The 72,089-nt window shown below is 38.7% G+C and overlaps 1 long non-coding RNA gene across 1 annotated transcript; it reads right to left on the bottom strand.

The window, feature by feature from the left end:
* Positions 1–23,094: 23,094 nt before the first annotated feature.
* LOC144232495 (uncharacterized) lies at positions 23,095–52,092 on the bottom strand. The gene is made up of 3 exons (XR_013335410.1): positions 52,001–52,092; positions 44,913–45,027; positions 23,095–23,198 (listed from the first exon to the last, which is right to left on the bottom strand). It is a non-coding gene; the product is annotated as an uncharacterized LOC144232495 (long non-coding RNA).
* Between the last annotated feature and the right edge of the window lie 19,997 nt (positions 52,093–72,089).

Genomic DNA, 72,089 nt, shown 5'->3' on the forward strand with positions numbered 1-72,089 from the left:
TGTAAAATGCTAATGACAGTATAATAATAGTATCCATTGGTTATCATTGGTTATGATGTATCATCTGAGATAACCATGTATGGTGTATCACAGCTGTCTGCCACAGAGAAGGTACACAGCAAACTGTAGCTATGATAGTCATCAGCTGCCCAGGCCTGTGTTGCCCAGGAGAAGTCACCCAATAGTTGTGAGGACCCAGGGAGACAGGTGATCCACCTGCATGTGATATATGGTACCCACAGGTCTACATGGGATTTTCAAAAATGGAAATATAATTTGTGTACCATAAAATTCACTCTTTCAAAATGTATAATCGAGACTGCACAAAGTTGTAAAATCATCACAACTAATTCCAGAAAGTTTTCATCACCCCCTAGAAGAAACCCCATACCCTTTAGCTGTCATCCCTCAAACCTACCCCCCAACCCTTGACAACCACTAACGTACTTTGTTTCCATGGATTTGCTGGTGTTTGTCTTCAGGGCTCTGACGTGTGCCCCAGTTTTCAAGAACCGTTAGATATTTGGGCTTGAGAGGAAGTCCCCAGAGCAGACTTTCAGGGAGACCTTCTAGTGGGCTTCATGGTGCTGATAGGTAGAGGAGTGATAACAAAGCACGGGGTGGTTCCAACACCTCACAGACCAGGCTCCCCCCAGTGAATCTGCCAACATTCTGGTGTTTCCCCTGACCCACTGAACCAGATTGTTGTCCAGGAAGGGGAAATTACTATACAGATGTTGCCCAAATACTGCTCAAGAGTTGGAAGAACACGATCCTCCCGTCTAGAGCAAGGACAATGTGTTGTGCTCATGAAGATTTACCTGGGCTGGGCTGTGGGCTGGAATTTAAGAGATTTAGGCTCAGACTTGGCCCTACCTTTCAGTCAGTCCCTTTGTGACACTGGGTAAGCCACTCACCCTTCACTTTGCTTCTTTGTGGAGTGAGGGATCTGGGCCAGGGCAGATACCTGGAAGGCAAACATGATCATTGGTATCTGTGGGAGCCTTTTCTGTAGGCTTAGACATCAGTTCTAAAAAATCCTCTTTATGTGCTCTGAGGACAGCACTGCTTTCTCAGTCTGGGCTTAGCAGCTGTTCAGATTGTTTGTGATGTGGAAGCAAAGTTGTTGAAGCCCACTCTTTGGAGTTTTGGTGGTTGGTGTGAAGCAGTGTTAAGATTCAACAAGACGCATGGGAAGACCCCTGCTTTCCTTGCTCACTGGTCCCCTCTCTCTTCTTCCCATATTCCAGTAATTAAGATTGCAAGTAATTTTAAATTGCAAATAGCCCACGGGAATGCTAATGCCACTAGTTGTTAATAGTCTAACATGAAATACTCAAATCTAACGATTGGAAGATCTTTGGTTCAACCAGTCTTTGTCGTATTAAAGACCCCTGAGGGGGTAGGTAATGGCGCATGCACACTGGGTTCCCGGAGCCCCAGGACAGGGAGAGAGTGGTGCAGCAAGCGAGGGGATGGCAGCCAAATACAATTACTGACATGGCAGTTTTGCCCAGTACCTGAGCAGTGGCACTATCCTACATATCCTGTGATGCTTTTGGCAGAGATGCTCTAAACTAGTGATGCTTCATCAAGACCATCTTTGGGTGAGTTTCTTATCATTCTGTCTTACTTTGTTAATGACTCTGAGAATCAGTCATTTTGGTTGCCAGGAACCGAGTAAGACTTAGGTGACTGTGCTTCTAACTTTTCATAGATCTTAAATCCATTTGTCTCCAGATATTTACTACTTATCTCTCACTTAGATCACAGAACCACAACTCAATTCAGGTCAGCTCCGTGAAACATCGGGAAGCAACAGCAGCTGTTTCTGGATTCTGTGGGCTCTCTTTCCTTTTTCCTTAGTATGTCCCTCCCAAGCCTGCTCATTCTACATCCTTTCTGCATGCAGATTCGCTTGCATTTAATTGCAATTACAATTTTTCCTCTTTCATCGATAAAGCAAAATAAATGAAGGAATAGAGAATCCTTAGGCAACCTTTGTGAGTTCTTGTAGTTTCTGCTTCATTGTCTGGAAAACCACAGACTTCATCTAGATGCCAATGAATCTGTCATCGGGGTTTGTTTAAGCCATGTATTTACTAAGATCCTCTCTTGAGCAGTGGCTTAACTTTTTAATCTTTGATTTATAATTTTACAGTTGCTGAGACAGAAGGAAAACCCACTTCTTTGGAGGAGTATGACCTTTTCCTATATTGCTTCCCACTGAACTTCCTGAATCCTGGCCCCAGACACCATCGTCAAGAAGACCTTATGGATGGGCTACCTATCCCTTGAGAGAAGAGGAACATCAACTGCAGTTTCTAAATAGAATGCTGCCTTCATTTCAAGTAATGGCTGCAATCAGGGTCAGATTAAAGACAGACCAGCTGGACAACTGCTTGGAGGACTAACCTATGAGGGCACTACAATGTCCATAGTATGTTAACAGATCCATGGAAATATAGAGGAAAATGATACTAGCACTTATCTTATGGAGAATTCTGTGTGGAATTGGAAGGAACGGTTTGATAAATTTCTTAAGGGTAGCAAATAAGGAGGAATAAGAATATAGAAGAGTATGGGGATGTTTTACTACAGGGCTTCTATTTTTCCTACCAAGATACATAATTTGGGTGCCCCATCTGGATTGCTTGTGACCACGGAGAGCAGGCAGACCACCTTATTTGTCCCCCTGCTTGGTTCTTCCCCACACAGAGCTCAGCCTGTCCTCTAGTAAAGATCTGGCAAGTAGTGGTTTGAAGGAAACACCAGTTCATTAGCCTACATGTCTCTGCACTCTAGGAGTTGAAAATGAAAACATAATCATAGACTATCTTCCAGTTCTAGGATGTTAGCCCTCATTATGTCTTCATTCACCTGGAGGTAAATGTTAACTAACGCAGCAGCTCAAGTCAAACAGGGCTTGAACTCCTGCCTATGGGCTAGGTGATTGGACTCTGTGTTGAGTTAATTAGTTCAATGGAGACACTAGGTGGAGTTGAGATCTTTAAAAATATTTGGCTGAAGGGTAATATTACTGGTTATTTGTAGATGAGGACATCGACAAACATTCTTAGAATCATGCAATATGGAACTGGTGGTCACATCAAAAAATTCAACTAATAGTTAAGTACCTACTGGACGCCAGAGACTTAGGTATAAGATAGACATGGTTCCTACATCATGGAGATTACACTCTAGATTTCTCTTGGATATGAAGAGCAGCAGCCATAGCAAACAACTGAACACAAAGGTGTTCTCAAGTCCAGTATTCCAATTAACGTATTAATTCTAATTGCCTTAATCAAGCCTAGTGAGCATGCATTTATAAGACTTACCAGTCTACATTCTATAAATGCTCTGAGAACCCGCCTAGATTGTTTCCCTAGCAAGCTGTGTAAAGTCTCATGGTGCCAGAGGAAGGGAGTAGGGTTAGTTGGGGATTCTAGCAACATGGGTCAGGAAATATGAAGAGATAGAATTTGGGAAGCAGCTATTGCTTCTGTTTTATGTGGGGAAACTGAAGTGTGACAAATGCTAGGCTGGGAACTTTGAGACCTAGACCTTTATTCTAATACAAACAAGCTGTGTGACTGTGGGCAAGTCACATCACATTCCACTTGGGGGCTCTTGGGTAATCCAAGACCCCTTCCAGCTCTAAAAAATGTTAACATCAGGCCCCAGTCTACTGGACAACTGGACAATTTCTAACTCAACTGTTCTTAAGCTGTTAGGTTAGTAGACCTGCAATAGTCACTTGATTGTTTTTTGTTTTGTTTTGTTCATTTGTTTTTGTTTTTCGGAAAAGTATTTATCAACCTTACAGGATACAACAAAACTGCCTCTCCCCTTAGAAGTTGAGCAGGTTCTAGAAACACACCCTGTAGAGATCAGAGAGGCTTTATTCTTTCCTTTACCCTTCTATTTGTGTCTTTCTCCTTTTCCTTTCTTTCATCACACTTCTACTGAGCATATACCATGTGAAATGTATGAGGTGTGTGCTAGGTTTGGAGATACAAGCTAAATTTGACATTTTCCCACACTCCAGAAGCTTTCACAGGAGAGGGGACAAAACCCTCCTTGCTTTCATCTGCCAGAGTTTCTTTTGGTGAGAACCAGCCGTGTCCCAGGGGACTATTCTGGCGGCACTACTGGGTCATGAGTTCTGGGTAGATGTCCCATTCTGCTTAAGCAGGTTTGAGTTGCCTTGACATATACATCTAGGCAATCACTTAAACACAGGGTTACCGTGAAAAGATCTAGGTCCAAAAAAAGGAAAAGACAATCATTTACTTCTTGGGATAAATCTGTAGAGGGACAAGTCCTCCATACAGTGATGGCCACTGTCTACCATACCTTCTGCGACCCTCTCTGCCCAGGTGGGGAGAATCTAGGTGACTAATTCCTAAACTTAAAAAAAAAAAACCCACCCTCTTTCAATGAATAGACATCTATCATTGTACTGTGCTTTATATATTCATTATAGTTGGTGGCCTCTTTAAGTATATATATTTGATATTTCTCAAGTTCACATAGCTGATAGGACTTAGAAGAGAACCAAAGAGCTTATTAACTCATATAAATGGAAAGTTGACCCTGGAATAATTGACAGCATAGCCAAATATTTTAGTGAGTGCTAGTGGAGCTGCAGCAGAAAAGGGAACATTCTGTCAACCATCTCATATTTCCAAATGGATACTGGCCATTGTGAAGACAAAAACTACAGATTATGGGCTGGTCTTTCCAAATCTCATCTGAGATTCTGAAGTCTTGTAGCTCCAGCTGTTGACTCTAAGCCAATTTACATTTGTTTTCTTTATCCCTCTTGAGAGAAAATAAAAATCTTATTTTTCCAGGCAATTAAAACTCTTCTGCTTCAGCTAGAATGAAAGAATTAGGAGTTATTTCTCCTTGTGTATAATTGCATGTTTCATTTTTGTTGTTTAATGATTGACAGAAAACTGATAAACTGAGACATCTCTGAATCAGGTTGAATGTACTCTCTTGGTGGCTCCATTGCTAATTTGTTTGACTATTTCACAGCATTTCTTGCTCTGTAATGGAAGGTTTATTAAATATGAGGGGTGCAAAGCTGTCTGAATACTAATGAACTTATTTGCCAAAATTTAAATGTTCCTTCTTATCAGGAAATACCTGTCTCACTTAACAGGATCCAAATAGAATAATGAAGAAAATTAGACTATATTGTATCCTCAAGAGACATTGTGTGTGAACTGTAAGAGAGTAGTGATGGGGGAAGGGATCACTTTTTAGAAAAAAGTGTAGATAATTTGGATCACATAAGAAAGGATAACTCCGGCATGCCTAGGTGGCTCAGTTGGTTAAGTGTCCAACTTTGGCGCAGGTCATGATCTCATGATTCGTTGGTTCGAGCCCTGCGTCAGGCTCTGTGCTGACAGCTCAGAGCCTGGAACCTGATTCAGATACTGTGTTTCCCTCTCTCTCTGCCCCTTCCCCACTCATGCTCTCTCTTTCAAAAATACGAAAAAATAAATTAAAAAATAAGTAAAAAAGAAAGGATTAACTCAGAGAAATCCAATTATTTTGAAAGAAATAAACTCACAGTAATTTAATGAGGAGGACTTCCCACTGCACAGGTGATCTATACCTTTGGATAGTTTAGAATGAGAGTAAAGTCATAATCATATGTCATTGCATGCTAGGTTCCAATGGTTACAGTTTACTAACCTTATTCCAGTGTAAGGCATCACATATACATTATGGAATAGGAAAATCAATAAGCTTGAAAAATGAACACAGGTCTCCAGGGAAGTACAATATAGAGATAGAGTTTGAGAAATTGCCCCAATTATTTCATTTAGCATGGTGCTATGAGGCTTTGCCTTGGCATTACCACTAATAAAGTTGATGATCAGGATACCTTTCCCTTGCCAGCATTTGAAGGGCTTTGTGGGAGCAAGATGGCTGCCCTGTAGACCAGGGACACAGGCTGGGAGAACTTCAGCTGCCACACCGGCATCTGGATATGGTCAGGGGCAGAATGTATGGAGGGAAATAAGGTGACAGAGGGAAAGTGAGGGAGAACATTAAGATGAGACTGTGCAAAGATAGGAATTCATTCCTGTCAGTCACTTGAATGGAAGGTATCCATTGGAAAAGGATGTGATGAGGAAGGACCCCAAAGTAGAGAAAATAAAGGGAAGAATGAATGTTTCCAGAGTTTGCTAAAATTAATTATCCTGAGATTTCAGGAGTGGGAAAGGAAGGTCAAGAGAAAAAGAAGTCCCTGAAGCCTGTGAAGTCTCAAAGACAAAACACAAATAAAAAAATTTTTTTAAACTAAAATCATACTCTTCTAAGAAAAGAGGCTGAGCATTAACAGCAAGTTTGATGACAGCAGGGTTTGTATTTAGGGATTTTCTTTCAATCTCTAAGAGAAGTTTTATGAGACATAGATTGAAAAGACAATGTGTCTTCTGGCCATAATTCAGGGCTTCAATTGTAAAGGGGAAAAAAAGAATGGTCAATGCATCTCAGATAAATACCAACCAGCTGTGCCATATTTCATTCGAGATTTGTATTATCCCAAATTAACTTTTAAAGAGAGAGAGAGAGAGAGAGACAGACAGACAGACAGAGAGACCTAGTGTATTTGATTGCCTCTGTGGGGAGGCTTGAGAATTATAAACTTAGATTTCTCCCTTGGAGTGAAAATTTGCTCCGAAAAATTAAGTAAATAGAGAGTCTGGGGACATTAAGATTCATCTCTACCATTTCAAGTCATGATCTGCTCCTTCAGGAAAAAAAAAAAAAAAGGAGTTGGAAAGTAGGGACGAGAGGGGGAAAATATGACTGATGGGTGGGTGAGCAAGAAGGGGAAATGAATACTGCAAACCAAATAAGACTACACAATTTGTGAGAAAATGAACAATAGAGTTTGAAGGATAAGCGGTAATGTGGAATATGAGATAATAAGACATTTAAACATAGGAAATTACTAGGGAAAGTAGGATGAATGAGGAATTAAATGGGAGATGATTGAGGGAGGTGGGGAGGTGAGGAAGGGAGGAAGTCATTGGAATGGGAAACAAAATGTGACTAATGGCTGTAAAGGGCAAGGTTGAACTCTTGATGGCATGTCCCCCAACCTTTGGAGAGCATGCACAACCTAAAAAGAAAGGAAGGAAAGATGAAAAGAGTTCATGGTTAACATGAGGACAATAAAGGAAGTTATGTGTATCATCAGTCCTCAAGAACAAAAGCATTTCTGGAGAATCGTATTAGTCTGTCTTGTCCATTCCTCTATGGGCAGAATCGTCTTCATCCACCCTTTACAAAAGGTTGAATTATAAAATGAACGCTATTAAAGGAAAGAAAAGCTAAGCAGTTTTAGGAGAAGTTGAAGAAAAGACTGCATCCAGAACAACTGAAGTGATTACTAAGCGAGCAGCCCTACTCACAGCCTTTTATAAAAAATTTTGAAATTCAGCCACTTAATGAAAGAACTGGAGATAACATATCCAAATAGAAATGTGGACAGTGACGAGGAAGTTTAACTTTGTAAATATTTTAGAATACATTCTCCTACAACATTCTTTTTTTCCCTCATAAAATTGAGTGAGATTAAGTTAAAAGCTTCTGGGTATTGCTTTAAACACTGGATGAGAGGATTTATAGCAATGCAAAGTATTCCCAATAGTAGAAATAACATTAATTTTTCAAGAAGATTAATATCTGGAGCAGATCTAAATGCCTGTGATTATCCTTTTGCTTTATTGTGTTTATGCAGGGGATTCCTTTCAGCCAGACAGGACCAGACCCCCTTTGGAGGGAAGCTGATAAGGTAATTTAGGTGGAAAGGCCTAATGAGATAATGATGCTAAGGCCAGTTAACACCTAATAAGAACATAACCACCAGGGATGATATTGTTGCTTATTAATTATAATGATGATGTGGAGGAAAGAGACAAGGTGGCACTCATTTAGCAGAGAGCACTCAGGAGTAAAGCTGTTTTCCCAAAGGGCAAGATGCAGACAGTTAGAGTTAGAAGTAGGGTAACATTTAGCAGGGTCTGAAATTTATGGCCATTGGGTTATCCTGGTGACCACAGACCTGGAGGCCGAGAAGGAGGTAACAGAGGCCTTCCTGAGGTGGCCCCAGGCTGGAGAGAGGATTGCTGTGGTTGCAGGGGCAGGCCGTGCATGGAGGCAAAGGCTCCAGGCTATTTTGGGGGGCAGTATGCTTGGCTTAGATTCCACAGTGGTTATTCGTGGGCAGACAGGCAGGTGTCCAGAACTGGACTGGGCGTGCTCTCCATTCTGGACCTTCTTCTCCATTCCACTCAGTACTGTGAATCAGACCCATAGTGCAGCCCTTCAATCAGTGCTGGAGCCCTGCCCTGTCGAGGGAGCCTAGAAGATCCTCTCGTCCTGTTATTAGAGGCACAGATCTAACCTTCTTCTGCTGATTTGAACTCAAGGTTTCTGGGTGTTAGTCACTGCCTCCACTAACTAATGCTTCCTAAATTCTCTGTGGGTCTGGGCACCTCTATGTTCTCCAGGGCAGAGGAATTGTAATATCAGTTCATTGAAGATACACTAATGTCTGTATTAATCATGAGGCAAGAGTCAAGAATGGGAGGAACAAAAGAACCAGGTATAAAAAAACACGGGGCTTTTGGAAATCTTGTTAGTCCTTAAGGGAGGCAGAGAAAGTTGAAATCCAGGATCAGGCTGGGAAAGCAGATTTGTTGCCCAGGAAAGAATCTGAAATTCTCCTTCTTATTCGCTGTCTTTGCCCTCACAACATGGGTCCATCTGGATCCTAAACCCTATACCATCACTCACTTCTTTTTGGGTCTGTAGATACCACATTTGCAGTGATGGTGGTGATTTTCCACACCTTTCTGTGCTATTAATTTTATTAGCTGGATGAGTGCCATTTCACAGGATTTTTCATACTCTATGTGATGATGTCATTGACTCTGCCATAGAAAGGAAATAACATTTCATCATTAACTTTTAAAAGCAAGTATTTTATTTTTATTAAATGTGTGGTTTGAGAGTGGCAAGAAGTAAAAAGCACTGAACTGGAAGACAGAAGGTATACCTCCAGTCCTTACCCTTATACATATCAGCCCTGTAGACCTGGATAAATCTCTTACTTTTGTGAGCCTTAGTTTCCCTGTAAGGGTAATCTTTATATATATGGTTTTATAGCCATTTCTGGCCTTTAAATTCTATACTTATGCATATATGTTCATAAGAACCCTACATCTATTAAATCTTTATAAGAGAAGTAATTGGTGAACCCATAGGATGATAAATGTGGCCTTAAATCCATGGTTCAGAGTGAACAATAAAGGTTGAGTATTTGCAATGAAACAATGGCAGAACTATTTATTGAGCACTAACTATGTGGCAACCACAGGCCAACCTTAAAGGCAGGTCCTTTACTGACGAGCAAACCAATGGGTTCAACAAGTGAAATAGGTCATTCAAGATCATATAGTTAATAAGGGAGTGGAGCCACCATTCAAACTAAGGTCATCCTGAAACTGAGACCTTTGACCTTAATCACTACTGTGTGTATCTCCCTCTATTTAGAACCCAATATTTATGTCCCATACCTGATGGCACTGAAGTTTTCTTCAGTCACAACTATTCTTAACTGGTGATGGAAGGAGGGAATAAGGCAGGGAATGGTCTGAAAAATGTCCCCAGTTGACTTTGATGCACACAACTTTCTGCCTCTAAATCCACTTTCAGACCTCACTTGGTCAGAGTCATACTAACATAATTACATAAACAGTACCTTACTCTAAATCTTCCTGCCATGCGTAGGTTCTCATTTCTGTTTCTTTCAACATGATTTTGAGGTAGGCAAGGGGATCAGACACAATTATTTCTCCTGTCTTCCAAATTGAAAATTGAAGTGAAGAGAATTCATGCACCCAATGGTCACAGAATTGACATGAAAACTCACACCTTAAGACTCCAGCCACCACAAGACATTGTCTCTTAGCCAATTCAATTAATGTATTTTATATAAAGGAAACATGTCATTTTGTTCCTCCGGGGGATTTCCTAGTAGATGTAGCATATCGGTGACATTTATTTATTTGGAATATCTGTAAAATCAGCCTCTCTGAATAGTACCAGTTGTAATAGTCATTGTCAAATGCCACATGGAGGAAAATGGTTTCTTAATCAGGCATTTCTATGAACAAAACAATGACTTTCTAAAACTTCAGTGACAGGTCCCAGAAAAAATGCATCATCAAAGTTGTTAAGAGCATTTAGGTACCCAAAACACAGAGGGCTCTTCACTGTTCATATTCTTTGAAAGTAATACAGAGAATACATTTTTGTAAGCAAGAATTATTAGCATCTAGAATTTCAAATTGCTTTTCTTTTTCTTTATGGTTTATTTATTTATTTTGAGAGAGAGAGACACAGAGAGAGAGAGAGAGCGAGAGAGCATATACATGAGTGGGGGAGGGGCAGAGAGAGAGGGAGAGAGAAAGAATCGCAAGCAGGCTCCATGCTGTCAGTGCAGAGCCCAGATCAGGGCTCCATCTGATGGCCGTGAGATCATGACCTGTGCTGAAATCAAGAGTAGGATGCTTAACCGACTGAGCCACCCAGATGGCCCTCAAATTGCTTTTCAGTGATTTATTTTAATGCTACACAGACAAGGCCCTAGATTTAGTTTTAATTCATGATTCTTTACAATTAAAAATTTCATCTTCTTTGGTTTCTTCTCTTTCCTTTTGCTAAATAAATTCTAAATTCTTGGTCAGTATGGTTGCATTTAGCTACCTGTGAAAAATTAGAAATATATAACTACAGGATTTGACTAAATAAAGGTACGACAGGATATAATATTGCCACTTAGAAGAATCAGGTAGCCCTATATGGCATGATCTCCAAGATATATTGTTAAAATTTAAAAAGCAAGGTACAGAACAACATGTATGGTAAGCTTCCATTTATATAAATACAAATGTATCTGTTTGTATACATTGCTTAGCTGTAGAAGGACATCTAAGGAACTGGTAATAGTGGTTGCCTCTGGGGAGAAACGGACTCCTGGGAGATTGGAGGGAGATGCTATATATACACTGTTGTCCTTTTTATATTGTGTATCATGTTCATGTACTACCTATTTTTTTTTCCATAAAGAAGGAGGTAGAGCTATTTTTACGGAGGTGGAAAAATACAAAAGACATATTGTTAGGTATAAAAAGCAAGTTGCAGAATAGTATGAATAGTATATGATTTTATTTCTATAGAGTAATTGTGCATACATATATGTTTGTATATACTTACACACACACATCTGTAAGGATGTGCACCAAGTTGTTAACAGTGGTTCCCCCTAGGGAGTATGATGTGAGAACGTGTGTGTGTGTGTGTGTGTGTGTGTGTGTGTATCAACTTTTAACTCCTTTGTACTTCTATATTGTCTGATTTTTTTTAATGAAAAGCACATACTAATTCATAATAAATAACTCATAAGACTCAAACGTAACCAAAGGATTGTACTTGATTTTTACACACCTATAAACAAAATTTCCCAGATCAGCCTTTCTGACCGGCTGTGACTTGTTTTTTATATCCCATGCATTGACTTCACATCTCCTTAACCTCTTTTCTGAAGTTTTCCGAACTTTCTCTTCCTTTATCTTTGTTTTCCTACATTTTCCTTTATCAATAGGGCCCAGCCAAGATCATGACCAAGAACTCATAGTAATACTACTGATAGTTCCTCTCTCAACTTCTTGACCTTTAAATCAATCCAGAATTATGTTGCTAAAACCCTCATTCCTACTTTAGAGACTTCAATTAGGGTTAATCACCTACCTCTTTCAATACAGTTTCTCTGCCTTCTGAATCATTTCTATCAGCACACAAATATGCTATAGTTCCTTTCTGGTTTGTTAAGTTTTAGTGGTAAAAACTCCAGTCAAACTCTCTGAACACCACACCCCTCCAAATACCATCCCATTTCTCTGAACTTCACAGTAAGTCTCCTCGAAAATGTTTACCTTGTTTTTGTCAAGACATTTCCTCTCCCCTACCGCATTCATTTTGAAAACTACTCCTCTTTCGGCCTACCACTGTCTGCCTTGTCAAGGTGATTTAGGGTATTTAGTTGCCAAATCCAGTGGTAATTTTAACTCCTCGTCTTTGCTACTTCTTAACTCATTGGTTATAGTTGATCTTTTTCTCCTTTAAAATTTTTAAAATTTTGATTTCTTTTAGAGAGAGATGGCATGAGCTGAAAAGAGTAGCAGATGGAGAGAGAAAGAGAGAGAGAGAGAGAGAGACAGAGAGAGAGGAGGGAGGGAGGGAGGGAGAATGTTAAGCAGGCTCTACGTTCAGCATGGGGCCTGATATGGGGCTCAGTCCTATGACTCTAGGATCATGACCTGAGCTGAAATCAAGAGTCGGATGCTCAACTAACTGAGCACACCTGGTGCCTTCTTTCTCCTTCTTGAACATTTTTTCTTTTACTCTTCCGGGCACCTATTTCTCCTTGTACCTCACAATCTGCTTCTTTTTAAGGTCTTCCTTATCCTCTTTGCCTTGAATTATCAGCACTTTTCAATGCTCAGTTCTTGAGCCATGTGACTTCTCTATTTATTTATTTATTTTTCTTAAATTATTTAAGAATATTAAATTATTTTCTTAAATAGTTTGTCAAGTTGGTTTCCATATAACACCCAGTGCTCATCCCCACAAGTACCCTCCCCCATGCCCATCACCCCCTTCCNTTCCTAAGAGTGCTATTGCTGGGTCGTAGGGGGGTTCTAGTGTTAATTTTTTGAGGAAACTTCATACTGTTTTCCAGAAGGGTTGCACCAGTTTACATTCCCACCAACAGTGTGGGAGGGTGCCCATTTCTCCACATCCTCGCCAGCATCTAGAAATTCATTCCCCTGGCAACCTCACCTAGGCCCATGACTTTGAATCCCATTTCCATGCTAATGTCTTCCCAGTTTTATGTCCAAACCCCAACTTGGCCCTAAACTACAAATCCCTATCTTCTTGACACCACTATTTAGCTTTTTATCAAGCATTTTAAACTTAGTATGTAAGAAATAGACAGACCAACCACCCCCCACCATCCTTTCCATATCAGTAAATAGCAACTCAATTGAAACTCTACTTTCAAAATACGTCATGAATCTGGTTACTTTCACTGCTGCCGCCATCAAAGCCTAGTCTGAATCTCAATACCACTCATTTGTATTATTACTTCAATAAGTTTTTGGGTGATTACATGTCAGTGTAGGTTCATCAGTTGTAACAAATGTACCACTCTTGTGAGGGATGCTGATAATGGGTGAGGCTATGCATGTGCAGTATGGGAGAAGGGTATGAGAAATCTTTGTAACTTCACCTCAATTTTTCTGTGAGCCTAAAGCTTCTCTAAAAATAAAAAAAAGTTTTAAAAAACTTTTAGAAATATATAAATGAGATTATGTTACTGCTCTGCCCAAAACCCTGCAATGGCTCTAATCTCACTCACAGTAAAATCCAAAGTCCTTATCATGGACTTCAGGACCTATAATGTTTCCGTCTACTCACTCTACATCTCTGAACTCATCCTCTATCACTGCCCTTTCACTGTTCTCATGGTACATTGACCTCCTTACTGATTTTTGAACATACCAAGAATGCTCCCACCATGGGGACTTTGTACTTGCTGTATATAGCGTCTGTCTGGAATGCTCTTTTCTCCAATATCCACATGGATCACTTCCCTCCCTTCAATCAGCCCAAATATCACCTTATCAGTGATCCTTCCTTGACCACCTTTAGTAAGTCACTTTTCTCAGTCACTATGTCCTTTTACCTTGCTCTGTTTTTCTTCTGAGCAACTACCATCAGCTGAAGCATTATTTCTATTTGACTATTATTTCCTTATTATATATAATAGGCACTGGAATTTAAGCCCCCTGAGAACAGGAACTCTGTCTTGGTAACCATGATATCCTCAACATTTAGAAGAATTACAGAGAAGAGTGCTCAAAAAATATTTGCTGAATGTTGAATAAAGAATGTTGAGAGGTTCACTCTATCTTCTGTAGCATATTCACATTACATGGAATTTGTCTTAAAATATTTATTTCTCCATCTCAATTTTCTTTATTTCTTTTCCTTTTAAAAATTTAACTTTTTATTTGGAAAGAAAGAGAGAGAGAGAAGAAGAAGAAGAAGAAGAAAGAAGAAAGAAGAAGAAGAAGAAGAAGAAGAAGAAGAAGAAGAAGGAGAAGAAGAAGGCAGAGAAGGAGGAGGGGCAGAGAGAGAGAGGGAGAGAGAGAATTCCAAGCAGGCCCTGCTCAGCACAGAGCCTGATGCAGGGTTGTATCTCAGGACAGAGAGATCATGACCTGAGCTGATATCAGAGTCAGATGCTCACCCAACTGAGTCACCCAGGTACCCCTTAACTTTTTATTTTTAAATAATTATAGACTTAAGTATTTGCAAACATAGGACACAGAAGTTCCACATACTCTTTATCCAGCATCCCCCAAACACTACATCTTTTATAACTACCCTTTGAAACAATATATTTCCTTGTTTCCTTTATTCACATTTCTCCTGTTTTCTTCCACAAGTCTTTGTAAACAGGCCTTCAGAACGATTTCATCTTTTATTTCATAGTAAAGCCACTTGATAAACTATCTTTAAAACAAACATCAAATCCCTTCTCAAAGATGGTTGTCCTACTTAAGGGAGAGCTAGAATACTTCAGTTAAATGGGAAAAGCATTTTAACTTATTTTTAAGACTAATAATCCAGAATAGAAAAGCTGTTTTATATCCTAAGCTTGCAGGTCCTATGGAAAGATGCTGTCTCTCCTATAATTTCTAATAGCAACTGGTTTCCTGTGATTTTTAAGGACAAAGGAAATGATAATTTGTTGACTCTAGTGTGTACTCATCTGTCTCTTAATATGTAACTGTTTAGGAAGAGCTGAATAAAAACAAATATGCGATTTCCTATATATGTTCATATTTCTGTTTTCTAAATATGTTTATTAATTTTTAAACTTTTATTATTTTTGAGGAGAGAGAGAGAGAAAGAGAGAGAGAGAGAGAGAGCAAGTGGGGGAGGGGCAGAGAGAGAGGGAGACACAGAATCCAGAGCAGACTCCAGGATCTGAGCTGTCAGCACAGAGCTCCATGTGGGGCCTGAATCTGTAGACTGGGAGATCATGACCTGAGCTGAATTTGGATGCTCAACTGACTGAGCCACCCAGGCACCCGCATGTTTCTTTTTAAGAAATTGATTCTGCGGAGTGCTTGCCATTCATTTATTCCACAAATCTTTATTGTGTACCTATTATGTGCCAAATCCCTAAGCTACCAATGGTTTCTTATCTCACCAAATGATCTTGGAGGAACATCACCTTTAAGAGACTGTAAATACTAAAAAAATAGATTGCAAACTCCTCTTATCTTCCAGGTAAATGGGTTACTCTCCATGGAATGTTCAGGAGACAAGGGCATTTTTGTACTTTAATAATTGGTTCAGGGTTAAAAGATCAGTGTGCCTTTCAATATGCTTGGAATATATAAAATAACCTACCATTTGAGAAGGTAAGACCCAGGGATTTAATGATCAATAAAAAGAGGACGTAACTGGGCCATTGCTATCCTCTATAATTAAAATAAGCTTGTATTAAATGCCTTATGAAAGCTGCCTTCATGTTAAGCATTAATTAGAAACCTTCCCCGTGTCAGTGTTCTCCCATAATCAAATCTCCTTTCCAGTATTTGCAGGGTGATCATTCACCCTGTTTGCCTGAAATGTCCTAGTTCACACCTGTTGTTCCAACATAATTGTTAACTGCACCTCTTTTCACTCTGTGACGAATCTTGGTTTGGACGATAAATTACATGGTCAATCTAAGTATTAGGGTCTCTGGGATAAATGATCAAGGCGCCATTCCTATTTATTGGTATTACCTTGTCACAAGCTGTAAAAACAGTTTTCTTTTTGATTGTTTCTTCCTGAGTTGTCACAAAGACCTTCACATAAAATCACTCTGTCCCATTAAAGCAATTATTGAAACCCCCTTCTGTAATGACCACTTGTTTTAGTTTTCCTCCTCAGATTCCAAAGACCAAATGCAGACATCACTTTTGCTGGGTCAGCATCATAATTGTTCAGAGGCATAGCCTTGCACAGAGAAAATTTTGCCTATCTAATCCACAAGAATCTTAAAGAAACATTTTTCCTTGGTAACATTATCTGGTAGAAAGAGTCTGTGATTGACTACCAATTTTAGCTCAGAGAATGGAAAGCCCAACATACTTAATTTCAATAGAACATATGTATTTCTGGACTAAGATACCTAATGTCTCTAGGGTGCTACTGGGGAATAAGTAGTTGAAAGGTGAATTTGGGTGGCCTCCTTCGATATAATCTCTGTTAAAACTATTTAATCTCTGTGGTTCACAAGGAAAACCTTTCTTGAGTTGAGGAATGGAATGAAATTTCTTGGATTACATGTTTCTACAGGTAGATTTTTTGGCCAAATTTAGCTGCAGCACCATCATTGATTCATTAATTTCGAAAATTAAATCTAAGGCTGTGTCCTTAAAGCACAAAAGCACCCAATCAGTTTGATGTTTTAAAAAAGCCACTTTTTAGAGATGTGGGATTATGAAAACAACTAGTGAGGGAACTGAACTGTTTTCATCCAATTGGCTGTTTGTTAACCTATCTGTAAATGGTGGTGCTGCTTTTTGCCTTCTTGACGATTGCAATGAGAGTAAATTACATACTTAGTAAAACATGAACATTTGGAATAACAGAGGCTGAATGACTTTAGTTTGCTTGAAAAATTAAGTTGAATGAGATGAAGTTGTTGAAATGTGTTTTTCTTTCTTTCCTTTTTTCCCCTTCTCTACTTAAAATGGAAGTATATCTTTTAAAGATAGTATTACTGAGATAGCTTTATTCTGAGACACTGATAGACCCTGAAATATCAACTACACTCTTCTATTGTATTTTTTAAAAATCCCATCCTTTTATCAAAATTAAGACGAGGTCAGGAACACTGGGTTCCTAAATTCCTTTTTAACCCAAGAGACTGAATTGAAAACTAAAGAAAAATTTTCTTGATAATTATTCCTCTTCTGTTTTCAGACATCAAGTCTACCTCCTTCATGATAACGGATCTGTTCTAGAAAACCTATTGCAAACCCTGGAGAGCCTCCTTTCTTATGAGTCAAAGAGCTCTTTTCCCAGTAGTTCTGGGGCCTATTTGTGAAACACGGCCTTGGCAATTGCCCCAGGAGTTCCGGAGTCCTGAGGGAATGGGGACATTCCGGGATTTGGAAGTAGTGGCATCAAAGGGTTGGAGGGGTTAGGGTGATACACCAGGCTTCTGGTCTTCCAGGAAATTAGTTCCATTGTGCTCATCTTAATAGGTCATATTATATATTATATACTAAAAATACTTGCAGTTCTCTTAAAGGATAAAGACCTGCAAAAAGAAGGTAAAGAGCTGATATGATAGAAAAAATATACATATTTAACATATGTAATAAATATATTTTTTCTGAGTAATAATGACTTATTCTTAATTATGGGACAGGAACTACCCGGAAAGTATCATATCTTCTTTTGGCAAGGTTACACTGAGGGGCCTCTGCACATCTCTGCAATTCTTAAGGGATCTACTTGCTATCTTTAAGCCAATAGTATGACAAGAATTTACTGATGTGCCAAGATCAGAGCCTGGGTGTCAGAATTGGGAAATCTGAGACGTTATCATTTGCTTAAAGAACTCAAGGTTCCCTAAACATTCTTGTTCTGTGAGTGGTTCACAAAAAACCTTAGAGGCTACCATAGTAACCATAAGTTCCCAAATGGGAAACTGGGGCAGGGGAACAGAGCAGGGGTGGGGTATGTTTTGTGGTGGAAGGGTGACATTTTTCACAATATATTTTGCTGGAAGGTCTACACTCTAGCAGGACCGGCTTTAGGAAACGCTGGTTAAGTGGTTCTTTAGCAATATTTGCTTATTTTGGAACCACTCTTCCTTTCTCCTACTTCCCCTGCCTAGAGGTGTAATTTTGTAATCTGGTTACCCAAGGTCCCCTCACTGCGGCCCTCACCTGACATGTCCTGGACCTTGTCCACTCTCATGTTGACCAAACTTCCTATCAAATTATATCTGTGTCATGTCCCATTCCCACTGAATATCTATTTCTGCTTTCCAAGGGAGCAGGAGGTGATCCAGTACTCTAATTAGAATGATAATTCAAAGGGTAAAAGCAGTTTAATACACTGTCCCTCATACAGTGGAAGTAGAATATTGGGGTTTATACTTCCACGAGTAGAAGCAGCATTTTAACTTAAAGATAGGAATTTTCAGAGGTGAAGTTTCAGGAGCTTTGTTTTAAATTAGTCGGAGTAATATTTGGGGGGCATGGACACATTTTTTAGTACTCTTACAATCATGCTCAAGTACCTACTCTGAGAGTAAGGAAGGCCCGGCCCTTGAGCTTGGGAGAATCAGAGTATCTGTTTTGCGTAGCCAGGTTTCATCACTATTGAGGGAGGAGGTGCTGGTAGGGAGTGAGGCCGCCAGAGAACGTGCCTAACTGCTCTGTCAACAGGAAGACCAAGGTACATACCTATCTGGGGGTGTGGGGGGAAGGGTTGGCATGGAGAGAGGGTGCTTGGCACCCTTCCCACATGCACATGCACCCTCACCCAGACACTCCCAGCCTCACCCCGTGGTTTGCCTACAGGCTGGTTCCTAAAAGATCAGAAAGACAAATGATTCAGAAGTGCCTGCAGCTGATTCCTACTTAGAATATGTAATCTCACAATCCTGGCCTGTTTTCTTTTAAATGCTTATACGCCTCTGATCAAATCTTCACTTTGCTCTCTAACTGTCCCTTTGAAAACAGCAGCAATGCTTTATTTCTGATTACATAACAACTTAAGCCAAATAACTTTAAGAAAATACCCAGAGCAGTTTTGATTTGACACTGTTTATGTTTCATTTTTGTTATCCTAATCCAAGATTTTCTGAATATCTTCGTAGTTTGGCCAGGACACATTTGCTGAGTTATTGACTGGGCAGGGCTCTGATTTAAGCTCTTAGAAAAATTTCCCATGTGACTTCGAGTGATTTTCAGTGAAAAGAGCACCATTGTTGGTTCCTAATAATTATGTGGTTCCTATATGTAAACGTATGTCTTTCACACACATAAATGCACATAGGGCATAGGATTTCCAGCATGGGCTCAAGTGCACAAGAGCACGTGTGTACAAACACACACGCACACCACAAATCCCTGGTCTTCATTTACTAACCGTTCTCTCATTTGAAGGAACTTTTCCATTGCCCCTATCACTATTAAACAATAGCAATTTCGGAAAGATGCTTAACCAAAACAACCTAAAGTTATAATTGTTCGGTTTTTTAAAGTTTATTTATTTTTGAGAGAGACAGAGAGAGAGAGAGAGAGAGCGAGATGAAGAAAGAGAGGAAGCGAGAGAATCCCAAATAGGCTCTGCTCTGTGCTGTCAGCACAGAATTTGACACAGGGCTCAAACTCACAAACTGTGAAATCATGACCTGAGCTGAAATCGAGAGTCAGATGCTTAACCAACTGAGGCACCTAGGCACTCCTATATTTTTCGGTTTTTAAAAAATGTTTTATTTAGTTTTGAGAGAGAGAGAGACAGCGTGAGCAGGAGAGGGTCAGAGAGGGAGATAAATCTGAAACAGGCTCTAGGCTCTGAGCTAGCTGTCAGCACAGAGCCCGACGCGGGCCTCGAAGCCGCCAACTGTGATATCATGACCTGAGTCAAAGTCAGAGGCTTAACCGACTGAGCCACCCAGCTGCCCCTATTTTTCAGTTTTAAAAGAGAATGGCACTGAAACTAGACACACATAGCTCAAGAGGGATTTTTCTGGGAAAGTAATGCAGTAAATACGTTTTGTTTTGTTTGTTTTTAATTTTTTATTTAAAGATTCTATTTCTGGGGTGCCTGTGAAGCTCAGTTGGTTAAGTGAACCACTCTTGGTTTGGGCTCAGGTTATGATCTCATGGTTCCTGGGTTCAAAGCCCACATTGGGTTCTGTGCTGACATGGCAGAAGAACCTGCCTGAAATTCACGATCTCCTCTTGCTCTTTGCCCCTCCCCCACTCGTGCTGTCTCTCTGTCTCTCTCAAAATAAACAAATAAACTTAAAAAGAAGATTTTATTTTTAAGAAAAGTCTACACCCGATGTGGAGCTCGAACTCACAACCTAGAGATCAAAAGCTACATGCTTTCCTGAGTGAGCCAGCCACCTGCCCTGAGGTAAATACATTTTAGAACTTAGTAAACAGCTTCTGTTTTATTAGCAAAAGAGTAAATAGATAGTTTCATCATTCCTCTAAATGGTGATAAAGCATGAAGAAATGCTGTTCAGAAGGGTTTTCTTATTTTCCAAATGTAATGCAGCTCTGTGTGCGTGAGCCCATGTCCTTCTTTCTGTTTCCTTTTATTGAACACTGCCAAGAGATATGACAATGGTGTGCACATTCTCTGCAATGATGCTAAATTCACAAAGTTCTCAATAAACCGGCACAGGGGAAAACATATATGAGAAAGAAACAAAAAGACTGAAATAATTTTAAATTAGATTCAAGGCTACCTACCCCCTTGGAGAGAGGAAGCTTTCGGTTATCATGATTGTGCCGTATTTAAAATATTCGTACAGCATGTAAGTTACTAAATCATAACAGAACAAGTTTTGAGTGATGACTCTGTTCTGAGCACCATGCTTAGCACTTTACTTGCTTTTTTCTCATCTGAGCCTCGTCATTTTTCTATGGATAAAACTATTGCTATGCCCATTTTATACATATACGTGTATGTTGAAGACATGTAGGTTTAACAGCCAATACACACAACATGTGAACTGAAAATTCCCTGGAACAGATCTGAGTGACTTACATGGGAGCTGTGTGAGGATATGTTGAGAGGGTAATTTTTTTTTCTTCAAGTCACTACTGATGTGCTCCATAGCGTCGTGATGTCTCCGTGTGTGTGCACATGTGCAGCACACATTGTAATGTTTGNATCTTCTCGCTTTGAAGTCTCTTGCTGTGGTATCTCTTTCCCGGTAAAATTTCACGGTCGTTCATATTTCTCAGGAAGTCACCTTTAGAGCTTTTAAGAGGGATGCTAACTTTTTAAAACACAAACACACCCCGAGTCTTACACTTACCAGGAGAGAAACGTTATGTCCCGGTGCCATCCCCCAGTTACTGCACAGGCCATACAGACTAATGGCATTGTAGCCAGGGCCCCACCCTGTTCCTTTTCTGTCTTTCTTGTGGTATGGGGCCTTTACAGCTTTCGCATCTCTTTGCCTGGCTCTGAGATCAGGCTCCCTGACACTGTACCTCTGTGTTGCTTGGAGAGGCAACTTAAAATATACAATCTCCAGACGGGAATGATTTAGCAAAATTAAAAACAGACAGGGGGCAGAGAAGGCGGGAGGTGTCAAATGTTCCTTCTACCCCACTATCAGTTTGATGTGGTGGCCTTGTTCCTACCTAGTCCCCCTCCGTGCTGTCCACTGCCCAAAGTTAAAATGCCTGAAATGTTAACACAATACACATGGATAGAGATATGTATGCCCTTCCTTCTGCCTCCTAACACATGGAGTTTTAATTGTGGCTTATTTCAACTTAATTTTGCTTCACTGTTAGGATGAAAGAGACTTGTTTCAATAAGTCTCAAGAGGTATTGTAAAACATGTAAGTACTGAAAAAACCTGCTTAGTCATCTCAAAAGAAAATAATTACTTTTGGTGGATATTGAGCGTTTGCTTTGGGAGTAAACTTCCTTCCTCTTTCCAAACACAAACATGGTCATATTGATGAGTTGATATCAAAGTTGTTGAATGTATAATGCCCGCTTTTACTGATTAATGCAAATGAGTAAATGAAATCTCTGCTCTGGTTAGAAACGAATATAATAGAAAACAGGCAAAAGAGGTATGGATAGAGAAGTAATATCATGTAACATATCCTTTCCTCAGTCCCTCCCTGGGGCAAGATACGGAATCCGGCAGCTCAGGAGTGCTGGGAGGCTTTATTACAAATGGAGAATTTCCCAGTTACCCAGACCTTAATATCAGCATGGTTCTGTGTGATCCAGCAAGGCATCACTGGGCTCCAGGTGAAGACTCACATGGCGATGGGATGGCTACCACTGAATGGAGAAATGATTATTAAGAAGCACATGAGAATTAGCATTTTCTTCATAGCACTGCTCGCCGTTTTAAGGTCTTCTATTCATTTTATTTATTTTTTTCCTTTTCTTTTCTTTCTTTGTTTTGTTTTTGTTTTTGTTTAAGGAGGGTCCGCACCCAGTGTAGGGCTTAAACTCATGTCCCCGACATCAAGAATAGCATGCTCTACCGAATGAGCCAGCCAGGCACCCCATAGATCTTACATTCACTTTAAAACCCATACCCGGAAAAAGGCTGCAGTGGGTTAGGTTGCATCTAATGTCTAGCATGGCTCCCGAACATAGCCATAGTATGTACTTCTAGTTGTATTAAGTTGTGACCAACTTTCAAGGTGGTTTCAAGCACAATTTCTGAGTTCTAGTGGGATGAAAGCCCTTATGTCCTGATCGTATTTTTTGTTAGTACCTCGCATGACTTTCTAAGCAAGATATGACCCATGGAATCCTATAGCACAAGAACGATAAGATGTTCGGTATCTTTCATTTTCTGCAAATAGTCTGTATTTACAATACTACTCTAGTGGTTTCTGACTACCGCTCCGGGCAATTTTGCTTAGCCTAGCGGAATGTCCTGGAAACTACTGGCAGTGATTTAGCCTCCAAAATTGGAACGCATTAGTAGAGACAGAAAGCCTATGAACAAATAGTGGGTGTGAGCCAGAGTAAATAAGTGTGGTTCATGAGCTGCGGTTAGAAATGTCTCTCTTTCAGTATGCAGGGCAAAACTTCTGCCAGCATTTGCCATAAAGTCATCACACAAAGCAGTTTTTCCTCTCAGTAAGACAGACTCAATGAAAGAGAGTTTCTAACCTCACAATCAACTGGTGGGGCTGTAGTCATAGGTTATGCCAAAGTAGACCAGAGCTGAGGGGTCCTCTTCTCCAGCTAGCCGTTCGTATCCTGCCTACTGCCAAGCCTCTCTGAAAAAGAATGAAAACCCACAAGGGAGTGAGGAGGAGGCTGGAAGGCTTGGAAGAGGAAAGACTCTTTGTAACGCTGAAAGCTCCTCCCAGGATCTCATAACAAACCACAGAGTCAGTTTGCTTCCTCTCTTTTCCAAACCCAAATCTGGCCCTCACAGCATAACTCCTTCGAAGCACTTGGTGAAGCTATCATTACTGGGTGAAGCATTAAGACACCTTCCTCTGCAGAGATCTGTTGGAGGCTCAGAGGCTCAAGGAGACAGACATACATGGTTTCCACTTTACACTGCTTGCATTTTCCTTTAGAACTTAACTCCTTGACCACACATTACAGAAGGATTTAGTACATTTGGATTGGAATAGCATGATTTCTGGTGCAGTGTGCATGCTTGCCCTCTGAGCTTAGAGTCTGGTTTCATGAAGTTTTTTATTTCTGTGTAGACTGTGCAGTCTTAGCAACCCACTGAAACCCAAGAAGAAACTTCTTTTTTTAAACTGAAGAAGCCATTAATCAATACTCCATGAGACTCATTCATGTGGGGATATTGTTGTAGGGGCATGTGTATTTACCTTTAAAAAAGGAACATAATCGGAGATGTCATTTTTCAAAGCCTTCTTTTGATCACCATTGTCATCATACCATAAAAGAGTAAAATACTTGTAAATATTTTAGAAAAGCCTCAGAGATGACAGCTTTAGGAATACAAAAATCTGAAATATTATTTCTGCACTAGTTAACAAATTTCCTGTTTCATTCCAATAGTTACGGATCCCACATTTAAATTGAGCCAATATTCATCGAACACGAACTATATGCCAGGCATTATGCAAGGTACCAAGAATACAAAGATGAAGAACAGAACAAATCTACCAAAATGATGACAATTACCAGTTCTAAATGGTGAAACTTTAGACTTTGCACTCTGTTCAATTTAGAAAATTAACGGAAATGCCTTTTTTTCCCCCAAAAGAAAGAAATTAAAAGAGACAGTCTCTTTAAGAGCTCATAGTCCATGGAAACGGAAATGAGGGACCCAGTGATTTAAATATGGGGTGATAAGCAGAATAATAGAGGGATGCTCAGAAATGGCACAGTGTCCTTACAGCAGGAGTGCTGAGTAGGATATGAATCTGGTATTCTACGTTGCAGGGATGAGAGCTGGTTTAAGAGTTAGAAAAGTCAAGCTCTGTTTTAGACTCTTGTTTCTTGCTTATCCACGTGATTACAAATTGCTTAACCTCTCTGACTGCTAGCTTTTTCCTGTCATATGGGGATAATACTGTCTTATTTGGTTTTAGGATTGCTGAAAGATTAAATATGCAAATATATGTTAAAGGGCATAAAGAACTGTGTACATGATATAAACGTAAGATGTCATTTTTATTATTGGTCTCAGAGCCTTAAACCTTACTTGCTGAACAAACCTACATAGTCAACAGCACTTTGTCATATATGCCAAATATATATTTGACTACAGAAAGTTATGCTGCACTTTTCCTTCCTCTGAACATCTCCAAACCCTTTTCCCCAAGTCCCATAACCAAGGACTCTGAGCAACTTAAAGGAGAAACAGCTAGACTCATATTGAACAGAGTCCTCAGTCAGAAGAATCAATAGGTTTTTTTTTTTTTTTTTACCTCAAGTGAAGTTGGAAGGCAGAATGACCTTATGGAATGAACATGGGCTTTGGAATAAATGGACCTATGGTATCTTAACATCACTGCCTCTCAAATTTTTACTTCTGTAGTGGGATAATACTATGTCCCTCAAGGTTTTGGGAGGATTAAGAAATATGTGAAATAGTTGGAAGATGGTAGCTACTCAGTAAATGAAACCCTTTCCCTAGGTACTGGTTACATTGATCCATAATGATCTCAAATTTTATTTCACTGTGCTCAAATCCCCTTCTTACATGAACTGATGCTAAGAAGTAAAATAATCTGAGTAGATATCTTGATATGAAAACTGAAATAACAATGAATAGAAAAGGAAGAATGGAAAAAGGAAAATGGAAGGAAATTTACATGTACCACATGAAGTTAACTGAAATGGAGGTTCTGGCTGAGCCTGAATGTGAACCATTCACTAAGTGAATGGTGCAGTAAGTGGGAACTTCTAGGAGCTGACTAGGATTTGCTTGAATGTAAAACTGGGCATTCTAATCTTGCTTTTTTTTGTTGTTTATTTTTGGACCCCCAACTCATTCCCTTAAATTTCACTACAACAAAAGGCAAACATCTTTCCTTTTCAGTGTTCCAATCCTTTTAAGTTTACACATAATGTCTTTTTGTGCTGTCTTTAGCAGATGCAATAATAATTATTTTTGGCCAAGCTCCTGCCATGAGCCTGGTAATCTGACGGCTTCTGCACCTGCTTTCCCTGTGCCAGTCACAAAAGAACAGGATGACATGTATTCAAGATGCACAGGCAAAAAATAATAATAAAAAAAATAACAACCAATTACTGGAAAGACAAAATGGTTTCATGGTATATGTGTCATTTCTATCCAAGGTTCTGAAAATTCTGCTCTGTTGTCATTGCATTCCCTGCTAGGGTACCATCCTGCCCAGCTGGGGATGACAACTTAGTTTAAGATTGGAAAGATGCATTCCACATGACAAATATTCAGTTCTCTTAAAAGTAGTTTCATGTTGTAATCACTGAATTTAGTGATTTTTTTAACCAGTAGAAATACTTTTTCCTTATTCCACTAATTGTTTTCTAAGAATTTCATTCTAGATTACATAGTAGCAAAGAGTTGTAAGATCTGGTGAAGTGTGACAGAATCAAAACCTAGCCATCTTTGTTTTGAAAATCTCAGCTATATCCTATGAACACACTAAAAAATTGATTTGGGGGCACCTGGGTGGCTCAGTTTGTTAAGTCTTTGACTCCTGATCTCAGCTCAGATCATGATCTCACGGGTTTGTGAGATTGAGCCCACGTCAGCTTGGAGCCTGTTTGAGATTCTCTCTCTCTTCCTCTCTCCTGTTTATGCTCACGTGCTTTCTCTTTCTCTCTCTCAAAATAAATCAATAAACATTCAAAAAAATTGATTTGATGAATCTTTATGTCCTTTAAAATCTCTTAACAGTATTGGGGAAAAAAGGTAGCCTAGAACCTGGTAAAAGCAAGGCACCAGATTAAATTGGAAGGCTAAATAATAGGTTTCATCAAACTGGAATAAGCAAATAAGATTGGTTTCGTCAAACTGGAATAAACAAAGGAGAATTCATACCACACACACGCTCGTGAGCACGCGCGCGCGCACACACACACACACACACCTACAGACTAAGTTTCTTTACCTGTATTTGTTCCTCTCTCTCTCTTGTCCTTGCCTGACCCTGCATACTTCCAGTATTTAGAATATTTGACTCTCTATTTATTTTGGCAAAAAACTATTAGGTTTTTTAAAGACATTAAGAGAAACACAATTGAGAAATGGTGTAAATCAAATGGATCCACCTTTCTGACTTGTAGTGTGGGCAGGGTATCTGGACACTGTCAGGGCATTGAAACCCATATCCCAAAGTGACTTTGTTATATGAAAGGAGTTAAATTTTCCTCCTCTTTGTAACCTTGTGAAATTTCCACATTAAAAAGCAATCACATCTTTCAAACTGGAAATGATTGTGTTTGGCACTACAGCCTCTGGTGTAATGGGTTGAGCTTGTTTTCACTAAAACGAAATCAGCTTTCAAAATAAATCATCTGTAACAACATTCTACTCTCCAAATCATATAATCCTATTAACAGAGTTTTTTGGTTTGGTTTCTTTTTTTTTTTTTTTTTTTTTTTTTTTTCATTGTCACTGAGCTGACATGATTGGCCAAGTTTCAACATGGAGAAACAGAAAGCTTTGGAGGATCTGGCCAACACAAGGAGAGCTACCCAGCTCCTCCTTTGCCAGGGCTTAATAAGCCTTTAAATATGATCATCTGTGTTTCACCTCCACCTAATATGTTTCATGGGTAACACAGTTATCCAGTCACTCAGCACTTCAAGCCACTCAACAAATAGTCCAGTTGGGACAACCAAAGGACAGTGGGTTCCCATGGCTATTCCAGTGAATAAGACCTTTATCAAAATTACATAACAGCACCAATGTGCTGAATGAAAATGTATCCCAAGTGGGTGCTTTGGTAGAAGTGTAAATTATGTGGCAATATCTAAAACAGTATGTTATAATTTCAGATTTATCAGAAAAGCATATTTTTCTTTGGGTGTACAAAGAAGAAAAAGAAACATCTTATAAGAACCAAGTAGATTTGTTTTCTTCTTTCAGCAGGAAGAAAGAACTCCTAGAAAATGTTTGGGGAATTCCCAGACCAAATGTACTGTTTTGTTTGGTCTTTGCCTCTTGCAAATAGTGTGAGGCACTATTTGCATTTGGATTTATCAGTTAGGGAACTGACAGTCTGTGAGCAAAATGCTCTTCTTAAAATAACGCAGCTGAAGCAATTGGAAGCTGTGGTCAATTTATAACTTTCCATAAGCGACAGATCACAAATGTTGTTAGCTCTCACCAGGTTCTGTCTTGGATAGGCTACTCCATTTGGGGCTGAAATTTGAAGACAATACATCTTGTTTCTCTGGAGAATCCTCCTTCAAGTCAGTCCTTGGGGAAAGCTTTTTCCGTGAGCCAATATTTTCTGGCACAACATTTACATGTAAGGCTTCAGAGTAATTCAGTTCTTCTGAGTAAATGTAAACTCGATGTTGGTGTGATCTTATCTTTTGGAAAGCTTTTCCCAGGACAGAGGCTCATGTGAGACTCCTTGTTTTCAGCTTTGCCTTCTCTGTTGTACAATGACTAACTCTGAATCTAGAATCAGTACTGGGTTTGGATTCTGTCTCTGCTAAGCAGCCTTATAAGCACGGTCAAGGCATTTAACCCTGTAAGGCCTCAGTTTCTACATCTATTGAAAAGGTATAATATTGCCTGGCCTAAAGAATTATTGTGGGGATTAAATAATAACTGGAAATTAGCAGTTACTCACCTCCTCTTACCATAATTGGGACCATTTTGCATAAAATTAATTTACTACATGAGTGAACAACAGCAAATAGTAGAAATAAACAATTTTGTGATCTTAAGTCTCTGAAAGCATTTCCTTAAACTTCTATTATAATAAAAAGGGCAATTAGATGCAAATGGAGGGTTCTAGATGTTCACCATTTGCCTTCCATGAATTCCCGAGAGGTGGAGTGGTTTTCTTACATTACAGATTAAACAGTAAAAGTTTGATTGATTTCCTAGACCACAAGAAAGCATCAGTTTTCTATGGGAAGTTACTTTTGGGTCTGAAATAGTTTTAGGTAAACTGGCAAGGGTCACAGAGTTTGAATGAATGATAATTGGCTTTTGTAAGGTCTCCCACTATTTAATAGTTTATGATCATTATTTCAAACCAGGGAAAATGGAAGTTACATTAAAGAAAGAAGGATATTTCTCTTTTGGCATAAGACTTAGTAGCTAAAGTGGACAAACATATTTTCCCCTCTGTGTAAGGCCACTAGTCATAAGGCAATGGGCTGTACAGCTTATGGAGATTTTAATTAAAAAATTATTATCTTCCTATGAGATAAATTTATGTATATAATTTTATCAGCATATCAAGCAATTATATTTAAAAGGATGGTTGCAGCAATTCTTTCTGCGATCATTTGTAAGTTATTCTTATTTTCATTCTTTCCCAATGACTGAAATACTTGTCTCTATTTATGCAGTCTACATGCAAAACATATTTTGGTTTTTAAAAGCATTCTTTGTGTAGAGATATGAGCAAACAAATGTTTACTTTGATTTAAAAATGGTTAATTGTACATAAACAGATTTTGACAAATAATTACTTATGAAAAACTGGAACACTTAGGGACCATATTAATGGCATATTTCTTCATAACTGGGCTGAGCATAAAGTTAATTCAAACTAGTTGTCAAAATATCTGAAATATCTGAAGGTATTAGATTGGCTATTTATTTATTGGGCTATTCATTTATTTGTTGTTTATTTAACAATATTTGTTATTCATTATAAACATAACTATTAATGTTTATTGGGACATATTTTGCTTACCATAAAATTTTCCAATTGTAAATTGTAAGTGTACAATTATTTATTTGAAAAGTAAGGTTATATAGAGTCTTGCAACCATCACCACAATCCAGTTTTATAATGGAATGACCAATTATTGATCCTGTGTTTTAGATTGTTTAGACAGAGCCTCAAGGATGTGCAGCCAAAATGGAAAGGTCCTCAAACAAGTTCACCATTCCTGGGTTGCATTATTAACCTCTATCATACAGTGATGAAATCATTTGGATACATGTCTGTGTTCTTGACTAGCCTCTGAGCTTTCCAGGCTGAGAATCTGATCCGGCACTAGTAAATACTTTAATACATTTTCTTAGAATATCAGAATCTGGGAATGTCATCTTCGTGGATGGTAGATCCACGAATGGCAGCCTTAGTGTTGATCCAGCATCAGACCTGCTCCTCTGCTTCCTCACCTTCTCTAACATTTGGTTTACCTTTCTTCAGTGTGAATATACCTAATACTGGAAGTGTTTTTGTGAGTAAAATAGGTGAAGGCTTCCCACAATTTTGGGATGCTGATTTAATGTTTTAGAATTACAGTGAAACAAGAAGTTTCTCTCACCAGCAAAAAAAAGACAGTGACCTGGGAAGGTACACATGGGTCATTTCTTTCTTTTTTCCTTTCTTTCTTCTTCTTCTTTTTTTTTTTTTTTGGAAGTTTCATAACGTTATTTAATGGCATCCCTTAATTTCTTGGCTGAATAGGTCCCATACAAAACTGAACTGCATACCACCCAAACAAGCTACATTTTCTCCTTAATTCACTTTGGAGTGCTATTTCATCATGTACATTTTACATTGATTTTAACATTTCTCAGAAGGTGGACAACAGGTCTGGTTTCTTTTTGAATTCTGATGTATGTCTAGGACATCTTAATAATTCTGTCATCTGAAAATATGCCTCTCTAAAAAAAAAGACTAAGAAATTTATTTATACTCTTAGGTATAACAGGGATATGTGATATGTTCAGGTGCAGCCCCTCTGGAAAACAGTGTGGAGGTTCCCCAAAAAGTTAACAATAGAACTCCCATATGGCCCAGCAATAGCACTGCTAGGAATTTACCCAAGGGATACAGGAATGCTGATGCATAGGAGCACATGTACCCCAATGTTCATAGCAGCACTCTCAACAATAGCCAAAACATGGAAAGAGCCTAAGTGTCCATCAACGGACGAATGGGTCAAGAAGATGTGGTTTATCTACACAATGGAATACTACATGGCAATGAGAAAGAATAAAATCTGGCCATGTGTAGCAACATGGATGGAACTTGAAGGTGTTATGCTGAGCAAAATAAATCAAGCAGAGAAGGACAGCTACCATAGGTTTGCACATATAGGAGGATTGGGAGGAACTTAACGGAGGACCATAGGGGAGAAGGGGAAAAATAGTAGGGGAGAGGGAGAGAGGCAAGCCACGAAAGACTCTTGAATACTGAGAACAAACTGAGGACTGATGGGTGTGGGGGGCTAGGGGGAAGATGGGCATGGAGGAGGGCACTTGTGGGCATGAGCACTGGGTGTTATACGGAAACCAACTTGACAATAAACTATTTGTAGAAAAAAAATACTGCATGAATATAGTAAAAAAAAAAAAAGAAAAGAAAAGCACTCTAAAAAATACTTTGGGGAGATCAAATGAGGTATTTTCTATTGATCTTTCAATCCTCCAATGTTATAAAGTGACACAGTTTTCTGCTCTCTGGTTGAATTGGTTTTATTAGCTTCTGAACATTTATTAATTGGTATTTTGTAGAAAGGTGTGTAATTTAAATGGGCATTAATACAGTACTTATGATTTTTTTACTTAAATTGGCCTTTTTAAAATACAACTGTAGATCCTCTAGTAACACTTTCCAGTTTTTACTTAACATGTACCCATACATGTTTTTAAATTTATTTATATCAATAAGTTTTAACTGTTTTTGCACCTCCAATAATTCTCTTATTTAGTTAAAGGCTTTTTCACAAGGTATGTAGTGTGGCCAATAATAATACTAGTGCTTGTTAGAATACTTTTTACAAGTGTTGGGAAGTTCATTAAAAAATAGGCAGAACAAAACATATCAACATTGATATGTTACCCATGTAACTGAACACATGGGTCATTTCTAAGTCCCACAAAGTGGGCAATCTGTCAGTGCACCTGCTTCCTTGAAGGTGCTTCTGTCAAGGACTAATCTTGGAGTTCCACTGTTATCTTGGTCAGTATCTTCACAAAGCAAAGGATATATAAATGTCACACAAAAGTCACAGTTACACACTGCGACTCCCAGCAATAATCATTTTGCTCCCAAGCTACCAGATGTTGAATATGGCACTGCAGCCATCGAAACTCTCATCCTTCACTCTGACGACAGTAGCATTCAAATGGGGAGAGATCATCTAACCCTCTCCTTTAAGCTGCCAAAATAACTGGTTGAAAAGTAAATATGCATTCCCACCAACAGTGTAGGAGGGTTCCTGTTTCTCCACATCCTCACCAGCATCTATAGTCTCCTGATTTGTTCATTTTAGCCACTCCGACTAGCGTGAGGTGGTATGCAGTGTGGTTTTGATCTGTATTTCCCTGATGATGAGGGACGCTGAGCATCGTTTCATGTGTCTGTTGGCCATCTGGATGTCCTCTTTGGAGAAGTGTCTGTTTATGTCTTCTGCCCATTTCTTCAGTGGATTATTTGTTTTTCGGGTGTGGAGCTTGGTGAGTTCCTTATAAATTTTGGGTACTAGCCCTTTATCTGATATGTCATTTGCAACTATCTTTTCCTATTCTGTCAGTTGCCTATTAGTTTTATGGATTGTTTCCCTTGCCGTACAGACGCTTTTTATCTTGATGAGGTCCCAATAGTTCATTTTTGCTCTTGATTCCCTTGCCTTTGGAGATGTGTCAGGTAAGAAATGGCTGCGGTTGAGGTCAAGGAGGTTGTTTCCTGCTTTCTCCTCTACGGTTTTGATGGTTTCCTGTGTCACATTCAGGTCCTTTATTCATTTTGAGTTTATTTTTGTGTATGGTGTGAGAAAGTGAACTAGTTTCATTCTTCTGCATGTTGCTGTCGAGTACTCCCAGCACCATTTGTTTTTTTTATTTTTTATTTTTATTTTTATTTTTTTAATTTATTTCTAGGAGAGAGAGNGGCTTTTGTTGTCTGATTGCTGATGTTAGGACTTCCAGCACTATGTTGAACAGCAGTGGTGAGAGTGGACATCCCTGTCGTGTTTCTGATCTCAGGGGGAAAGCTTTGAGTTTTTCCCCATTGAGGATGATGTTAGCTGAGGGCTTCTCGTAAATGGCTTTTATGATGTTTAAGTAAGTTCCTTCTATCTCGACTTTCTCAAGGGTCTTTATCAAGAAGGATGCTGTATTTTGTCAAATGCTTTTTCTGCATCTATCGACAGGATCATATGGTTTATATCTTTTCTTTTGTTAATGTGATATATCACGTTGTATCATTTGCGAATATTGAACCAGTCCTGTAACCCCGCAATGAATCCCACTTGCTCATAGTGGATAATTCTTTTTATGTGCTGTTGCATTCGATTTGCAAGTCTCTTGTTGAGGATTTTTGCATCCCTGTTCATCAAGGATATTGGCCTGAAGTTCACTTTTTTTTTTGTTTTTTTTTTTTTTTTGCTGGGTCTCTGTCTGGCTTGGAAATAAATGCTGGCTTCGTAGAATAAGTCTGGAAGTTTTCCTTTGATTTCTATTTTTTGGAATAGCTTGAGGAGAATGGGTATTAATTCTATTTTAAATGTCTGGTAGAATTCCCCAGGGAAGCCATCTGGCCCAGAGCTCTTATATGTTGGGAGATTTTTGATAACTGATTCAATTTCTTCACTAGTTATGAGTTTGTTCAGATTTCCTAACTCTTCCCGTGCGAATTTTGGTAGTGAGTGTGTGTTTAGGAATTTGTCCATTTCTTCAAAGTTGTCCAGTTTTTTGGCATATAAATTTTCATAGTATTCCCTGATAACTGCTTGTATTTCTGAGGGATTGGTTGTAATAAATCCATTTTCATTCATGATTTTGTCCATTTGAGTGCTCTCTCTTTTCTTTTTGAAAAGCCTGGATAAAGGTTTGTCAGTTTTGTTTATTTTTGCAAAAAACCAGCTCTTGGTTTCATTGATCTGTTCAACTGTTTTTTTTTTTTTTTTTGATTCTATATTGTTTATTTCTGCTGTGATTTTTATTATTTTTCTTCTTCTGCTGGGTTTGGGATGCTCTTGTTCTTCTCCTTCTAGTTCCTTTAGGTGCGTTGTTAGATTTTGTATTTGTGCTTTTTCTACTTTCTTGAAATAGGCCTGGAGTGTAATGTACTTTCCTCTTAGGACTGCCTTTGCTGTATCCCAAAGAGTTTGGATAGTTGTATCCTACACTGGTGGTGGGAATGTAAACTGGTGCAGCCCCTCTGGAAAACAGTATGGAGGTTCCTCAAAAAATTAACAATAGAACTCCCCTATGACCCAGCAGTAGCACTCCTAGGAATCTACCCAAAGGATACAGGAGTCCTGATGCATAGGGGCACATGCACCCCAATGTTCATAGCAGCACTTTCAACAATAGTCAAATCATGGAAAGGGACTAAGTGTCCATCAACTGATGAATGGGTCAAGAAGATGTGGTTTATCTACACAATGGAATACTACATGGCAATGAGAAAGAATGAAATCTGGCCATTTGTAGTAACATGGATGGACCTTGAGGGTGTTATGCTGAGTGAAATAAATCAGGCAGAGAAAGACAGATACCATATGCTTTCACCTATAAGAGGTTTAGGAGAAACTTAACAGAGGACCATGGGGGAGGAGAAGGGAAAAAATAGTTGGGGAGAGGGAGAGAGGCAAACCATGAGAGACTCTTGAATGCTGAGAACAAACTGAGGGCTGATGGGGGTGGGGGAGAGGGGAAGGGGGATGATGGGCATGGAGGAGGGCACTTGTTCGGATGAGCACTGGGTGTTATATGGAATCCAACTTGACAATAAACTATGAAAGAAAAAAATTAAAAACAATTTTTATTAAAAAAAGTAAAAATGCAGTCAATCAGTTCACTGCCTTGATACATTTTGGATTCCCCCCCTCATCCCCACCCCATAGACCAGACCCATTTAAATGGCTTTTCTTACAGAATTGGCAGCCATTTTGGCAGCCTGTAAGGAGAACCTCAATGAGAAATACTGTGGAGCACTTGGTGGCCTCAGGGAACCTGATGATTTAAACCTTATGCAGCAGTAGTCCTGGGTAAAGCAAAACTACAGCCAATCCAGGTATTCTCATAACACAGTGCCTGACAGATTTCTCTAAACAAAGTAAAAAAAGGCTGTCAGCTAAAACTCTCATCTCTATGGGTCTCTTTTCAGAGGAGTGTCTTAGAAAGGGGAATGTTTGTAGTCTGCTGAAAAGAGGGACAAACACTCCATTAAACATGAAATCCTCCAGTAACCTGCAGAATATTACATTCTGACTCTTATAGACAAAAGACAGAATGTATACTCAAGAGCTTACAAACTTAATATAGCTCTGAGTTGGAGTAAGCAAGGACATTACCCCATTAACCTTGGACAGACAACTGGGCTTATATCATGGTTTGGAATATTGCCCTTAGAATCCACAATTGCTGTATATTACATGATCTCTTGCCTGCTAACAATTATTTCCATGTGACCAAATGAAATTTTTCCCCTGCCCATAATAATATGCCAATTTTCCTGGGGCACAGGTGTCATCTAAAGAAGGTCCTCTCTCTTACAAATTTTTTTTCAGAAGGCTGCTTGGCCAGATGGCTACCACTTAGTTCAGTGCTTCTATAGTCCCACTAAGGTTTTCTGGCCCAATATGAATACATAAGAGAAAAACAGAAGGGGACATTAGGCTTTTAATGCTGTGGTAGGGTGGGTGGGTCAAGGCCAGAAATCATGTAATTAAGACTGCATTTATGAGAACGATGAGTTTTGGCTAATTCAAGATGGCAGCCTCTTAATTTGAGCATCTAAAATTTCCAAAATCATAAGAAAGATCCATAGTGTTATGCTTGCTGGCCAGGTTGAACTAAAANAGCTTCAGGTTAAATTTGCAGCACAGATAACAAAACATAGGACATTTCCCCTTAGCTCCATCCCATAACACTCTGACACAATGATGGAGCCTAGGGCACATTTAGATGTTGTACGCGGTTGTATTAGATATATTGCTGTACCTATCTATGGTCACATATTTATGTGGGTGTTTTCTCTATTAGGTTGTATCTCCGTGAGAACAAAGACTGTAACTTGGGCATTTTTAAATCCCCAGCTTCCAGCTCAGTATTTTTTGAATGAATTAATCATGGCAGTGTAAAGAAGCTGTAGTTATGAAGGGATGCATCTTTTAAAAAAAAGTTTATATTATCTATTATTTTTAAATTTACATCCAAGGTAGTTATCATACAGTGCAATAATGACTTCAGGAATAGAATTCAATGATTTATCCCCTACATATAACACCCAGTGTCCAACAAGTGTCCTTCTTCATATCCCTTACCCATTTAGCTCATCCCTCAACCCACAACCCCTTCAGTGAGCCTCAGTTTGTTCTGCTGCTTAATTATTGGTGTATAGAAATGCAACTGACTTCTGTGCATTGATTTTATATCCTGTGGCTTTGATAAATTCATGAATTAGTTCTAGCAGGGTTTTTTTTTTTTGTGTGTGTGTGTGTGTGTGTGAAATCTTTTGGGTTTTCCACATAGAGTATCTTGTCATCTGTGAAGAGTGAAAGTTTGTCTTCCTCCGTAAGGATTTGGATGCCTTTTATTCCTTTGTGTTGTCTGATTGTTGAGGCTAGGACTTCCAATACTATGTTGAATAACTGTGGCGAGAGTGGACACCCCTGTCATGTTCCTGACCTTAGGGAGAAAGCTCTCACCCCACTGAGGATGATAATAGTAGTGAGCCTTTTGTATATGGCTTTTATGATCCTGAGGTATGATCCTTCTATCCCTACCTTCTTGAGGGTTTTTAATCAAGAAAGGGTGCTGTATTTTGTCAAAAATTTTTTCTGAATATATTGAGAGAAATGTGGTTCTTGTCTTATTAATGTGGTGTATCACATTGATTGATTTGCAGATATTGAAACAGCCCTGCATCCCAGGTAAAATTCCCACTTGATTGTGGTGAATAATTCTTTTAATATATCGTTGGCTAGTATCTTGTTGAGGATTTTTGCATCCAGGTTCATCAGGGAATTTGGTCTATAGTTCTCCTTTTTAGTGAGGTCTTTATCTGATTTTGGAATCAAGTAATGCTGGCCTCATAGAATGAGTTTCTAAGTTCTTCAGTTTCTATTTTTTGGAATAGCATAAAAAGAATAGGTGTTAACTTTTCTTTAAACATTTGGTAGAATTACCCTGGGAAGCCATCCAGCCCTGGACTCCTGTTTTTTGGGAGATTTTTAAATTATTGTTTCAATTTCTTTATTGGTTATAGGTCTGCTCAAATTTTCTATCTTTTCCTGTTTCAGTTTTGGTAGTTTATATGTTTCTAGGAATTTGTCCATTTCTTCCAGATTGCCCAATTCATTGGCATATAATTGCTCATAATATTCTCATATTATTGTTTGTGTTTCTGCAATATTGATTGTGATCTCTCCTCTTTCATTCTTGATTTTATTTATGTGGATCCTTTCCTTTTTCTTTCTGATCAATCTGGCTAGAGGTTTAACAATTTTGTTATATCTTTCAAAGAACCAGTTCCTGGTTTCATTGATCTGTTCTACTGTTGTTGTTGTTTTTAAATTTTTTTTCTAATTATCTGGTCTTTATTTAGTTATTATTTTTTTATTATTACTTTTTTAACAAATAGTTTATTGTCAAGTTGGTTTTCATATAACACCCAGTGCTCATCACCACTAGTGCCCTCCTCCATGCCCATTTNTTAAAATTTTATTTCAATAGCATTGAATTCTGCTCTTTATTATTTCCTGTATTCTGCTGGTTTTGGGTTTTATTTGCTGTTCTTTTTCCAGCTCTTTAAGGCATTATGTTAGCTTGTGTATTTGAGACTTTTTTTCCTTCTTTAGGAAGGCCTGGATTGCTATATACTTCCCTCTTATGACCACTTTGCTGTGTCCCCGAGTTTTTGGGTTGTGGCGTTACCATTTTCATTGGCTTCCATGTACTTTTAAATTTCCTATTTAACTTCTTGGTTAACCCATTCATTCTTTAGTAGGATGTCCTTTAATCCTCCAGTATTCATTGTCTTTCCAAATTTTTTCTTGTGGTTGATTTTGAGTTTCATAGCATTATAGTCTGAAAATATGCACGGTATGATCTCAATCTTTTTGTACTTGTTGAGGGCGATTTGTGTCTTACTATGTAATCTGTTATGAAGAATGTTCCATCTGAACTCAAGAAGAATGTGTATTCTGCTGCTTTAGGATGAAGTGTTCTGAATATATCTGTTAAGTCCATCCAGTCCAATGAGTCATTTAAAGCCATTGTTTCCTTATTGATTTTCTGCTTAGATGATATATCTATTGATGTAAGTGGGGTGTTGAAGTCCTCTACTATTATGGTATTATTATCAATGAGTTTCTTTATGTTTGTGATTAATTAATTTACATTTTTGGGTGTCCATGTTGGGGGCATACATGTTTATAATTGTTAGGTCTTCTTGGTGGATAGACCTCTTAATTATAATATAATGTCCTTCTTCATCTCTTGTTACAGTCTTTATTTTAAAATCTAGATTGTTTGATATAACAATGGCTACTCCGGCTTTCTTTCGGTGACCATTAGCATGATAGATGATTTTCCATCCCGTTACTTTCAATCTGAGGGTGTCTCTAGGTCTAAAATGGGTCTCTTGTAAGCAGCATATAGATGGGTCTTGTTTTCTTATCCATTCTGATAACCTATGTCTTTTGACCGGAGCATTTATTCCATTGAAATTTAGAAAGGTATGAATTTAATCCCATTGTGTTTCCTGTATAGTTGGAGTTTCTGGTGGTGTTCTCTGGTCCTTTCTAGTCTTTGTTGCTTTGGTGTTTTTTGTTTTGTTTCATCTCTTCTCCCCTCAGAGAGTCCCCCTTAAGATTTCTTGCAGGGCTGGCTTAGTGGTCATGAATTCCTTTAGTTTTTGTTTTTCTAGGAAACTCTTTATCTCTCCTTCTAATTTGTTTTGTATTTTTTAATTTTTCAGGAAGCAAGGGCAGCCTGCCTCTCCTTCTAATTTGAATGACAGCCTTACTGGATAAAGAATTCTTGGCTGCATATTTTTCTGATTCAGCACACTGAATATATCCTGCCTGTCCTTTCTGGACTGCCAAATTTCTGTGGATAGGTCTGCTGCAAACCTGATCTGTCTTCCCTTATGGGTTAAGGACTTTTTTCCCCTTGCTGCTTCATAATTCTTTCCTTGTCTGTGTATTTTGTGAATTTGACTATGATATACCTTGTTGATAGTTGGTTTTTGTTGAATCTATTGGGAATTCTCTGTGCTTTTTGGATTTTGATGTCTGTGTCTTTTCCCAGGTTAGTAAAGTTTTCTGCTATGATTTGTTCACATAAATCTTCTACCCCTTTTTTTCTCTCTTCCTCTTTCTGGGACTCTTATGATTCAGATGTTTTCCTTTTTAATTATTCTCCATAATTTTGTCTTCTATATCTCTGATTCACTGCTCTGCTTCATCCATCTTTGCCACCACGGCATTGAAGGGATGCATCTTTGATGACTTGGTGGCAAAGTTCTAGGATGGGGGATTTCCCTTAGGTCATTTTTCATCAGGTGAAAAATAATTCCTTTTCCCATTTTGGCTAACTTCAGCCTAACGTCAGGCCATTATGTGTTTGTTTTCCTTTTTGGAACCTGGGTCAAATATAGTGTAAGGTCACCTTTAACAGATTAAAAATTTTTTTAATGTTTTATTTATTTCTGTAAGATAGATAGATAGAGAGAGAGAGAGCAAGCAAGGGAGGGTCAGAGAGAGAGGGAGACACAGAATTTGAAACAGGCTCCAGGCTCTGAGTTGGCTGTCAGCACAGAGCCCGACATGGGACTCAAACCTACGAACTGTGAGATCATGACCTGAGCCGAAGTCGGATGCTTAACTGACTGAGCCACCCAGGCGCCCCCCCCAAGAGATATTAAAATAAAATCAAATAAGTGAAAAATATGCTTGAAAATATACTTTTAGTTTTAAAAATCAGCACAAAAGGCCAGAGACCCCATTAGTGGTACCTACTTTTGAATGAATCTTTCAATTATTTCAGGGGATTGAATTTCCTGTTTATCTCAAACTAACACCCACACAAGCACTGTTAGGAGTCACCACCTTAAACAGAAAGATTACATAGATTTACACATGTCTAGCTAACACCAAACCTAGAGGTTCACATTTCTATGTAAAAGGTTATTATTGCATAGTTACTGAATATTCTTAGTTATGAAGGCACTCTTTTTTTTTTTAAGTTTATTGTCAAGTTGTTTTATATATAACACCCAGTGCTCATCCAGCAAGTGCCCTCCTCCATGCCCATCACCCATTTTCCCTTCTCCCCCACCCCCATCAACCCTCAGTTTGTCTCAGCTCTTAAGAGTCTCTTATGGTTTGCCTCCCTCCCTCTCCTTAACTATTTTTCCCCTTCCCCTCCCCCATGGTCCTCTGTTAAGTTTCTCCTGTTCCACATATGAGCAAAAACATATGGTATCTGTCCTTCTCTGCCTGACTTATTTCACTTAGCATAACGCCCTCAAGTTCCATCCATGTTGCTACACATGGCCAGATTTCATTCTTTCTCATTGCCATGTAGTATTGCATTGTGTAAATATACCACGTCTTCTTGATCTATTTGTCAGTTGATAAACATTTAGGCTGGTTCCATGTCTTGGCTATTGTTGAAAGTGCTGCTATGAACATTGGGGTGCATGTGCCCCTATGCATCAGCACTCCTGTATCCCTTGGGTAAATTCCTAGCAGTGCTATTGCTGGGTCATAAGGTAGTTCTACTTCTTATTTTTTGAGAAACCTCCACACTGTTTTCCAGAGCAGCTTATCAAGGCACTCGTAAGGAGCAGAAAGGCTAATTTTACCTGCTCAATATACATGATAATGCTACTCACTTGTGCACATTATTGGAGTAGCTTGGTATTCCTGGGTTCTAGATAACTTCAAGTTGTTTGTCTTTTTTTTTTAACTTAAAAAAAATTGAGTATAGCTGACACACAATGTTACATTAGTATCAGGTGTACAACATAGTGATTCAATGTCTCTATATGTTATGCTATGCTCACCATAAGGGTAGCTACCATCTGTCGCCATATAGTGCTATTACAGTATCATTAACTATACTTTATATTGTACCATTTTATTCCCATGACTTATTCACTCCATAATTGGAAGCCTGTATCTTCTACTCCCCTTTGCCCATTTTGCCCATCCCCTACCTTGCACCCCTCTAGCAGCCATCAGTTTGTTTTCTATATGTATAGGTCTGATTCTGCCTTTTGTTTACTCATTTGTTTTTTTAGGTTTCATATATGAGTGAAATCATATGGTATTTGTCTTTCTCAGTCTGGCTTATTTCACTTAGCATAATACCCTCTATGTCCATCCATATTGCAAATGGCAAGATCCCATCCTCTTTTTAAGGCCACATAAGTCTCTGTGTGTCTATCTCACATCTATATCCATTCATCTATCAATGGACATTTAGTTTGTTTCAGTATCTTGGCTATTGGCTATTATAAATAATGCTGCGATAAACATAAGGGTGCCTATCTTTTAGATTTAGTGTTTTTGTTTATACCCAGTGTCAGAGTTACTGGATCACATGGTATTTCTATATTTTTAACTTTTTGGGGAATCTCCATTATGGTCTTCCACAGTGGCTATTACAATTTACATTCCCACCAATAGGACATGAGAGTTCCTTTTTCTCCACATCCTCGCCAATACTTGTTATTTCTTATCTTTCTGATTTCAGTCATTCTGAAAGGTGGAAGGTGACATCTCATTGTGGTTTTGATTTTTATTTCCCAGATGATGAGTGATGTTGAACATCTTTTCATGTGTCTGTTGGTTATTTGGATGTCTTCTTTGGAAAAATGTCTGTTTATGTCTTCCAATCCATTGTTAATTGGATTATTTATGTATGGGATGTTGAGTTTTGTAAATTCTTCATGTATTTTGGATACTAACCTTTTATCTGATATGTCATTTGCAAATATCTTCTCCCATTCCATAGGTTGCCTTTTTGTTTTGTTGATTGTTTCCTTCACTGTGCAGAAGCTTTTTGATTTTGATGAAGTCCCAATAGTTTATTTCTGCTTTTGTTTCCCTTGCTTCAGGAGATGTATCTAGTAAGAAGTTACTACAGCTGATGTCAAAGAGGTTACTGCCTGTGTTCTCCTCCAGGATTTTAATGGTTTCACGTTTCACATTTAGGTTTTTAATTCATTTTTAATTCAGTTTTGTGTATGGTGTAAAAAAAAGTGGTCCAGTTTCATTCTTTTGCATGTTGCTGTCCAGTTTTCCTGATATGAAGAGATTGTCTTTTTACCATTGAATATTCTTTCCTGCCTTGTTGTAGATTAATTGACCATATAGTTCTGGGTTCATTTCTGGGTTTTCTATTCTGTTCTATTGATCTATGTGTGTATTTTTGTGCCAGTACCATACTATTTTGACCACTACAGCTTTGCAATATAACTTGTAGTCCAGAATGTTGATGACTGTATGAGTTCTTTATATATTCATTTGCAAATATCTTTTCCCATTCCATAGGATGACTTTTTGTTTTGTTGAGGTTTCCTTTGCTGTGCAAGATAACTTTGAGTTTTATGTAACATGGCTTCTCCTGGATTTGTGTTTAATAGGTACATTAAAAACCTGATTGTGTTTATTCTGTACTATAATTTACTATACTTTTTTACTTCAAGGAGCTCAGAGTGGTATGTCAGGTATCATTTTATTCATTTTCGCTACATTTCAATAAAGTGGCAATAGTCTGATGCTAATTGTGAATTTTTTGAATTAAAGGCAAAGAGAAGTTAGATTATTTGACATAGGTCAACACAGGACAGATATTCATTCATTCAAATTTAATAACTATTCTGGAAACATAGCCAATGTATCAGAATGGAAACAGAAAACAGAAAAAGTGATTCTATTCCTGTGCTATCTTCTCTGTAGCAATTCTCATGTGCCAGATATTTATAGCTTATACTAGTTCGAATAACACTAGCTGTTATAACCAGCAGGTGCTAGGTAGGATGTGTAAGGGCTCACATACAATAGAAGTTTATTTCCTGCTCAGAAAATGTCCCAAGTTGTTTAAGTCAAGTGGAGAGTTAGGGAGGAGGGGCTGTTCCTAGTCATTCAGGGGCCCAGGTTAATGGAGGCTCTGCAGTCTTCCTCACTGAGCTTCCAAGGTCATTGGGGTGCTTTTCTTTGTTTGGTGGCTGCAGGAATTTAGCACCATGGGGAAAGTTTGGAAAATTGTACCATTGGGTCCTGGAAGTGGCACACATCACCTCCATTCACACCCTATTAGCCAGGTCAGGCATATGGTATTGCTAAGATGCAAAGCAGGCTTAGAAATTATATTCCTGGCTCCACAACCTATTTTGCCACAAGTTCATATTGTGAAGGGGAAACATATATTTTCGGGGACAGTTACCTATCATTGTCATATAACATAAATCATAGGTGGTTTTTTTTCACCTTGTCCTTTAAAATTTTTTTATGTCTTTAATTTTATTTTGAGAGACAGAGGCAGAGAGTGATTGGGGGAGGGGCAGAGAGAAAGGGAGACACAGAATAAGCTCCAGGCTCTGAGCTGTCAGCACAGAGCCCAACGTGGGGCTCGAACCCATGGACTGTGAGATCATGACCTGAGCTGAAGTTGGACACCCAACCGACTGAGCCACCCAGGTGCCCCTCACCTTGTCCTTTAAAGGTTTTCACTAGTCTCTCCTCTCCCACTGGGTCACCAAGGCAATGCTTTCATATCAAGGCAATGTGGGCTCTGATAAACAACAACAGTCACATTAAGGGTCATGGATTACATGTGTTTTCCACTTGACCAATTTCTGTTATTTAAGCCTGGGGTTTCTCAGGTCTTTGGCTGGTGCTAATTTAATGTCAGGGTCTATATAACCGAGATTCAAGCTCATTTCAGTGACTTTGTGTGATGTTTGCTAAGGCATCCCCATCAACTCCAGAGTGGTTTGCATCCCTGTCTGTACTGTGCTGGCGGACTAAATGATGTTTGTTGTGCATCATTTAAGCTCTTTTATAAATATCTGGCTCTTATGTAAAGTGTAATCATCGTCTATTTTTTGCTGTTTATCATTGGAAAGTCTCTTGGGAGCCAGAAAATAACAGTTCTTCATTTGAGCAATGATTTGTTTTTTACTTCTAGATCTGTTTTCTCCCTCTTTATATCTTCTGAGGGCTTGAAGATACCTTGAATGTACCTACAGGGTCTGTTTCAGTTATACCCATGAGCCAAAAAGGAGTTTGCCTGGATGCTGAATGGGCAGATAAGTAAATAGTGGAAGAAAAACCTACTTTATTCAGATGTCAATTACTATGGCTAACATTTATTGAACATAGAGTACTTGCCAGGCAAAATGCTGAACTCCCAATAAACATCATTCCATTTAATTTTCATAATAACTTTTGGAAATTGATATATATATACATACACATATATTTGCATTTTATACACACTAAAAATGAGGTACAAAGGGATTAAGTAATTTGTCTGGGTACTGAGTGGCAACCAAAAATGGAGCCAAAATTTGTATAAATCCAAGTCTGATCTTCTACAAATATACTGGTTCCCACTGTTCCTATTTGTCATGGGTCCTACATATAAAAAATCCACACACCCTGTTAATGTTTTTGAAAAATAAATGGTACACTAAATAAAAATAGATATCTCAGGACATTTTTCTTGATTGTCTTATTCTTCACTTTAAATTCTATGCACTAAGGAAGGAACAGACCTCTTAGAATCCAGAGCACATTTCCCACCAGATGAGTCAAGATTTGCAAGGCCCACCTACTATTTTATGCTCAATAAAAGATTATGCCATCTGCTAAAGGCAAAACAGAGTGAGAAAAATGATAATGTAACTGTTCCCTGGTGGGCATTGATTAAATGTGAGCATTATGAGCTCATTACATTTGTTAATTTAGAGTGAGATTATTAACTCAGGTTAAGTTCAACTTGGTACTACTGACAAAAATCCCAGAATATAAACAGAAGGAATAGATGACACATGTAAGCCATAATAAAATCCATTTTAGGCCTTGATCTATCTGAAAGATACATATTTTCATTTACTTATTCTAATATCTATCTGGAGTCAGAAAGATCTGACACTGTGTGTGACTTTGGATGGGAAAGCTATATAAACATTTTATGCCTCAGTTTCCTCATACTCAAAATGGGGATAATAATAATGCCTACCTCACAGGATTATTGTGAAGATTAAATGAGATAAAGCATATGGAGCACTTGGTGGTCACCAAGCAATATTAAATGCCTATCTTAATCTGCCCAGGCCGCGATAACAGAATACCATAGACGGGGTGACTTAAATAACAGAAATTAATTTTCTCACAGTTCTGGAGGCTAGAAGTCCAAAATCAAGACACTGTCAGAGTTGGTTTTTGGGAAGACCTCTCTTCCTGCTTTATAGATGGCCGCCTTCTTGCTGAATCCTCACATGGCCTTTCCTTTGTGCATGTGCAAAGAGAAGATAGTTTTCTGGTGTTCCTTTTTATAAGAACTCCAGTTCTTATAAGGACATTAGTCTTAACAGATTAAGGCTCTACCTTTATGACCTTAATTAATCTTAATAACCTGTTTATAGGCCTTAACTCCAAATATAGTCACACTGGCATCTAGGACTTAAACATATGAATTTCAGATAAAATTTAGTCCATAGAAATGCTCAAAAATAGTACAATTGTCATTTGTGATGAGCACTGGGTGTTATACGTGAGTGATGAATCACTAATGTATTGGTTTCTGCTTCTGAAACCAATATTACGCTATATGTTAACCAACTAGAATTTAAACTAAAAACTTGAAAAAAATAGTGCAATTGTTTTTTTTTTATTACTTCATTTCTGTAGTGTATCCACTTGTACACAGCTTTATCTTATATGGAAATGAGAGCTTGTCAATGTTTTCACAGTAAGCCTGACTTACCTTCCTCGAGGGAATTGCCAGAGCAATAGTAGTTTGAGAATTAATTGTAGTTACTGGTAGAGTGACTCTGGATTAGTGGTGACAGTGTGTGTGCATGTATGTATATGTCTGGTGCTATCTGGAGAGCACAGCACAAATAAAGTCTTGGAAACACTGGCTTGAAAACACTAGAATTGAGATTTTAGGACATCTTCTATGATGAAGCCCTGATGAAAAATGAATGTTTCTTTCCTTTCCTTTCACTATTTTTCCTCTAGTTAAGATTGAGCCAGGACTGTGAGCTCCCATTTTGGCTAAATTGGAAATCTGGAGATGATGTTCAGCTAAACATTTCTTTTTTTTTGCATTTTGTACACTGCTGTCTTCTTCCTGCCTCATCCCATTTCAAGCATTTGACAGGTGGTAGGGCTCCCTATCTTGAAGAATCAGGCATATATTCTAAAGTTCAGTGCCTGAATTATTCATTTGGATTCTGGCATTTGGGGGTCATTTTGCTGACCACTTAAGATTGACAACATAGAGCAAATGTTAGCAAGACAACAGGCTTTGGCTTCTTAGTCAAAGCAATTTTGAAAGCAAGACCCAATCTTAAAAGAGCTCTTTCCAAGGCTTAGAAGTGACAGGCTGCCTGGGGGGAAATCTGCCCTGCTGGGCAGAGCCACCTGCATCTCCTTGCAGAATAATTTTGAAAGGATTTTTTCCCTTCTTCTTTTGGCAGAACATTAGTCATCATAATAAAGATCTGGTATTTACCAGATCTTTTTAAACAAATAATCTGGAAGCAACAGAAGGAAATCTGCAATAACTTACAATCAGCTCTTAATTTAGAACTGTTTAGATTCTTCACAGTACGCCTGAAATGAGCAATGTTTATATGAAGTTCAAGACTGCCACAAGCAAACCTGCTTTGCTGAAGGTGACAGCTTGCTCCAGACATTCCGAAAATAAGCCTGCGGTTTCATGTCATGTTCTTAGAGCAGTATCTGGGCGACAGGTCTAAAGTTCTTGAGAGGAGTTAAGGGGGTGGGGAAAAGGTGAGACTTTTCTCCCCAGAGTTAGCATTTCTATTACTTCAAGACAAGTGAATCCAGATCTATGCTAAGTGTTTGGGAAAAAGTAGACTATGAAATCTTATCCCTAATCCCAGTAGCATAGAAATGAAGTAAGATGGCAGGACTATGGGACCATCAAGACCCTATAATGAAGTGCTGCACAACGTGAATGCAGAATCCACTTCAAAAGCTTTACGGAACCNAAAAAAAAAAAAAGGGGGGGGGAAGATCATTGTGGACTGAAGTGGAAAAGACAGGGCTTCAGCTAAGCCTTTTCATTCACTCAATAAATATCTATTGAACACCTTCTATGTGCCAGTCACTGAACTGAGTGGAGACTGGTAAAAAAGAAGATATGGTTCCTTAAAGATATGGTTCCTAAAAGAATTTATGTTCAGGGAAGCCTGGGTGGCTCAGTCTGTTGAGCATCCGACTTCAGCTCAGGTTATGATTTCACAGTTCGTGAGTTTGAACCCTGTGTCGGGCTCTTTGCTGACAGCTCAGAGCTTGGAGCCTGCTTTGGATTCTGTGTCTCCCTCTCTCTCTGCTCCTCCTAGCTGGTGCTCTGTCTCTCTCTCTCATAAATAAAATAAACATTAAAAAAAAAAAACCCTGATGTTCAAATAGGAGAGCAAGATCTTAAAGACTTAGCAAAGAGTTACAGGTTACAAAAAGGGTGATGAGAAAAAAATAGGGTTATTACAGAATAATAAAAAAAAGAGAGGTAATACTTTGGACAGTGTGGTCAGGGAGGGTCTCTCCCAGGAGGTGACATTTTAGCGCCTTTGGATGATAGGAAAGATGGAGCTGTTAGAGCATCCAGAGGAGAAGCACTGGATACAGAAGCACTCATGTGAAGGGTGAGCGTGATGAAGCTGGGAATACATAAGCCTGACCACGAGCTGTGGGAGATAATCCAGAATTACTGATGCTGGGTGTACGGAGAGGGATAGTTTTAAGGAAAAATTGACTAGCCTAGAGTTATACCTCAGCCTTCCACCTGGACCCCTTACTGAGAGGCTTTCCCTGCAGAAGCATGCTGAAGAACATGTCTAGAACTTCTTTTTTTAAAAAAATTATTATTATTATTATTTTCCCAGAACTTCTTGAAGCACAAAAAATAGAGTGAAACTTAAAGCTGACTGTTACATCAACTGATCATTCACAGACCACCTTCACATCTGGGATCCCAGGTCTCTAACTCTTCTATGTTCCTTTAAAAAAAATTTTTTTTTGTATTTTATTTATTAAAATTTTTTTTAATGTTTTATTTATTTCTGAGAGAGAGAGAGAGAGAGAGAGAGAGAGAGCCAGTGTGAGCCGGGGAGGGTCACAGAGGGAGGGAGACACAGAATCTGAAACAGGCTCCAGGTTCTGAGCTGGCTGTCAGCACAGAGCCTGATGTGGGGCTCAAACCCACAAACCATGAGATCATGACCTGAGCCGAAGTGGGATGCTTAACTGACTGATCCACCCTGGCATCCCTGTTTTTATTTATTTTGACACAGAGAGAGACAGAGCACGAGTGGGGGAGGGGCAGAGAGAGAGAGGGAGAAACAGAATCTGAAACAGGCTCCAGGCTCTGAGCTGTCAGCACTGAAACCAGGGAGGGGCTCGAACCCACGAACTGTGAGATCATGACCTGAGCCGAAGTGGGATGCTTAACTGACTGAGCCACCCAGGCACCCTTCTATGTTCCTTTTAAAGAGGTTTCATCTTTCCCACCTCTGTGAGAAGAGGAAATGATTTATTATAATAATATTTGCTTGTCATACAAATGTGAAATGTGTCTTTCTAAAGACAAGGGTGTGTGTGTGTGTGTGTGTGTGTGTGTGTGTGTGTGTGTGTGTGGCAGCCTTGCATCTCTGAAGTCTAGATTGGGGTGGCCCCAGCTTCCTTCCCTTGCCTCCTGCCATTCACTTATGTGTCAGTTGAGATCTGCCAGAGCCCCTCTTTATGGCTCCCAGGGCTGTGCTTAGAGCCATAGAGCCAAGAGAGCCTTTGTCCATAGGGCGCATCACTGGAAGTCCTGTCTCTTGCAGCTCTGTGAAAGTATTTGTTTTAGTGTTTCTGGCCCTCATTCTTTGGAAATCATTGTGAAGGGCTTTCATCAAAGTACTCAGTGCTGGCCCACCAACTTGGCATTGCATCAGCTAAAATTCTGTCCCTGATTCAAGGGTATTGTATTAATTCAACAAAAGACTCTGTAATTCCCTTCATGATGCTACCTTGAGCAGAATATCACCTTGGTCTGCATTTATTTGTAAACAGCCTCAGGTCCTGAAATATAAGCAAGCCCTGTCACCCATTAGATGCACAGGATTAGGTCCATATATCCTCCTGATTTGTCCTGGAAAGAGAATTTTGATACATTTTTCTGCACAGACCACAATCTCTGCTCTTGAACAAACTGCTTCTCAGACTGCCTTCCTACAAATCAGTGTGTGTCTCAGAAAAGAATCTATTGCTGAAAGAAGAGGGAAAAAAACAGGCACGCCAAATCTTTATATAAGGATTTTATAAATTTTCATAATAAAATCTTTAGAAATTAAGCCCTAAAAATGAGAAGAGTTGAATAACCTGGTCTCTCCACACAAGGGGGTGGGACATGCTAATGTTATTAGGATTCAAGATAAAAATATAAACTTTCTAAATAATATTCAAAGGGATAAACATAAACACCATGTTCCAACTGTGGACAATCTAAAAATACAAGATATTTATGGCATAATCAATACTTTTAGGAAGAGGATCTTTTTTGTGTCTATGCATAGAAACAAAATATTTTTAGTGAAAATTAAATTGATTATATGATGACTATATTGGTAGGGATGCAGTAAATCTGCATATAGTTCCTTCTCCCAGTGTCTTTTTGAGTTCCAAATTTGAAGCTCACAATACTACTTTGATTAAACACATGTCCTTCCTCTGAGGAAGTGCACATATTTGGGGGGTACTAGTCCGTCCTGGGAGTGGAGAATACACAGGGCATTTTGTTTAACTTTTCAGGTGAGATTCAATAAGGTGTTTTTTTGACTAGAAATGTCCAGTCCAGGGCATTAGCCATTGGTCAAAGAGGCCGTGAGCAGTAAATTAGTGTAGCAAGCTCCATGAGCAGGGATGGACAGGAAAGGTGACCAGCCTGTGACCATGCTGCCCCATTCAGATTTGTATTGTCAATTTATGGCTTCCTGCTGGGCACCTGAGGCTGGAAGCAGCGTCGTCTAACTGCACCCAGTATTAATGGAGTGTACAGCTTTGCTTATCACTGGGAGATTACCGGATTACATGAGATAAAAAAAGGGAAGGTCATCGGATCAGCTGACATCTGGTCCAATTTAGGCTTTAAAACTGTAACAACTTCTCAGTTTTAAACAGCCTATCAACAACTTTTCTTTTTCAAGGCTAAAGCCACCTTTTCAAGGGCTTTTCAGAATTGGAAGGCAATGAACTTATAAGTGTTCCTAAGAGTGCATAGTGGGTAGGTATCCAAGTTTCAGTTTCCTCATCTGTAAAATCAGGATAATAAAAATATCTACCTCTTAGGGCAGCTGAAGGAGTCAATCAGACAAATTAAGTAAAACTCATGGTACTGCCTAGAAGAGAATGAATCCTCAGTAAAAATGAATGGTTATTATGTATCAGGAATCTTTGATGCTTTTTACACATATCTCTTTCTTCTGGAAATGTAAGTGTTTTTTAAGAACTATGACTTGGTCCCACTTAATTTGTTTTATACTGTGCTATAAACAGATAAACATATTTATCCATCCATCTATCGACCCATGTATGCATGCAGCAAGTGTTTACTGAGTCCCTATTAGGTTTATTCTGTGCCAGGCACAGCAGTCCTAAAAGGACAGCAGCAAAAAAGACTGACAAGGTCTCTGCTCCCATGGAATATTAACTTCTCTGGAAGAGACAGACTAAACAAGAAATATATACACTATATGAAATGTCAGGTAATAATAAATAATAGGAGAGAAAGTGAGAAGGCAGAGAATGCCTGGCAGACATGGGGGTAGTCTTTGATAGACTGGTCAGGGAAAGCCTCTGAGAAGGTGACATTTACATGAAGACAGGAATGAATGGAGAGAGTGAGGCATTTGATGATCTGGGAAAACAGTGTTCAAGATCATGGGAAAAGCAAAGATCATGAGGTAGGAAGAAGCTTGGAGTTTCCAAAAGAAGAAACAGAGAGCTTAAGGTCTTTGTTCATTTGTTCTGCTACAGCAGGCTCCTGGCTGGTGTCTCTGCTTCAGCTCCTAGTAGAGTAACCAACAGATTTTATTTCTTTTTAAACTTAAACAGATCACGTTATTTCCCAGATCACAACACTATAGTGGTTTCCCATCTCACTCGAAAAAAAAAAAAACAACCCAAACTCCTCATGTGGCTTTCAAGGGCCACCCAAGATCAACCGGCCCTATGTTTTCTAGTGACCTGTGTTTCTCCCTCCTCTCCAGGAGGGAGTGAAGACAGCGTGGTGAGATACCAGTTAGGAGCTGCTGTAGCCAAAGTAAGAGCTGGAGGCTTGAGTGGCAGTGTCAGGGTGGGGCAAAGCAGTTAGAGTAGGGATGTACTGAGAGAAATGCTGACAGGGCCTGCTGAAGGATTGGCTGTGGGCTCTGGCTCCACAGCTCCTAGGTTTCTCCAAGTTGTCAAGTGCTGTTAATGGCTGCTCCTAGTTTGGGCCTCATGCTTCCCTGGAGGCATTATTTTTCTGTAGCATACCAAAAGGCTACACATGTAAAACTTGATTTTTTAAATGATCAAACTTTCCCTCATGAAATTTCATCTCTGTGTGGCCTCAGAATTGAAGCCAATTCTCCATAATTGTAGTGAAACATCACCAATATGGGTGGACATTCTGCAAGGGGATTATTCAGGGCCCTGAAGGAGTGGTAGAAAGGGAAAACAGATGAATATTCCATCATATTTATCAGCATTATTTTTATATCACTGTTCCGATACAAATATTTTACCAAAACAGATTTGACAATGTTGGCTAAAAAAGAGTTTTGAATTATCTGTCTCTATTGTTTTGACTACGGAACTTATTTTACAAGGTTGAGAATATTAAATGTGGGAGAATATATTTTGCAAGCAATAAATGTCCTAGATCTGACAAAGTAAAATGGCTCTCATTCCCTCTCTCACTCTGTTCCATCCATATTCTTCCCATTGCCATTTCTAGAATATACCTCCTTAAGTATTTGCACCAGCTCTTCCTTTTGCCTGGAAAACTCTTCATCAAGATACCAAAATGCTAACTCACTCACCTGGCTCTAGTCTTGCTCAAATGTCTCCCTCTCAGTGAGCCATTCTCTTATTATTCTATTTAAATTGAAACCAGTTCCCTACTTACTTCCCTTGCTCCTGATCTCTCTTATCCAGTTATATACATTCTACATCACATATTCTAACCTACCAAATAACTTACTTTTGCATTTTGTTTTGTTTATTGTCTTACTGGGATGAAAGTCCACGCAGGCAAAGATTTTTCTTTATCTGTTTTGCTCACTGACATCACCCAAGCACCTGGAATATATGAGGTACTCAATGAATATTTATTAAATGGATGAATGAATGAATGAAGTGTTATTTTTGTTGTAATTAGGTGAGGTAAGAAATAGAATGAAAGAAATCTCAGGATGAGGACATAAGCTATATGCCTATCATAAATTCAGATGTGACTTCCCATGAGAGGTATTCCTAGAGATCTAAAATAGCCTCATGGGGAGCAGAAATGGGTGGACAGAGCCACACAGTTGATCCTCTGCCTCCTGGCCTTAAATCTTTGGGGGGTAAAGATCACCCCCAAGGCCTCCCCACTGTGTACTAAACGAGGAAGTAACTCATTCTGGGGAGAAATTTCTAAAACAAGGGCATCAAAGGAAGTTGGCATCCTCATTGCCTCTGAGCCCTACCTCTCTGGACCAGGGCCAGAGTCCTCAGGAGATGAGACTGGGAGAATAGTGGGGCTAATAAAAAGCTAAGTATAAGGCAGCACTGTTTGGTGGCCTAATAGCAGGGTATGAAGGCTGTGGGGGGAGGATATTTCCTTACACACCCACTTCAGTTTGGAAACTATTGGCATATCAAGGAAAAATGGCCTCATAGGACAGTAGCAGAGAAGTTGCTCCAATATCTTCATGAGTGTCTTCTGGCAGCCATCTTATGGGAGAATACAGGGGATTTGTGCAAGTGCACAGTGATTTTTCCCCTGGGACTCCAGTGGGAGAGGGCAGATGGATTTTCAGAGGTGAAAGGATTTAGAAGGGACTGTTCCTTGGCCACACAAGGAGAATGGCAGAAGGCCCCAAAACTTACGTATATTATTTTTTGTTGCTGAGGCTTATACCAAGAAGGGTATGCTTTGAGAAAATTCCCATTTGGTCATGCTTATTGCTAGTGGTCACTATTAGAATGGGAATAAATTAAAAATCTTGGAACCACTTAAAATAGAGGATTTCCAAGCCAAGGAAGGTCTTTCTAGGCTCTATATCAGTCCCTGTAGGGCTGTAGCCACCCTCTGCTAGATTCTTATGCAGCAGGAAATAAGCTCCTGCCTTGATGAGTATGCCTAATACTCCTGATCACTCTACAATAAAAGTAATCCAGGGACATCTGGGTGGCTCAGTTCATTAAATATCTGACTTTGGCTCAGGTCATGATTTCGTGGTTCATAGGTTGGAGCCCTGTGTGAGGCTCTATGCTGACAGCAGAGCCTGGAGCCTTCTTCGGATTCTGTATCTCCCTCTCTCTCTGCCTTTCCCCTGCCAGCATTCTGTTTCTCTATCAAAAGTAAAATAAAACTTAAAAAAAAAAGTAATCCAAAATTACTTGGGAATTTGGGGAAGGAGTCAGAGAAAGGATCCAGAATCATACTAGTCCTGGCAGATTTCCAGATCAGTGTCATCAGTTCTGGGTTCAGAGTGGTGTGGTTGAGAGACCTTCCTACTGAATGTGGAAATCACACATGTGAAATGAAGTTGGTAGCACCAAAAGGAAGAAAAAAGAACTAAGAAACCTATTTCTCTGAAACTCAACTTTTCCTTTTCTAGGCTGCTTGAAAATATTTCAGAAAGCAACTCTCTTTCTAGACTTTGGCATTTTTGTTCCCCAAGGAGAAAATGAGAAAGGACACACTGGCAGTAGGTGAAATTTTTTGAGATTTTCCAAAGTCATAATACTGAAGTACAACTGCACTTTTCCTTCACTCTTTGAGGAATGGGAAATAGAATGGAAATAAAATGAGAAATAGAAAAATTACGGGAATTTAACTTCTTGAGTACTCATGCAACAATCTGGGATGATTTCTAGATTGCAGATGGGAGAAGCTCCAAGTTGGTTTAGTTTTTAAAAAATAAATACTAGTTTATTTACTTTGTAATGCTATACTGTCAAAAAGGAGAACTATGCACCAAGTGTAATGGGCATTATAAAAACCACTGCTACTCTCTAGTAGTTTCAATACTTGTCCCTCTTCTTGCCATGATACTTTTGCCTGAATAGTATTATATCTGTGTAAGTGACGTCAAAGAGATGCAAACCGACAGCGCAAGAAATTGCTGAGTTCCCTCAGAAACATTATGGTCCCAAAGTTGTACAACCTTGTAAAGAGTGTTAGGGAAGGGAGACGTGATATTGCAGATGGACCCTGTTCAAAGTCACAGGAAGCACATTCTTTACATTTGGAAGGACTGGCTACCTGATGGATATGGACTTTGTGAGGTTCCATGATTTCTCATTTGTTGATAGAGTACAACAATGTTCCAGGACTCCCTAAATTGTGTTGGAACAACACAAAGTATAAATAAGCACATGAATAAAAATACACCCTTCTTTTTGTTTCCTCTTGGGCAGCAGCAGCATGCCTGGCTTACTGCTGAGTAGGGGGAAAGAGGCAGATGAAGTTATATTTCCTTGTAGACTTTGAAACTATAAGTTTGACCTCTGGGCAGCAGTTTCCAATACAGGCAGACTTCTGAACTACTCTAGGAAGAGCTTTTGAAAATTATAATCATTGGGTTCTACCCCAGGTTTGCTAGGGGTGTGATGGGAAAGAAACATTTACATTTTAACAAGTTCCCCCAATGACTTTTGGGAAATCCAAGGGTCCAATGTCTAGAAGTTCCATGGAAGGGCAGGTTAGTTTAAGGGATCTCTCTAAGATGCTAGAGATGCCTCTGTAGGATGTGGGATGTGGGGTTTTTGAATGTGTGTGTGTGTGTTTGGGTATTTAGAGAGATGGGAAGGAGGGGTAGTAAGTAAGCAGTTATGTTCTGGGATGTATAGAGGGAGGATAAAACTTTACAGTTCTTACAGAATAATCACCATTCCAGAAATCCCTTGATTCTTGACCTGATCTGAGACAGAAGGAAAAGAAATGATGCTAGCCCTCAATGAATGCATTTTAACACTGTACTAGGTATATGAGTTCATTTATTCATTCACAATCATGAAGTTCATCCCACGTGCTAAATGTCAGGATTAAAAAGACAAAAAACCTTTATTTTTAAGGAACCCACAGGTAATCACTAACCAGAGAAAAATGTGTAATTGAGGGAGCATGGGGAGTTTTGGGAGACTTTGGAAGGGGCTTTCAACTCAGACTGGGTGTGGTGAGAAGGTGATTCAGTGAAGGTTTCCGAGAAGATGTGGCACTTAACTTAATTTCTTAGATAATTCTAATTCAAATATTAACTGCTATAGATATTCCAGTATGGTTGAAACAGAGAGAGTTGGGAGAGGGATTGGAAGCCGTAGAGGAAGGGATAGAGTGAGAGGTGACTGGAAAGGGAGGTATATTGGAGCCAAGTAATGAGTTGCTTTGACTTTACCCAGAGTGCAGCAGGGGAAGAGTCAAAGCAGCCAAAGACAGGATCGCATTGTGGTTGAGAAGCACAACATGGTGGCAGCATAGAGAGTGTAGGGAGTTACACGAGAGATGTGAGTCTGATGGCCTGAGAGGAAGCAGTGGGAGTCGGAGTGGAGAAGAAGGGACTGACAGGATGGTAGAGGGAGGAACATGTCAAGGGTGGTGCCCCAATTTTCTTTTTTGGCAGCTGGATGGATCATGGTGTCACTCACCATTCACTATTTGCCTTAACATTGCTGTTCAGTTTGCCTTTAAAATAACCTAATGTCATTTTTAATAGACAAAGATAGGAAAACTCTGAGAGATCAAACAGAAAAATGGAGAAAACTCAGTCTCCAGCTTGTAAGCTGGGAGGTGGGGTCCAAATTCAGGTTGGCCTGAGACCATGCTTCCAATGCCCCAGGAAGATGCAAAACTTAATACAACTAAAAAAAAAAAAAAAAGATGAAAAATATGGCTTTCAGTAGGCTACGTGCACAATAGCAACAACATGAGCTAAGACATAAAATGCAGAATCCCAGTACCTGAAAAATATTCCTGACAGCAGTTTGCATGGTGAGATATGACCTTCTTTTTGACAAGGTTGTCAATGGTCTCTCTCCTATGCTGTGCAGCCTTTTTATACCTTACTGATGGCAAATAGGATTGAATTAAGATTTTAAGGGGAAAAAAATTGCTGTTAAAAATGTTCTTATAAAAAAAAGTGAAATGACACATCTTAACTTTTGTCCCACAGATTCTGCCATCTCCAAAAGAAATTTGTTTAAAAACAGTTATCATGCTGGAGGAATTTAATTTAACAGTTTTTTTGATGGAAAAATAGATCTTTACCCAGAATCTTGTATGGTAGTAATGTGACATGATACTTCAAAGGGAGTACACTGAGGGTCTAGGCTCTCTGAGCTAAAGGGTTATACAGAAATCATCATGATGTCTGGACATTGACAAAGATGCCACCATTCAAACCTATCTGGGCAATATCTGCAGCCAGCTGGTCTACATCTAGCTGTTTGAGGATGTGGTCTGACCTTGAGCTTCTGCTGTTTCTTTGGTTGGAATTGAATGTAATCTGTGTGTCTGATATCTTTGAAATTACTTTTTGCCTCTCAGTTTTGATGGAAGCAGCTTCTTTATTAGTGGAATAGGAAACTGTCCTATATAGGAACATTTGTACTATTTCTAGAGTCCACTTTTTCATGCTTTGAGTTGACTGCGTATTATAGATGGGTTTGATTTTGATCTGCTTCCTATATTCTGCCCCGTCCCCAGTGTTTATCTTTATCTAACTTCTCTCACTAAATATATTTTCCTCTCCCATTCGAAAACAAACACACCCCCATCGGGAGTTAAATTTGTTGGTTTAAATAGTCTATTGGTTCATCAGTCCCTTTGCTGGGCTTCAACTTGCTGAGACCTGCGCCGGGGCTCCTGACGCTTTGATTTTCCCATCTGTTGGACTGTCTTCACTCACCTTGAGAGGTCACTGTGAGGCATAGCTCATAAATGTCATCATAAACTGCTCTGCAAAATTGCGTTTCGACATCTGTGATGCCAGATTCCAAAGAGTTTGCTTGTGTATATCTGGTCCAAAGAAAAATGTGGTGGCCTCTTGATGCTGTGAAGAGCAGCATAGTGAAGAGCTGGCAATCTTCACGTTTCCTATGGCAGCCTAGACTGCATTTTCTTTCAGCTGTCCTTGTTAGTAGTGATATTCTAGCATTCTTTCCTATGAATAGCAGCAAGCAGGCTTGCAGGTCAATTTTTTTCCCTCTCTGTTCCTTTACTTAGTTGGAAAGGCCTCCTTTCCTCAGTTATTAAGAGCAGGGATTTTGAGACAGTAACCCCACCCTTCCACAGCAGGTCATGTGAATGCCTAGACACCACCTACCCCCCATGGGGAGTTGGCCCATTTATTCAAGAGAACAATAAGGAGATGGTTCCTTTCCTTCTACTTCTTTGGCAATATAGGAGAAGGAGGTGGCTGAAGCCAGACACCTTGGCTCCATGCACATGCCCAAGCCTTTTTCAGTCTCACTCTATTGAGCAACAAGAAGGCAACTGTCTCTATGTTAACATCACCAATGATGATGTTATAACTGGATTGGCTAGGTTTTTTCATTGAAACACTGGCTTAAAGGGTGTGTCATGTGTCTGTAAAACATAAATGGAAAGAACCAAAGGAGAAGGGAGGCAAAAGTGAAATCACTCCTTTCTTGGCAAGGAAAAAAAGATTCCGTTTTCGAATAAAGGCAATTACCAGCATAGCTGAACAAAGAGCTAGTCTGAGATACTTCAGTTTAGAGGTCGTTAGGTGTGTGAAACTCAGTCACATATAAACTGAACGTCTACGTAACTGTTAATTTATCATTCAGGCCAAAGGCACTTCCTACATTCATTTTCAAATTCTTCTGCTGAGCTAGAAATTTGCCACATCTGCCATTGCCGGCACTTTTCTGCCTTCTTGCCTTGGTGCCTGCTGGTCTTTCTTCTTGAAATGCCTTGCCAGTCTTTTTCCACTTGGGGAATGCATATTTGTTTTCTAAATTCCGTCTCAAAGATCACCCCTACTTTTTTGTGCCCCCAGGCAGAACCAGTTATTGCTGAGGGGCTCTGTTAAAATTCAGGCTAGCACTGATGCCTTTAATCATCCCAAAGCACTGTGACTTCCTTGAGGAGGGAGGCTGTTTCTGGTTCATTTCTCTATCCTTGGTGCTTTGTACAGTTCTACACATTTGTAAGCGTAGAACTCACTTCACTCTAACCATAGGGTAGGAACGTTATAGTTGTCCAGATTTTAGTTAATGATGATATTTGTTAAAAAGGGATCTGATTTCTAACACGTGATAGGATTTCTGGTTTCATACAGTTTTGCCTGTTTTCATACAGTCTGAGAGTAAATGTGGGGGAATTTATGTTGCTTTCAAAAAAGTTGTACTCCATGATCAGCAATATCTTTTTTTTGAGTTGAATATAAGACTGGCATTTTGCCATGTAGGTGAAGGGAGAGAGGTTCAGACATGGCTGAGAAAGCCAGTGTAAGCTGAATAAAAATGGGATCAAAAAGGCAAACTGTAGTCTTTAGTACAAAATGATGTTTCCTAAAATTGGGTGTGTTGACCAAAGCTGCCTTCAGGCAGGTTTTACTTATGTAAACTGCATATGTTCAGAATCTAGAGTTTTGGCTGACCTTAGCTTCAAAGGCAGGTATTTTTATGTGAATAAGCTCTTTCATCCATTTGTTAGATCAATCATCAGTTTTCTTAAGAATTGAGGCACATTTAGCTCTCTGCATTCTATTAAATATAGTAGAAGAAAAACAATTCTGAATTAAGCTAGTTCCTCTCAGTACTTTGTATTTTAAAGAATTTCCTTAAAATTAAAAAAATCCACATAATTTGTACAAAAATTTTAAAATGTAAATCAGCAGGGGTACCTAGAGGGCTCAGTCTGTTAAGCGCCCGACTTCCTTCTGCTCAGATCCTGACTCACAGCTTGTGAGTTTGAGCCCTATATGGGGCTCTTTGCTGTCAACACAGAGCCTGCTTTAGATACTCTGTACCACCCCCTGCCCTCTGCACTCTCTGCCTCTCCCCCAATTGCTCTCTTTCTCAAAAATAAACAATTGAAAAAAAAATGTAAATCAGCAAATCACACAATCACCTATAATATTGATACCTGGAGATAGCCACTGTTAATGTATTTATTGGCTCATTTATCAACAGATATTTCTTGGTGTATAAACTTATTTCCAGAGATTTTTTGTTGCACTTAATTTATCCACATCCACACATTTTTATTCACAGAAATGGGATCATAATATCCTTAATGTACTATCAGTACTTAATGTACTATTTGTATACGTTTCTTCTAGCCATTCTGTTGTATGATCATTTAACCAGTTCATTATTGTTACTTAAGCTGTTTCTAAAGTTTTATTATTACAACAAGGCTGCAAGGAACATGCTGTAGATACTTCTCTGTCTTCTTGTCCAATTGCTTCCTTAGAAAAAATTTCAACGAAAAATTCTGGCAAAAAAAAGGAATGCAATTTTTAAAGATTTTGGTATATTTGGTAATTTTTGCTTAGAAATATTTTGGGTGTCTGTTTTTCCTATGCTTTTACCAATGTAGAGTATTATCAATCTTTAAAACTTTAGCTAATATGATATTTTAAAAAATGATACATTGTTATAGCTTTTATTGACTTATTGTGTTGAACATTTCTTTATATTTGTTGTGCAACTGGGTTTCTTCCTTCATGAATTGCCTGTATTCATTTTGCCCCATCTTTAAAAGTGGAGTTATTGCTTTTTCTTTTTGGCTTGTAAAAACTCAGTTATATATTAAAGATATTAACCTCCCTATGTAGTAAAGACAGACCTAAGATATTAATGTTTTATTATTTTTTCTACTTATTATTTTTCTATTATTATTTTTCTCTATTACTCTTATTACTCATTAGAGAAATTTCATGAAAAACAAAGAAGTCATAATATTGCTTTGAATATTGCTTTTTTTTCTGAAGACTTCTGATTTGTTATTCCTCACAAGGTATGTAAATTGAAAGCCAGAAAAGTGCTGATCAAATTGAAGATCTAGACATGAAATCCAAAAAGTAATACTAAGCCTCTTTTGTAACAAAGGGCATCATTTTCATTTCTGTACTCTCCTTTTAGCACTATGTGACATCATGCGAAGATATTTCTATAAAAGGTAAATGTTTATATGCTAATGGAGTATTTGTATGGTTCCTCAGTTTGTTGGAGTTTTAAGAAATAAGTCGTGGTGATAATACGTTTGGGAAGCATTTTCTTTGCAGCTCTGAATAAGAAATATGTACTTGGGTTTTCTTAGAACTCAGGCAGAGAGATGGACTCTTCCAGCACATAAGAAGAAAGATGACTCCAGGGCAAAACTTTTCTCTATCAGGTCTTGAAATAGAAATGAATTCTCCTTCCTCCTCCTTTCTTTCTCTCTTTCTTTCTCCCTCTCTCCCTCCCTTCCTACTTTCTTTTCTCTCTCTTTCTCTCTCTTTTTATTTCCTTCTCTCTTTCTTGTTCAGTCATGTTATCATGAATAGATTTTTCTGTGTTACTTTCTCATCCAAATGAAATATTTCCATCTCATCTCATTTTTTTTTTTTTTTGGTTTTTAACAAGTTTAAAGTAATAAATATTCTCCTCTATCTCAGTTCTTTGTTTCTTAGACTTGGATGGCCTTTTAATCCAACAGAATCATTCAAATATTAACTTATTTCAATAGCATTAGAATTATTAAGTACATATGCATGTTCTGGCTTTTAAAAAAAATTAAAAATTCACATTATGTGCATTCATTTATTGAAGTGCTGATATTATATCCACAGAATTTTAAAAATAGAACCTCCAGGGTCGCCTGGGTGGCTCTGTTGGTTAAGCATCTGACTTTTGGTTTGGTTCAGGTCATGATCTCACAGTTTGTGAGTTCAGATCTCATGGCTCGTGGGTTCAAGACCCCTCTTGGGCTCCACGCCAACAGTGCAGAACCTGCTTGGGATTCTCTCTCTCCCTTTCTCTCTGCCCCTCCCCCAGTCACACACTCTCTCAAAATAAATAAATAAACTTAAAAAAAATAGAACCTCCACAAAAATTTGTGTCAAAAAAGGCAGCTATTAGCAGTGAACAGTTCTCATGTAATGGCTGAGAGGACATGATACTTAGCCAGCTATTGTCCCAGAGAGCATTTTATCTTTAGTGGACTCTCATTTTTGTTCTTTAAAATATTATATACAAAATTTCATAAAAGTAGGGCTATAGTTAGTGTACTACAAAAAAGTCTTACTTTTTCCTCTTTGTGAGGATATCTATATTAGGATAGTAATCCATGATGGTTGGGACCATGTCTCATCTATGGCCTGAGCCTGTGTTTCTAAATTCCCATCAGATGATAATCTTTGGGATTTAGGAATAAGAGATCAAAATTCTCAGGAATATTCAGGAATTCCTGAAATCTTAAGTTGTCTTTGTTTTAAAAGTGCTTCCAAACATTCTTCGTATTCTTTACTCATTATTACAGACATCTAAACATTTAGCTTAATGAGTAAGAAATAGTAAGTTTGATTGTATTTACTATGAACTTTTTTGCCTACAGTAAATATTCAAATGCTGTAAAATACCTGCCAACATAATTGGGTAGTATTCAGATGATGCAACATTTAGATCTCTCTCTCTCTCTTTAAGTTTACTTATTTATTTTGAGAGAGGGAAAGAGGAAGAGAGAGGGAGAAAGCAAGAGAAAGAGAATGCATGGCAGTGGGGGCAGGGGTAGAGAGAGAGAGAGAGAGAGAGAGAGAGAGAATCTCAAGCATGTTCTGCATTGTCAGCATGGAGTCTGATGCGGGGCTCGATCCCATGAGCCGTGAGACCATGACCTGAGCCTAAATCAAGAGTAGAATGCTTAACTGACAGCCACCCAATATTACACAGAATCACATCTCAAAATTGTCGGTTTAAAAACATATTGCTTCCATGGGGCGCCTGGATGGCTTAGTCGGTTAAGCGTCTGACTTTCGCTTAGGTCATGATCTTGCGGTTCGTGGGTTCGAGCCCCGCGTCAGGCTCTGTGCTGACTGCCAGCTCAGAGCCTGGAGCCTGTTTCAGTCTGTGACTCCCTCTCTCTCTGACCCTCCCCTGCTCACGCTGTCTCTCTCTCTCTCTCTCTCCTAGAAATAAATAAAACATTAAAAAAAAAACATATTGCTTCCAAAACTTGCTATTTCTTGGGATACCACTCATAAGATTTGTTTATTCTGTGTGTATAAATATACTAATATTTATTTTATTTGCAGGAATGACTCACTGCTAGCATCAGGCAGCATCATGAATGTTGACTTTTAATGTGGCATACAAGCCAGACTGACGGATTAGATCTTGACTTCTTCTTCCCTCTGTGTTCCTGTCCAGGAGAGATGCTGGTAGACTTTAACCTTCGACTCTGTGTGTTAACATTCCCTGCTTCTGCTTTCAACCTGATGTCAGTGAAGCTTTTCAAATCAGCAACACCTCTACAGTGATGGCCACATTCTCATTCTTGCAGAAGAATTAGAATAATTTTTCCAGTTTTCCTAATTTCTCAACAGATTTTTCTCAAGATTTAGAAAAGCACACCAATCTCTCAAGATCTACTATGAAGGAGTTCCCACATGGAGGCACTACCCAAGCCTGACTCTTCCAGGGTGGACCAAGGCTGCTCCTTGAAGATCCACATTGGGTGGAAGGTAGTGTGACATGACAGGGCCACATAGACTGGGGTTCAGGAGCCCCAGGTTTTAATCCTGGGTGCTCTACTAACAATAATTGTGTAACCTGGGGGCAGTTTCCTAACTTCACAGAGTTTCTACTTGCATATCTTTAAAATGAAGAGCTCTTGTTAGTTTAAGAGAAGCTCATGGTGTATAGTAGAAAAAATGACATTCTATTTCTGTGTGAGGCCTCAAGGGCACTGAGAGGGGCAGGAGAACAAAGATCTGTCAGGAAAGTCTCCCTGAGTAGGGGAGTGGGTTCTGATAACCCCCCAAAGAGAAGCTGGTGGTTGGTGGTCCTTCTTTTGTATCTTCCTGGGTGTGCTCCAACCAGTGGTGCATTTGGGAACTGGGGGTTGCAGTCAGCAGCAGACCCCAGGAATCTTACTAGTTAACCTGACTTGCCTTTCATTCAGACATTTTAGGATTCTTTGTGCTAAATCCAGACCAGAAATAAACTTTACTGGTTAGTATACCAAATAATGATAAAATAATAAAAATCTCTATCAGTAAGACTAAGTTCCTAAACTCACAACAGCAACAGCTATTATCGTTTTGAATGTTTTTGGAGATTTGATGGACTGTGGTGGTGTGGGAGAGCAGTATTTTTTCCTCATAAAGGTGTACGGATTGGTGCTAAGTATATTTCAGTGAAAATTAATAATTAATGTTAATTTGCTTCTAAGATCAACATGTGTTCTTTAATGTAATTAGGTGCTGCTGTTTGCTTATCAAGTTAACTTGTTTCAAGTAGGAGAATCCCTGAACAGTGCAGGAAGAGATAGATTAGAAAACTATTTTGGGAAAGAGATAATTAGCTTATGTCGCTTTTGAATGTTTAAATTGCTATAAAACATTTACTATCCACAGAAGAATGAAAACTTCCTGGTAAACAGTCTCAATTTCACATATATAACTAAAGTAGGTTACATATCACACACACACACACACACACACACACACACACACAGACACAGACACACACACCCCATATTCCTGATCTAGCCTATTACTTTTCCTCCTTCCGGTTTCTGAAGCTTGCCCAGAGAGCCCCTAGGTCATCAAGCACTTCCTGGGTAGTTCTACAACACCTTTTCTTTTGGCCATCAGAGCAGGAATCCAAAAGACTGCATATTCTCTGAGAGTACAGGTCACATGGGTGGCTGTCCATTTCATGGTTGTGTCCTCACCAGAATACACAGAGAGTAACATAGAGAATGAGCTCAATACATATTTACTGTGGGCCAGATGCTGGGCCAGATATTTCACATACAAAATCTTATTCAATCCTTTCAACTTTTTAGGATCCTAATTTTACTGATGAAGAAACTGAGGTCTTGAGAGACTAAATAATTCATGGATAATAACAGGGCTATAGCCAGTTCTAGAATATGGCCCACTGGCCATGAGAGTGCATTTACTGCACTGATTCAAAGACATGAAGGACACATTCACTAATCTCAAAGGTCTTACTCTTGAGTAAAGTAATTCTATGTACGTATTCAGTCATAGTCACTAATTCTTGGGAATAAAATACAACGCGTCTTTGTTCTTAAGAGATTTTTAAAGAGGCACTCATAAGAAACATTTTGCATAATAAATTTTTCCATAGGTTTCCTGCAGGTGGGGTAACTACTGCCTTCGTGATTTTGTTACACATTTTTCAAGAGGATACCACATATTTGAGCTTGGTTTATTGGCTAATTCCTTATAGCTCTTTGACATTTACTGGTCTTTTTAAAATTAGTATCTTTAATTTTTTATTTTATCAAAACCTGTTCAAAGCAACTTAAACTAAAAAGCCTAGCATGATCAAATTATACGGTTACATGGAACACATACTAACACATTTGTAGTTGAATATTTCATGATTACTTTTAGTAGTAGATACTGAAAGTAGCTTTTAAGGTGATATAATAAATTTCAGAAGGATGACATCAACAGCATTTTGGAAGAGAGGTATTTTTAAAAGTTTTTATTTATTTAAATTCCAGTTAGTTAACTTATACTGTAATATTAGGTTCAGCACTAGAATTTTGTGTTCATCACTTACTTACAACACCCAGCACTCATTCCAAGTGTCCTTCATACCTATCATCCATTTAATCCATCCCTCTGCCTACCTCCCCTCCAACAAACCTGTTTGCTCTCTATAGTTAAGAGCCTGTTTTATTTTTTATTAAAAACTTTTTTTAAATGCTTTTATTTATTTATGAGAGACAGAGACAGAGTATGAGTTGGGGAGGGGCAGAAAGAGAGGGAGACACAGAATCTGAAGCAGGCTCCAGGCTCCAAGCCGTCAGCACAGAGCCTGATGTGGGGCTCGAACTCACAAACCACGAGATCATGGCCTGAGCTGAAGTCTGATGCTTAGCTGACTGAGCCACCCAGGTGCCCCAGAGAGCCTGTTTTATAGTTTGTATGTCCCCCCATGTTCATCTGTTTTGTTATTTTTATAACATTTTTAAAAGTTTGTTTATTTTTGAGAGAGAGAGAGACAGTGTGCAAGCTGGGTAGGGGCAGAGAGAGATGGAGACAAAGAATCTGAAGCAGGCTCCAGGCTCTGAGCTGTCAGCACAGAGCCTGACGTAGGGCTCGAACCCACAAACTGTGAGATCATGACCTGAGCCAAAGTTGGATGTTTCACCCACTGAGCCACCCAGGTGCCCCTTGTTTTTTAAACTCCACATATGAGTGAAATCATATGGTATTTCTCTTTCTCTGACTTGACTTATTTTGCTCAGCATAATACACTCTAGCTACATCCATGTCATCGCAAATAGCGAGATTTCATTCTTTTTGATGGCTGAGTAATACTCACTTTCTCTATCCATTCATCAGTTGATGGACATTTTAGTTCTTTCCATAATTTGGCTATTGTTAATAATGCTGCTATAAACATTGGGGTGCCTATATTCCTTTGAATCAGTATTTTTGTACCATTTCAGTAAATACCTAGTGGTACAATTGCCGGATCATATGGTTATTCTATTTTTAAAAGCTTATTTTATTTATTTTGAGAGAGACAGAGCATGATTAGGGGAAGGGCAGAGAGAGGGTGGAACTCCCAAGCAGGTTATGTGCTGTCAGCACAGAGCCTGACTTGGGGTTCAATCTTGTGAACCCTTAGATTATGACCTGAGCCAAAATCAAGAGTCAGTTACTTAACTGACTGAGCCACAGGCACCCCTATTTTTAACTTTTTAAGAAACAGTTCTTTAGAGTGTCTGCATCAGTTTGCATTCCTACCAACAGTGTAAGAGGGCTTTCTCTGTATCCTCACCAACAACTGTTGTTTCCTGTGTTGTTAATTTTAGCCATTCTGACAGGTGTGAGGTGATATCTCCTTATAGTTTTGATTTCTATTTCCCTGATGATGAGTGATGTGGAGGATCTTTTCATGTATCTGTTAGCCATCTCCATGTCTTTGGAAAAACATTTATTCATATCTTCTGCCTATTTCTTAACTGGATTATTTGTTTTTTGAGGGTTGAGTTTGATGAGTTCTTTATAGATTTTGGATACTGACCCTTTATCAGATATGTCATTTACAAATTGGAAAAGAGGTATTTTTTTTAAGAGCTAGTTAGCAGATGTGGGGGTTTATGGGCTCAGGAATCAAGAGTGAATGAAAGTGGATTTAGAGATAACCCTATTTCTTGGGGATAGAATCAAGTCAGGGAAAAGAGTTAAGAGGCTATTCTGGGATGATAATTGGAGATTAAAAAAAAAGTGGGGGCTCATGTATATGCCTTTCAAAGGACTTGTCTTTTGAACTTGGGATAGAGCTTCTGACCTTCGTAAGTTCTCCTTCATGACAAGTGCCATACACACTGATTCACCCAGTCATATTTTGGGCCTGGCTACTATGCCTTGCTTCTTGTAAATCCTTGGCTTTGGGCTGAATTTCCCACTCATGAATTTTTTATGGGATGCTGATATTCTAAGCTATCTGGAGTTGAAGTGTAGTAATATGACCTGGCATAGTCCATTCACATCTATTTGATTGGATGCACCATGTTTTATCATCTCATGTTTGACCTTAAGTAGCTGATACAGGACTCTTCCTGGGTCAGGTCAGGCTTTTCCTCTTCTGTCTTGCAGCAAATAGCTCTTAGGGATTTGATTCTACCTTGCTGATCACAACGGTGCAGCACTGTTCTGAGCGGGGATNGGAAAGATTGGTATTAAGGAGTATTTCAAATGAAAACTTAACAGGATATTGTAACTAATTGGAAGTGGGTGGTGAGGAGAAGAGTCTGTAAAAATAAGTTTTGAGCTTCAGAGACTGATGAAATGGTGCTGTCTATAAATAATATGAGAGAAGTAAGAAGAAGAGCTTGATTCAGGGTAAAAGATATAGACCTTGAGACATCAGTGGGGCTCCTTGTCAAGTATGTATGGCAGGAATTTGTGGTTTTACAGTGGAAACATGAAAGAGCCAAGTCTGGGATAGAGACTTGTGATTATTGAAGTTCTATGACTAGAAGAGATTTCAACTAAAAGAGAAAAGAAGGTGTCTTAAAATGGAACCTTGAGGCATCCTCCCACAATGGGATGGCAAGAGAACAGGAGTCTTTGAAGGAAACTAAGCTAACCTTGTGAGAAAGGAAAGAGGAGAACCAGGTCAGGGCTTTTTAAGAGAATATGAAGGAAAACACAGTGCCCAAAAATAAGTGATTAAATGTTAAGGAATGCAGAAAGCTTGAGTGGGAAGAAGACTGACCATTGTATCTAATTGTGGGGAAAGTGCTGCTCAGCTGGGAACAGTAGTATCAGGAGAGGGCCAGCCTAGTTTATCTTAATGACTTGCAGGAATTGGATATTTTAGGGGTAGGAAGAAGAAAAGAGCTTAAAATGCTATCCTGGCATGAATGTGAAACCAGCATGCATGGCCATGGAGAACAGGGTATCACATGGGTCGACGGGATGGTAATATATAAGTAACCTTCAGATAGAAAGTTCTATCTCTATAAAGTTAGTATTCTTTAGCCACTAAGCAAAATAGAGTACAAAAGTTGGAAGCCAAAGAGATTGTAATGGTCGCATAATATAAAGTTAAACATACACAGTTATTGCTATAATTTAATATTTATGTTAATCCAACAACTCAGCACATTTCCAAGAATAAGCAAAAGCTGTTATACAAATTTGTATAAATTTAAGATCCAGGACCAGAAAGACCAGGTCCAAAGATTTCAGTTGGAAAGGACAGTGAATACAAATGTTAAAGAACAAAACTGTGTTCTTAGCCTGAAATACATTCCTTGGCCTTCCATGCTAAGAGTATCACAGTGTTTGTGCAGCTGCCATTGACACTAAAGCAGGCACATGCATTAGCATTTGATTAGAAATCTATATCACATACACGGCTGATGATGGGCACCAACTTCAGCTGCACTTACGTTATGACACAAGGTAGTGTGGACAGGGATCTGACAGCTACAGAAAGAACACTACCTCTTCCTCTTCAATGGGCAAGTAGAATGACACACTGTCACTTAACCTCTGGGTCTTATTTCCTCCTTAGAAAAATGAAGGAGTTGGATGAGATTTTCTGTACTCTCTTTCCAGATGTAAAGTTCTGTAATTCTCAGACTCTCAGATTCCTCTTTTTATATCCATTAAAGAATTAAAAATTCACTATAAGATGTCTGCTGAATTCTTGATAAATTTAAGTTTGAGAATAGGATGGACTAGTATAGTTTTTGCAAGTAGACATTTAAGTAGAACGGTAGTCTTGAAAATTATTGATTTTTGCACTTCCATTTTTTAAAAAATGGAGCACAAACTTCAATTATTATATGCATATTTATTTATAAGTTACATACATATACTACTGGATTTATAAAACATTACAAAATGGATACCAAAAAATGAGAAAAGTACAGCATAAGAATAAAAATAAGTTCAAAGCAAACTTCTAGGGATTTCCCTCAACCTTACATCTTAAAGTATGATTTTGTAAAAAAAATTAAAAAATAAAAAAATAAAGTATGATTTTGTACACTTCCTGGGACAAATACAACCTACTTTGGAGATCATTTTGAATAGGTATTTGCTACCTTAACACTAAAGACTTAACAATGTGGGAAATAACTGTTCCACATTAGCAATTCTTTCATTTGATAAGAAAGTCTTTCTAAAACATAAAAATATTACATTATGAAATAAATGGAAATTAATAAAACATGGTCATTCCTTGCTTTTTTAAAAGACAAATGCTTCCAGACAGCATATCTGATAGTAACAGCTGGAAGATAAATATGATTTTTACCAGCAAAGTTAGCAGAAGAATCTGATTTTACATGAGGAAAAACCAGGATAATAGCCAAAAATCCCACCCACTATGTTTGATTGAAAATAATTAAGTAAAGAAGTTGAATGTTACCACCTCTGTTGTGTAATTCCTATTATTAATCACCAGATGGTTATTTCTGTCAACAGGGCTCCCTGCTTATAGTCATCTAGTTTTCCTTGCTACCTTTTGTCAGCACTGAGATCGTCCTTGCGTTGTCAGCTACATTTCTGATCCAGCTTTGAATGTTTATGCTTGAGATTTTAGACTATGTAGAATAGATTCATATTCTTCCCTATTACAGACAGGGACATTTACTGGGGTCTAAGCTATCTAAATTGCTAACAATCTTTGATGCTAATTGTCCTAATTCTGTCAGAATTACTGTCAGAACTAGAGGCAAGAATGGTTTTTCTGACTAGTCAAATATGAACTGTAAATGGTGTAAAAAAAGGGTAGGTCTATAGGTCATAACTTTATTTATTTATTTATATTTTTAATGTTTTTTATTTATTTGTAGGAGAGAGAGAGAGACAGCGTGTACAGGGGAGGGTCAGAGAGAGAGGGAGTCACAGACTGAAACAGGCTCCAGGCTCTGAGCTGGCAGTCAGCACAGAGCCCGACGCGGGGCTCGAACCCACGAACCACGAGATCATGACCTAAGCGAAAGTCAGACGCTCAACCGACTAAGCCACCCAGGCGCCCCGGTCATAACTTTAAACAAATCTAAATAACTGGAATCAGGTAAGAAGAAATGATTCACATCTACCATAACAAACGAAGACATATCTATACTATGTCATGGTTTTAAGAAGGCATTGAATCTTTTGGTGCTTTTCTTTAGAAAACAGTAGTTTAATATCAGCTCTGTTAAAAATAAATTCCCCCTTTAAGAAAATATTATTCATTAAATAAATAAATAAATAAATAAATAAATGCATTTGTTCAAGTAATTGATTGTATTAGGATTCATCCCCAAAACATGATAACTCACTTTCAGTAAAAACAGGACTGACAAGAGAGGCTGGAACTGGGTTTGTTCAGGAATCCTGCATGCTAGGCTGACACACAAAGTCAGGGGGCCCCTGGGTGGCTCAATTGGTTGAGTGTCTGACTCTCTGTTTGGGCTCAGGTTGTGATCTCATGGTTTGTGAGACTGAGCCTCATGTTGGGCTCTGTGCTGACAGCATGCAGCCTGCTTTGGATTCTCTCTCCCTCTATCTTTGTCCCTCCCTTACTTTCATGTGCTTGTGTGCTCTCTCTCCCTCTCAAAACAAACAAACAAACAAACAAACAAATAAAGTTAAAAATAAAAGAGATACAAAGTCAGTTCAGGAACCACATGGGTTCCCACGGATCAACCTTGATTCATTCTGACCTGCCCTGACCCATCCTTACCCACTGTGGTCCATCTTTCTCATTCCCAGTTGAGAAGGAGAATAAGGAAGTGCTTTTAACTGCTGTGAGGATTGATTCAGGTACTGAAGAAGGGTAGTATATAGCACTTAATGTTTTATGGACAAAATAATATCTTCCAAGTTCTATGGCACAGAACCTGAAGACCTCAGGTGAAGACCTATAAATGGCAGAATAAAAGTTCTTTGTGGGAATATACTTTTGCCATCCATTTATATCTGGAAGGGCTGGAAGGATAAAATTTGCAATTCTCAGATTCCTTTGCAGCTAGGATTATGGATGTATTATGGTATGCAATTTAAAGAAATTCTAAAAGTAAAAGAAAATTAAAGGCTATCTTTTTGCAGCAGTGACAGCTGACAGCCAAGCTCTGGACTCTCCATTTTCCTGTCTAGTCAGCAGCTTCATTATTGGGAGCAAGCCAAGTTTGTGTCAGCAGATGCATTAGTAGAAGCAGTAATAGGCTAAAATCTGGTTCATAGCTGACCTTAAAACCAAAAGACCTGTGACTTAGGTTTTTCTAATCCTTCCAATTATTGTGTAATACCTGGTTTCCGGTATTAAATCCCTTGCTGGATACTCTGGAAATACCTAGAGTGGTTTCTGTGTTCTGTATTAAATCCAGAGACAGAGAGATGTTTGACCCTATGCATAGATATCTCTGAAGGCAACCTCTATATGGGTTGGAATGGCTATATTTGGGCACATTTATAGGCTCATTGGTTTTCAGATCAAAATGTATTTTGCCACCTCAGGTCTTTGTTGGGAAGTTAAAACTTTGAATACATTTTCTCTAGTACCTATTAAAACTCAATTTACAAAACATATATATGATATAGATAGGTTAATTCTTCCTGCCTCTATTTCTTTAAGCTTTATTTCTGTATCAAAATTTCGAATGAAGTTATTGAAAGTTAAATAAAGAACTTTCAAATGGCCCTCATATAACAATTAGAGTGACCATTTCTATTAGCATTTATTGCTAGAAAAAACATTTGTTTCTCTTGATAATTTTCTTATTACAATTTTTTTAATGCTTATTTTTGAGAGAGAGATGAGTATGAGCAGGGGAAGGGGCAGAGAGTGAGGGAGACACAGAATCTGAAGCAGGTTCTAGGCTCTCAGCTGTCAACACAGAACCCAATGTGGGGCTCGAACCCACGAACTGTGAGATCATGACCTGAGCCGAAGTCGGATGCTTAACCGACTGAGCCACCCAGGTGCGCCTCTCTTGGTAATTTGATAATCAGAATGTTATAACCTTTCTTTCCCTTATTTTTCTCTGAGTCTCAAAAGCTCAAAGTCAAACTGGAAATTAACTGTAGCACTCTTCCTGGGAAAATCATTTTTATTCTATTTCCTCTTGATTTCTGATCATTTATCTTTAACTATTATATAAATTAGGAAATGTATATGGAATTTACTTAGAAATAAGAAGTAAAGGGTATCTGTACAATATATTAAAAACTGGAACCATTTTATTCCCACTTGGTATTAGTAACGGCTATTAGCCTCATTGCTGTTTTATATGTAAAGTCTAACAATATCATTTTATCTTTCCCAGCCATTGATGTAAAATCCTCTTGGATGGTATGCTGTATACAGGAAATAAGAGCTCCAAGAAACTCTTTTGAAAAACAATTATTTTCTCAATG

This window comes from Crocuta crocuta, unplaced genomic scaffold (genome assembly GCF_008692635.1).
Source record: "Crocuta crocuta isolate KB4526 unplaced genomic scaffold, BGI_CrCroc_1.0 scaffold14, whole genome shotgun sequence".
Lineage (NCBI taxonomy): Eukaryota > Metazoa > Chordata > Mammalia > Carnivora > Hyaenidae > Crocuta > Crocuta crocuta.